The 68,956-nt window shown below is 43.5% G+C and overlaps 1 long non-coding RNA gene, 1 other non-coding gene and 1 pseudogene across 2 annotated transcripts; 2 read left to right on the top strand and 1 right to left on the bottom strand.

Moving 5' to 3' along the window:
* Positions 1-14,073: 14,073 nt before the first annotated feature.
* Positions 14,074-14,937, bottom strand: LOC147583382 (uncharacterized). The gene is made up of 2 exons (XR_015243081.1): positions 14,797-14,937; positions 14,074-14,723 (listed from the first exon to the last, which is right to left on the bottom strand). It is a non-coding gene; the product is annotated as an uncharacterized LOC147583382 (long non-coding RNA).
* Positions 14,938-22,098: 7,161 nt separating this feature from the next.
* LOC147583381 (centromere protein T pseudogene) lies at positions 22,099-64,152 on the top strand (annotated as a pseudogene).
* Positions 33,785-33,922, top strand: LOC112860222 (small nucleolar RNA SNORA7). The gene has a single exon (XR_003223599.1). It is a non-coding gene; the product is annotated as a small nucleolar RNA SNORA7 (small nucleolar RNA).
* Positions 64,153-68,956: the final 4,804 nt, after the last annotated feature.

Genomic DNA, 68,956 nt, shown 5'->3' with positions numbered 1-68,956 from the left:
ATTCGGCCACCTGCCACGAGCGTGCAATAACCTGTGTCTGTATCATTCTTTCCCCTGGAGGTTACCGGAGTAGCCACTGGAACAAAGCTCTGGAGCCTGCGTGACCTCAGCCTACATCCCCGCTTTGAAGAGCTATCTGTGCGATCTTAAGACGGGTGCTTAGCCCCTTTGAGGCTTACTGGATCTGAAACTTCTCTCACGCCTTCTTTCTTCACGGGTATTTTTCTTCAGCGCAGGGACTCGCCCCTCTGACACCCTCTGTTCTCACATACAGTCTTCAAACGTGAAAATAGAACAGGTGGAGATTGGTGACGTCCACAAATAACTCCCGAATCCCTGACCCAGGCCCCTGCAAGCTTCCCACAGGAAACGTACCCACAGCGGTGAGCCTCAGCGAGGAGCCGTGAACGCCACACTGGCCCTGATGCCATGAGGAATGGTTCCAGGGCACCACACGTCCAAAGGGAGCACGGGGTATAGGTCACTCTCTGAGTTGGGGTTCTCCAGGGTAGACCTAAAACCTCGTTCTTACTTCTCTGACGGGAAGGGGGAGAGTGTTCAGCAAGGAGGGGCAAGAACAGAACACACAACCAGAGTGTAAAAACATGACGAGGGGGGATCAATGTGTATTTACTCTGTATCTTGCCTCCTAATGCTCCCCAAGGGAAAAAAAAAAAAAATTGCTCGATTGATACCCATGGACTTGAGCAATCCCAAAGCATTCTCAGCCATCCCGGGGACAAATGGAGGTGAAGGGAAAACTCAGAAGGATCTGGGAGCATCCCCGGACTGGAGGCCGCCTTCCAAGGTTGGGGCAGAGGACCTTCCCGTTCACTCAGTCAACAAATGCCCGTTGAGTGCTTACGGCATTCCGGACGCCATTCTAGGTACAGACGTCCCTGTCAAGGAGGGGCCTCGGCTCTGCTTATCTGATTCTCCTCGAGCACTGGAAGGCCTGGCCTGCAGTGAGTGCAGCTGTCTGCTGGGCTCCCCTGGGGAAGAAATCAGCCAGGGCCTCTGTGCCACCACCCCCTGCCCCGGGCCCCTGGGGATCAGGTGGGAGACACCCAGCTTAGAGCTGCTGCTCCAGCTTATGCCTTCTTTCAGATCCTCAAAGAGGCCTCTGTCCTTCTGCCTTGGGAACGGAGAGCCTCTGTTCCTTCTATGGGGGCGTTCTCCCTGCTCTCCGCCGAGCTAACTCTCATCCGTCCCTCCGCTGTGCGAAGGTCCCTTCCTCTGGAGGCCTGGTGGATCCCCCCGGTCACATAGAGTCCCTTTGTTTCGTGCTTTTGTGTAAGATGTCATCTTCCTGGGTGGCATTCTCGGTGTGATTACACAATCATTTCTGTGATGTTCTGATCAATCCGCGTCTCCCTCGGGAGGCTCCCCATGCTTTGAGAACAGAAACCCGATGGTCTCTTATCAACTTCCCATTCCCAGCACCTGGCATTGTCCTCCGCAGTAGATGCTCAGAAATTATCTGATGAATACGTGAATGAATGAATGAATGAATGAATCTCCCCTGGTGATCTACACAGGGGAGCCTGAGCCTGCTCTGGCGGGGCCAAAGTGGGGTCCCAGGACAAGACTTTGCCTTGGAGTAATGTCCCCTCCTAAGAGGCTCAGGCCCATCCTGGACTCCCTTTTTCCTTCATGGCTTCGACCTGGAGCCCGGTGACTTCACCTCCGTCCCAGGAGTCCCTTGTGCCGTTTCTCCCAGGAGGATCAGGGAACACTCACATAAACCCTCTGCTGGCTGCCTCGGGTGTCCCCAGATGCCAGAAGCAGTGGCATCCAAGCGTGGCTAACAGTTTGGAGATGGGGAAAAAGGACAAGGCTCTGCATTGGGGAAGCAAGTCCACCCTGGGGTCAGTGAGTATTTCCAGAGGCTCTTGGTCACGATGCACGGAGAAGGACGTGAGGGAAAATCGAGCGTGCAGAGCTGTGCCAGAGGCAGGAGAACTTCCTGTTGAAGATGCAGTCCCGTCCGGGAGGCGTGCAGACCCGATATGACCTCCCGGCGGCTCTTCTAGACAGTCTGACCAGGTCCCCTGGCTTCGATTCCCGCATTTAAGGGCCCAGATCATTGCTGTGAGGGTCAGAGAACAAGGAGGTGGTCATCGTTTTCTGGAGTAACGGTCACGATGAGGAGACACGGGCAGAGCTCCCGGAAAGGAGCGATCGTGGCCGGTGCGTGTCATTTGTAGACGATGACAGGGTCACAGGGAAATTTAAACCAGGCAGCGTGTCGCTGGCGTGGCTTTGACGCATTTGTAAGACGTCTTCATTTCGGCCTAAGTGAAACCGAGTGCTGTTGAAGGTTTAGAGTCTCCCCTACCTAACCAACCTTGGCTGCTTCGGACCTCGGAGCCCAGTCTCGACGGCCGGCCGAGATTGGCCGGCTGCCAATGTGTTCCCCGCTCCTCTGGGGACGTCTAAGTCCAGACGGCAGACCCGTACTGCCGGCACCCACAAATGCAGGCGCGGCTCTGGCACTGGAGAATGTGAGTGTCTGATTGCCCCAAGGAAAGAACAGGAACAGTGTGCCCGTGAGCCCAGCCTGCCCAAGGGGTAGATGGCCAGCAGGTGGCAGTGGTGCCCGAGGCCTTGCAGAAACCAGTCCCGGCCTGGGGACAAACCGTGTGCGCCGGCAGGCCTGGTGGGGAAACTGAGGCCTGACACTGGATGAGCGTCTGTGTCAGCTTCCGCTTCTCTGGGCCGGGGCTGTCCTGGCTGACTTGGCTCCCAGCGGGGAGCAGGTCCCACCCCTGCAGCCGGTGGGGAGACCTCAGGCATGCCTGCTCAGGGCGGGGGTGGGCGGGCCAGGAAGAGGGGGCGCTGTTCAAAGAGGGGTGACATTTGGGGCCGTGTTTGAAGTCGGTGTGACTCACCCCTGCCTGCCGGGGAGGGAGGTGAGGTCCCTCCAGGCAGAGAAGTGGTCTGTGGGGGAAGCCTCCGTGGGGCCAGGTGGAGGGTGTGGGGAGGGCGGGCCGCCCCTGCGACCAGGTGGGGGTCGTGCCCGTCTGCATGTGCCCCCAGGGGATGGGGCAGCAGCTCCTGGCCGCCTGTCTACACCCGGGTCGTCAGGGCTGGGCTGCGGGTGGAGGCCAGGGCCCCCTCCCGTGGACGGGGCCTCGGACAGAAGGCAGGGGACGGACAGAGGGACCCCCAGGTTTGAGCCATAGCCCCTCCACAGCCTCCCCCCACAGCACCCGTGTCCTCTCTCCCCTCATCCCAGTGCCACAGCTAGCTGTCTGTTCCCCGTATCCCACTGGTAACGCTGGGAACTTACTAGAAAGGTGTTTCAGTTTGTGGCTCTGGGCGCAGGACGGCGGCATCCCTGCGGGAACCCGGCATCCAGTGGAGCACAAGTAGACGTGGCGTGGAGTGCCCGGGATGGCCCGTGGGCAGTGAACGTGCCCGGGTCCACGAGTGTGAGGAGGAAGGCGGCGGGAGGGGCCGTGAGAGCAACAGCCAGGCCTCAGGGACCTTTTGTGCCCCTGAGGATGTTGTGCCGCCCAGAAGGGGTCAGGAGTGCGGCAGGAGCTCAGGAGGTGCCTGGCCACAAGCCCTGGGGTCCCAGGGGAAAGCCGAGGTCAGGAGAGGAGGTCTCCCCTGTTCCCACCCCCCAGCAGCCCTTACAGAGCAGCGCCCCGAGGCTGGTGGGGCTGTGAGCGCTGGGGTGCATCTGGGGGCCCCGGACCCCGTCTGCACAAGGGCAGAGTCCACCTCTCAGAACACGTGGACAGGGACAGAAGAGCAGGCCCTGATGACGTGTGCAGCCTGGAAGGACAGCTGGCTGGGGCCCCTCAGGCCATCACCTCTTTGAGGGACCACCCCCAACGAACTGCCTGAGCCACGGAGCCACCGTTCAGGCCCCGGGAATGGCAGTGAGGAGGCCCAGGGCGAGGGCAGTGGCAAAAGCCAGGATGTGGGAGCCGGCAGGGACCTCAGCCGGGGCTCCTAGGCCGGCTGGGGCGACAGAGGGTGTAGTCTGAGAATGGGGGTGCCCAAGGGTGGTAGGTGGGCCTGCCATGACCAGCAGACATGCATGGCCATTGCCTTGGGGGGAACCAAATGCAGTGCAAACATGTAAGAGAGGGGACCAGGTGGAAGGGGACCCCGGGGAAGGGACAGGGGTTTCCTGTGGGGACAGGATGCATAGGTGTGGGCAGCTGTGGGAACGCGCTGATGGATTAGATGTGCTGGGGCGGGGGCAGGGGGCTGGTAAAAGGGGAACTGTCCTGAAATGCCAGGGAAAACAAAGATCAATCGCATAAAATCAGGGCTGCGTAGCTGCAGATGACACTGTGACATCACCCAAGACCTTTGGCAGCGCCCGGGCTGAGGTTTCTGGCAAAAGCCACATTTCAGTTCATGGAGGTCGAGTGGGAAGTAAGGACGCACGGTGGGGGTTCGTCTCTCACTGGTACACAGGCCGGTGCACAGGGCCTGGGCGCGGCCCAGCCCCACCCGGTCCCCACCCGGTCCCGGTCCCGGTCCCCACCCGGTCCCGGTCCCCACCAGCTCCTCTGATGCGCACGGGAGAAGTCCCTCAGATTCCCGGGTTGTCAGCAGCCCCTCCCCACCTTGGCCTTGGGTTCCTTCATGACGTCATTGGCACTGATTAAAGCCAGGCCCCGCCTCTCTCTACAGCCACCGAAGTGGCCTGGGTCCTTTCTGACCTTGGGACATGGGATGAGCCACCAGGGGAAGGATTGCACCGTCTTGTTAGAGCAGAAGCCGTGTCCTTCTGTGCCTTCAGGGAGAGACACATGGCTGGACGGAGAGCTGCAAAAGACCGGCTCTGAACGTCGTGCGGTAACCAGAGCACAGGTGTCCCTCATCGATAGGCAACTGTCTGAACTTGACTGTGTGTTTTCAGAAGACACCGTCCTCTTAAAGTGCTAGTGTCTGTCTTTCGGGAACCAGACGTGTTTGAATATCTTCACAGAATCTTAGAAAGGACTTGAAACAAATTTAAGGCAGTTTCCTAAGAAGGGGGGGAAGCAAAGACATAAGAGTGAGGTCTTTGTTTTGGTCACAGTAACATATTGTTTAAAAGACAGAATACCGGGGCACCTGGGTGGCTTGGTCAGTGAAGCGTCCGACTCTGGATTTTGGCTCAGGTCATGATCTCATGGTTCATGAGTTCGAGCCCCACATCGGGCTCTCTGCTGTCAGTGGGGAGTCTGCTTCAGACCCTCTGTCCCCCTTTCTCTCTGCCCCTCCCCCATTTGTGCTCTCTGTCTCTCTCTCTCTCTCTCTCTCTCTCTCCTCTCAAAAATAAATAAACATCAAGAAAAAGAGACTCGAAGACAAGAAGCCCTCCTCTTGGCCTGTGTGCTCTTCTCCGGGAGAGTTGTCACGTCTGGGTGCATCAGCCTTGTGAATTTGCAGGTGCACCCAGCTCAGTGGGGCCCATCAGGGGACCCTGTTGTGTCTCCTGTCCCTCCCTGGGTGTCACGCTCTCCTCCTACTGCTTACACGTTCTGTGCTTCCTCTGATATCAGCTCAGACATTTCCACACATGCTTCTCACACACTGACTGCAGACAGACCCCACAGCAGCATCCACCACGGAGGGGACTTTGAACACAGCCGGCCAATGCCCGCCATTTTGTAGAAGGAGACATGAGACCCGGGAGGTGAGGTGAACCACGAGGCCCGCGTGCATTCGTGCCATCCTCTTACAAACAAGAGATGTTGCCAAAAATAATTACGTCAGTCACGCTTCACACGGGAGAAGAAGCAAGTAAATAAAATGATTCTCCAAGAGAGTGACAGGTTGGTCTCCAGGTCTTGTCTCATGGCGAGGTGCTTCCCAGACACCACCCTGTATTCCAACGGCTCTGGTACGGAGGACCCACGGTCTGTACTTGTTGGCATCTGGCATTCCTCACCTTCTTTCGCTTCCACGGCGCCCTTCAAAATATATCCTTTAGGACGTATTGTCCCTATGTGCACACTGGCGCTCAGAGAAGTGAAGTTACCTACACAGAAGATGACGGAGCTGGGGTTGGGGTCTTTGTGCCTCCAGAAGTCGGAGTCCTAACCGTTGTCCATTCTGTGGATCAACATGGAATGTTCCCTGACCGCCCCGAGGAGCTGCACCCAGCCACTGAGCTAGCAGCAGGCGGAGGGACCATTGCTTTTCGCCGAATTCTGCGGTCCGCGAGTGATTTCGTGACCTGAGACCTGGGTCGGGTTGGAATGTGTGCAAACTGACCGAGGAACTACGCAAATCCCTCCCTATCTGTGCAGGGTCTGCTGTGCAAGGACGGTGTGCCCAGCGCCAGCCAGCAAAAACGCTCGACGGCTTGACCAAGCAGCAGCTTATGCAACAGCCCGCCGCGGCCAGAAATCTCTTACCCAAGATTACTTTCGGCCCTGCGTTCTCGAGCAGTGGAAGGCAGCCAGGCGGCCAGGGGTGGTGCCTGGGGGGAGACCCCGCCAGCCGGGGGGGGGGGGTTCTGATTGGCCTTCTGCCGCTCAGCAGGGGTGGGCAGGGCAAGGCGTCGCACCCCTGAGCCTCAGTCTCCCCCTCTTTAGAACGTCATAATAAATACCTTTCCCCCTCTCTCTCTGCCCCACCCTCACTCACACTCAGTCTCTCTCTCTCTTTCAAAAACAAGCATTAAAAAAGAGTTGTTTAAAAACTTACTTAATTTTAAAATGTTTATTTATTTATTTTGAGAAAGAGAGAAGGACAAAGAGAATCTCAAGCAGTCTCTGCACTGTCAGCGCAGAGCCCAACGCTGGAGCCCATGAGCTGTGAGATCATGACCTGAGCCAAGATTATGCCCTGAGCCAAAATCAAGAGCCGGGCACTTAAGCAACTGAGGCCCCCAGATGTCCCTAATAGAAATTTTTTAATGCCATTAATAATTTCGGGCACTGAAATAGTTTAGTATTTTTTTTTAAGGCTAAACTCTCTATTTCACAATGTTAAAAAAACAAAACAAAACTTGTATTAATATTTATAAAAGAAGGGCACCTGGGTGGCTCAGTCTGTTGAGCGGCTGACTTCAGCTCAGCTCATGATCTCATGGTTTGTGAGTTCGAGCCTCGCGTCGGGCTCTGTGCTGTCAGCTCGGAGCCTGGAGCCCGCTTCAGGTTCTGTGTCTCCCTCTCTCTCTCTGCCCCTCTCCTGCTCGCACTCTGTCTCTGTCCCTCTCAAAAATAAATAAACATCAAAGAAGAATTAAGAACAAGAAATATTTCTAAAAGAAAATTGCACACCTAAATCGTGGTATCTGATTAAGGACAACTGTGATTAATGAAGTGCATACTTATGATTTTGCAGCATCTGTGTGTAGGAGGGAGAAGATATGAGCAGTCTGCAGTGAAGGACAACGTGAGCCTGATCATTGCCACCGCACCCCGTGTGTCCCTCTTCCTCCAGCTAGCTGTGTGCACTCCTAGCTAAGTCAGTCAACCAGAGTATAGCAGTTGGCCAGCCTTCCCTTCCTTCCTTCCTTCCTTCCTTCGTTCCTTTTTTCCTTTCCTTCACGTAATAAACACCATTGTGTCCCCATCATCTGGAAAATAGTCTGCTTGGTAACGACAAGTTTTTAATTTGTTTTATTTTGTTTTGTTTTGAGAGAGAGAGAGAGAGCTCACATTGGGGAGGAGCAGAGAGAGAGGGGAGAGAGAGAGAATCCCAAGCAGGCTCTCAGCACAGAGCCCGACGCGGGGCTCGAACTCACAAACCGCGAGATTATGACCTGAGCCGAAGTTGGATGCTTAACCGACTGAGTCCCCCAGGGGCCCCTCCAGGCTGCATTTCATACTGGTTCCCAAGGGTCCTGGCTCAGAGACATTCGGCATCTGGTAGAAAATGCAGCAACCACCCTGGGGCACAGGCCTCATCTGCCTCCCGTGTCCCAGAGCCCAGTGCGAGGAGAGGCCTGCGCACTGGCCGCTGGCTGTGGTGGCTGAGGTGGGCAAGGAGGGTTCCAGTATTTCTGGTTTGCAGCAAGGGCTCTTGTGGGGGATGCTGGCGATGACAAGGGCAGGGAGAGACGGTGCCACCTTTGAGGTTACCCTGGACGGGGGAGAAACGCTGCCGATCAAACAGGGGAGTGGGAGGATAGAGGGCCCAGAGGGGCGGCCTGGGGCTGGGCCCTCAGAGCCCATGAGCGAGGCCAGAGCGGAGCCCCAGCTCAGAGAGAGGCCAAGGCAGGCCGAGCCCTGCCCCGACCTGCGGCTCAGGAATGACAGGGAAGCTCAGGCAACCGAGGGGGGGCCGACCGATCAGACTCAAGGCAGGTGTGGAAGGAACAAGGCTGGGGAAAGAGGGCACCGTGTCCCCGTGCACTGGTGCGCCTCGGGCCCAGTTCCTCCGTTCTGCATCTAGGGACTTTCCCAAAGCACAGACAGCCGGTGCCTTCACGGTGGCAGGGACAGTAAGAGGTCTCTGCCTGTGGTCACGGCACAGGCTCGGGCCAGCGAGACTCAGCTGGGCAGGTGCACCGGGCCAGACGGGAGGGGGAGGGCAGGGAAGGTGTGGGGCACCAGGGAATCTGCCCCTGGCCCCCCTCCCGCCTTCCCTCCGGTTCCAGCCCAGTGCTTATCTCTGAATCAAGCACGCATGAGGCCAGGATACACATCTTCTGGGGCCTCCAGAGAGCTGGAAACCACATCCGCACCTTGGCTGCTACACGAGGGGAACTGCCCAGCCCTGGAGGACTCCTGGTCTCCACCAGCTGCCTCTGTTTCCTCCCAGCAGCCTCTGCTTAACGCGGTGGGATCTGGGTTCTCCTCCCTGGCTCGAGAGCACAGCCTTTCTGCTATTCTTGGCTTTTCCACATGCGCCTGCACCCCCCGCCCCCGCCTCATACCCAGCCAGCCACGTACCAGTCCTGTGGTCTACACACGGTGCAGCGCCCAGCACTGGGCACCTTCTCTGTCCCAGGAGCTGGGGCAGAGCTTCCTGTGTCTTCCTGTGTCTTCCTGTGTCTGGTCTCAACAGGGCTCTCTTTCCTCCTTCTCGCATATTCCCTGTTGGTCCCTCACACGAGCTGTCTTCCTTTGCCAGCGTCAGGCTGAGAAAGGGCTTCAGAGAGTCAGGCGTAGGACGTCAGACCCCAGTGGCTGGGGGAGGGTCCCCGGAGACCACTGTCTAGGATGTGGCCTCGGTTTCCCCGTCTGTAAAACGGGTAGCTGCGCTAGGTCTGGCAGATGAGGTTGTGAGATTCTCGCTTTGCCTAGCTCACAGCTGCCACTAAATAGACATTAGCTACTTTTATCGGCTCTGGACACAGCCTCGCTGGGTTGGGCGAGGGGAGGGGGCTGCCCATCTCCTGTTGTCTGCTGGAGGCCAAGGTTGGGCCGAGTCCTCATCCTCAAGTCCCTGGAGAAGGTGATCGGGACCAGCGCGAGTGAGCACGTGCTCAGCTACAGGAATTGGGTTCAAGTGACCGAGGTGCTTGTCTGAGTGTTTCATCCGGGACCTCCAGCCTCAGGCGACGCGTGCCCCGGAGGGAGGCTCTGGTCCATCGGCTGCTCCAGGTTTCTGAACAGCAGCCACCACCACTGCGCCCTCTGGGGCCCCCCAAACTCGTCTTAGCACAAAAGGGAGCTTGGGAGATGGGCCAGTCACTGAGAAGTGCCCCGTGGAAGGGCTCTGTTAGGTGGCTCGGAAGTGTCATGATTGCGGCACAGAGAACAGGAGGGGACCTCGCCCATCACGGCCGCTCTGGATGTGCCTCGCCCCATGTATCTTTTCCCCTTGGCATTGGTCTGTTCCCAGATATTAGGAGTCACAAAATCCCCCTTATCTCTCCCTGTGGTTCCCCAGTTTTCCCCCGGGCCCCTCTGAGGTCATGGCTCACAGACGCAGTATAAAGGCCGCTGGGAGCAGCAAGTGTATCCCCCCCCCCCACCAGCACCTCAGCCCCTCCACGACCTTCTAATGACCTCAAACACCGTTTCCTGCCATTTCAGACCCTGGCACAGATGTCCAGGGACCTCGGTGACAGCAGTTGTGATCAAGACACATGGGTACGTGTCATTTAATTGCTAAAACCTCAACCAAATTCTATGTGAGCAAAACCTCCCCAATTCACCCATCTGATGAGGCCCATGGGGCAACGTGGGTCCATCCATGTCCCCTCTCCACCCAGGGTCCCCTCACTCACTGAAGGACCCAGTTGCTGGAACAGGATTGGGAAGTCACGGACGCCGTGTCGGCTGGGGAGGCAGGACATCGGGAGCGAGGGCCTGCCCCATGTACATCAGGGAGCAAGCAGGCTGGGGTGGGCTCACCCCAAGTCAGTCTCCACCCACGGGGAGCCCCGGCGGGGCCCTAACAAAGGAGGGCAAGAGAAAGACCGCCGGACCCGAGGGCAGAGCAAGGACTAGGGAAGAGGTTTCTGGAAGCAGCTGGAACCAGGCCGGCCCCCTCCAAGCTTCGCGCAAGGAGGACTTCCTGTGCACAGTGCAGCTTGCTTTCTGACCACACAGGGGAGGCAGCCTGACTCCTGGGTCCTCAGTTCACACGCTTCCCCTTCCCCCGACGCTTCAGGGACCGTGAACTTCAAAGCCCGTGTTCCAGGTGGAGTTTGAAGTTATTTTGAGACAAAGGCACAAGGCACGGAAGGGAAGAGGTCCTGTCCCCCGTTGCCGGACATCACACACCCCACACTGGCTCCCGTGCAATAGAGAGGGAGCCCCACACCTGTTGCTGCAGGAGCTGCTTTGGGGAGAGCAGGGTGGCCCAGAATCTGCTGTCAGGGCCCGGAGCACACAGGGGCAGGGCTGAGCAAGGCTATGGCCTCACCCCTGCTTCCCTCCTCCAGGGCCCGGGGCTCCTGGGGAGCGAGCGGTGAAGACCGAGACATAGAGCCTCTGGCCACATGGGGTTGGCGATGCTGTCTGGGGTGTGGGGGGAAGGACACAGACCCCCAAACCACAGCAACACCTACCGATGCGTCTGCGGGGTTCATTTCTAATTCTCTCAGCTCAGCTTCCAGGATCCCGAGCTACAACATTCCTCGTCCCATTTCCCAGATGTCTCTGCCTGCAGCCACGGGTGCGAATCAGGGACTGACGTGTCTGAACGGGGTGGGGGGGGGTGGCTCTGTTTGGAGGCGGCATCGGGAGGGCTTTGGGGGTGGCCGGGCTTGGGAATTGTGCCGCCACGGCAGTGGGGTGCGCAGAGCGCTGGTCTACCGAGGACGAAGGGTCAGAGGTGAACAGAAAGGTGCACACGTGCGCGCGTGTGTGGGTGTGTGTGTAAGAGAGAGACAGACAAGGAATCGAAATCACTTCCTACAGGTTCAGGGAGACGCCAGCTGCGTGCCCCGTGACAACCGTCCCACTGTGCTCCAGCTTGCCAGAGGCCTTCTCTGCTACTGGCCATCGGTCTCTTCTTCCAGCCGCCCCTGCACCCGCCTTTCCCCACAGCACTGTTTTCGCTACCATTTAAGGCATCGTGGGGGGAGAGAGCAGGCCCTGCACCTAGAAGCCCTCGGTCCCCACCCTGGTTCGGCCAATGATGCTCTGAGTGACACTGGGAAAACCACTTCCCACTTTGGCCCAAACTTCCCCTTCTCTGACTAGAAGGCTGGGCACAGATCATACGGGGCTCGATTTGGCCCTGAGGCTTCCGTAGCTTTTCCATACCTCTGCTGTAAAAAAAAAAAAAAAACCCAGGCCCGGGCTCCGAGCCCGTGGATTTTGTTGCCCGGCAGGGGCTCACCCCACCCATTTGTGTCATGCTTGGGGACCCTGCGACTTTGGTGTGTGTGAGCTGGACCGGATCACAGGTGTTCCTGCGTCGTACCCGGTCCTGGGGGCTGTGCACCGCGTCATTCCAGAAGTTGCCGGCCCCCAAAATGGCAGCCCCAGAACTGGGTACCTAGGAGACCTCACTCCCATCTCTCCACTGGACACCCCACTTTATATATTTATTTTTTTAAGAGATATTTATATTTACTTGTTTTGAGAGGGAGAGAGAACCAGAGCAAGGGGGGTAGGGTCAGAGAGACAGCGGGAGAGAGAGAATCTCAAGCAGGCTCCATGCTGTCAGTGCAGAACCCAATGCGGGGCTTGAACCCACGAACTGTGAGATCGTGATCGGAGCCGATGTCACGAGTCAGACGCTTAACTGCCCGAGCCACCCAGGTGCCCCTGGACACGGCACTTTATAACAGCTGTGATAGCAGAGGAGGGGCCGGTTGGGGATGTGACTTCAGGGTTCGTGCCCCCCCCCATCCACCAGCCTAGGGGTCAGGAGCCTTTGTTCCCACTCGGTTTCTAACTTGTACAGTCAAGGACTTTCCACCTCTGAGACCCAGGCTCTAAAGCTGCAAAATAAGGAGGTGATCTCTATGGCATTTGCTAGCATGGATTCTGTAACAACCATTACTCTGAACGGACCTCCTGTGAGTATAGCCGTATGCTCTCAGGAGACTTACAGTTGACTTGCTCCTCCCATAGCTTGGGGACACCATTCCTTGTGCTTAATTTCTCACCAGAAATCTTACCAGGAGTCAGCAGGCTGGGGCAAACCAGGCATTATGGTTAAAGTGCTCCCCAGCCCTTTAGGGAGGTGAGCGGTAACCCACACACAGGGAAAACATTTTTGCAATGACCTCTCCGTGCCCGCGGGACTGTTGGAAGCCTGAGCCCATTAAGCCTTGAATGCAGTGACTTCCCCGTGACTTCCAAAGGCCGTCAGAACTCACGGCATTTGGGAAGTCAGGAGCACGGACACCAGCAACTCAGCTTGGATCCCTTAAGGTGCCTTTTCCAATTCAGAGGACATTGCGGGGATCTTTTAGTAGCACCCTTTTGGTATTAGCCTCCGATAACAATGGCGACAGCTGGGCAAATCTCTTTGTTCTTTTCACCGATTGGTATTAGAGACAGAGTTTCGATGCCTGAGAGGAGAGCCATCTGAGAAGATGAATCGACAAGGTGTGACGAAAACTTGCTTATCGAGGTTGCGCTGGGTGCAGGCATCTATTTCATTACCTCCCATTTCCTACTTACAATGTAATGGCCAGCCTTTTCCTGTTACCCAAGGGTAGCAATTTCCACCTTAGACAACATATTTCTTACATATCCTTTGGTAATCATGGACAACTCGATGATTTCCCCTTGTTCTCTACACAAGAACGTCCTGCTCTCTCTCAAACAGCAAGGCCAGGCTCTGGTCTCTTCCCCGTACACAGGAAACCTGTGGCCAAAGCTCTTCTCAACAATCTGGGATTGCACATCGCACGTGGCAACGAAATTAGGGTAGTCTTTAAATGCCAGAAAGGAACCACTTCCCAGGGTGCCACCGGGTCAGTCCGTTTTTGGGAAAGCGCAGGCCTCTAGCTGACTTCTCAGGGGGGCAGATCACCCGGAGAAGGAGACGTCTTCTCCAAAATAAGCACGAACTCCATTCAGTTTGGAAGCCAGACTTTCTTACTGTCTCCAGACAGCAGCCCTGCGGTGGTGGGAGAAAGGTCGTCGTCTGACCTCTTCCAATGATGTCACTAAGATGAGGCACTTTTCAATAGTATTTGTAGGTGGTGAGGGTCCAAGCCAGGTGCACTCAGGATTCTGAGGCCCAGGAGGAACCTAGGCTTTGGGAACTGTGAGCCAGGGGCCAGAGGAAGGGGGACTTCCCATTGAGAACAGGAGCTGGGGACAAACCAAGGAGCTAGCTGGTGCCTGAGCAGACTGAATGCCTTTGAAAAAACCCTGGGGGTGGGGGGGCATCTGCATGGCTCAGTTGGTTAAGCATCCAACTTTGGTTCTGGTCATGATCTCACAGTTTGTGAGTTCGAGCCCCACATCGGGCTCTGTGCTGACAGCTCAGAGCCTGGAGCCTGCTTCGGATTCTGTGTCTCCCTTTCTCTCTGCCCCCTGCCCCCACTTGTGCTCTCTCTCTCTCTCTCTCTCTTTCTCTCAAAAATAAATAAATATTATTTTTTAAATGAAAGAAAAAAACCCTGGGAAAGCTGCACCATATCTTCCGGTGGGGACATCCAGAACTGGAAGCCAGAGATTGGCCCGAAGAGGGACTCAGAGGGGGCTTGAAAGAAAGGTCGAGGCAGGAAGGAAGTGACAGACACTATCAAAGGCACTAAATATTAATGATTTCCATCTTCACAAGAGCCTGGGAAGTAAGAAGTATTCCTGCTCTATAGACACATAGGCGAAGGCATTTGCATAAGGCCACAAAGCTGACAATGGAGGAAACTGAGGTAATCACTCAGGAGACTGACTCTCCAAACCACTGGAGCTGTGCCACTCAAGGTCCACAGACAAGTGGCACCTCTGTCATCTGGGAGCTAGCTACAAATGCAGATCCCCGGCCCCACCTCAGACCTTAGACAGATTCAGAATCCGCATTCTGTCAAGATTCCCAAATGATGGGTCTGCCTTCCTGTCGATGGTCCTCATGTACTTTCAGGTCAAGTCTCTGCATCCTGCCAGGGTGGGAAGTGTCTGTGGAATCTCTGGAATGGAGGCCCAATGAGGCAGAGTAAGCCATGATGCCCCGAGCATTCTTGTTCTAATGTGATAATATAACACAAAAATAAAGTGACAGCAAAACGAGAGTTCACAAAAGTCAAAAACATTAGTGGGTGCCGCATGGTCCCTTCATTTCAAGTTTATGGGCTTTTTTGGTCCGTCTCTCCATCGGACCATTTGTTAAAATTATTGAAGATAGAGAGTCTTGGGAGGATACAGGTTGTCAGACCATTGTCTCATTTTGCCCACCTGTCGATACAGAGAAGTTAAAATAGCTCAGACTGAAGGGGAGCTTCCAAGTTTAAATTATCGGAATTCTCACCTAATGGAGATGATGGTTCTGAAGCAGTCTTCAGGAGATGGGGCATCCATAAAGCAACGCAATACGGAGCCAGGCCAGGCCATGCAGGAATCAGACGAAGGATCAGTAGTACAGCCAATGGCAGTGACGTACCTGAGAAGACGGCTTACAAAAGGGAAGAGGGGGCCAGATATGAGTGGGTGTTTGTTCAGCAGTGCCCAGATAGAAGGGATTGGGCAGACATTCACACGCAAGAGACTTACATAGTACCAGGAATTGTCCTGAGAGTTTTCGCAGGGTGCTTAAATATCCTCCACTATGCTGTGCCCTAATCATAGCTGATGGCTACTAATTTGGGCAACATGCATGAATATCACCAGAAAGAAATACTTCTTATTGTAAGTTAACAAAAAACTCCCTATTCTTGGATTATAATTTGGTATCTTTGGAGTTTGTATATCATGAATTTGTTTCTGAGGATGTGGTTACTTTGAGATGCATTGACAAAATTGATACCTTCACCCTTGACCTGGAAATGACATCAAAGGACAGAGTAGCCAAACTCGGTGATCAGTGGGCCTCTTTTCCTGACACAATACTGGATCTTTCCCACTACTTTCTTCAAATTCACTTAATCATCTATACCCAAATGTCTGCTCCCTAGCCCATTCTTAGTTCTTAAACCAGTTTTCACTGAGATACCCAGTACTTAAAGTTCTGCAACCATTCCCTTCTTCCCACCCAAGTAGGCAGACTTTAGTATCATCACTCTCCCAACTGGGCTAAATGGGAAGTTCTTGTTTGGGTCCCCAGTGGCTGCTTCTCCCTGCCCTGTGCACACTAGTCTGTGGACAGTGATCCTGGGTCCCATCTCAGTCCCATCCTGTCCTCCAAACCCTTTGTTTACATCAGAGCTTACACCTCTGGGGTTTGAAGCCTGGCCTCTGAGCACCTCACAAGGTGGCTGAACCTAGTCTCTAGAAACCAGTTTTCCAGATGTTTCCATCCCACCTGGCTCACGGTCTACACCCCATCTACCACTGAATCCTAACACCTCTTGCTTTTCCCACTCAGAAGGCTGACAGTGTTTCTAAAACCCTGATGGAGACATGACCTTAGACACTCTTGTACAGCCTCCCTGCCCCAGACAACATCCTCAGCCTTATACATTCTTCCAAATTTGCTTATTTTACTGGACAGACAAAGCACCACCCAGACTCTCCTCTCTACCTCCCTACATGAGGAAAGCGGATTAGTGACAGCTTGGTGTAGAAAAGTATGACACACGTCATGAGGGCGAATTAGGAAAGGGTAGAGGAGTACCTCCAAATAGAGGAAGTGGGGTAACACTGGCAGGGACTAGGCAATCGCAAAGTTCAGCAGGAAATGGAAAGGAGATTAGTTTGTGGGGAGGCACCCAGATGGAAAGTGAGGAGGGGTGTGGCTGCCTGAACAGTAAGGCTCTCACTGGGAGCTCGGGGCCCCTTCCTCAGTGGGAAGGGTGGTGGAGAGACTCTTCCTCCAGCTCTGTACCAAAGTACATTCATCTGTAGCTTGCAAGAAGAAAACCAAACAGCCCATTGGGAACCCATAAGATGTCCGGCTTCAAATCTATATCACAACTACTATGAAAGGGGCAAACAGGCAACATAAGATGGCAAAGTGACTTCCACATCCTATTTCATTTTTTAACCCAGTACCACAATGTCATAGACCTGAGCTATCCAGATGGTCTCTGTGAACTATCTCATAATGCAAAAGTAGAGTTTTGCTTAATCATACACACACACAGAGGTACGTTTACGTGTTTTTATGTTGTGTGTGTGTGTGTGTGTACACAATTTGCATTGGAGGAATTAAGTCAATAATACCTTGTCGTTATGACCTCAGAAATGTTGGCAGTGCTAGCATCTCGCTTCAGTTGCTAATTCCAGTTACAGTAGTGATTAGAAAAGGAATCCTAACATTTACTGGAATCTGACTTTGGCAAACATAATGAGTCAGGCCCATGTTAGTTTTAAAAGGCTTTTCATAGACCATTCCTTAAATACAAAGGAACAAAGTGGATGGAGAAAGTCAGTCCATACAAAGGTGCATTCTTCCCCTGATGTCAGCATTACAGCAGATCTCACACAGCTACAAAGCTTAATTTCTGGCTCTTTAGCCAATTCAAAACTTAATTTTATAAATGGGATAGAATGGATTAAGGAAGCCTTAAAAGTAAGTGTCAAAGATAAACATGAAATCCAGTATACCTTTTCTCACTCTTTCTGCCTTGTCCTGTCATTTGAAGAAATCTCCCTGGTTGGTTGGTTAGGAAATTTGGAACACAGTCTGTCTTTGTTCTTTACCCTCTGAATTCTAAAATCTCTATTGTTACCAAACAAAGAAAACAGACTAATATTTCTTATGAATATAGCTGCAAAAATATTTAATAAAATACCGGCAAATCCAACCTAGCAATATATTAAATAGATTATAAATCATGTGTACATACTCCACCTGGGATTTATCCTGAGAATGCAAGGTTGGTTTGACATTTGAAAAATCAATCAGTGTAATACAATATATCAATAAAATAAAGCATAAAAAATGATCATCTAAATTGATACAGAAAAAGCATTTGACAAAAATGTAACCTGTTCCATGGTTCAAAGAAACACTAAACGCAAAGTAAAACAAACAAACAAAAAAACCTCTAAGAATAAATGGTACATTGGCCTGGCAGGACTGCTATAACAAAATACCAGGGACTAGGTGGCTTAAACAATATAAACCTATTTTTTCAAAGTTCCTGGGACTCGATGTCCAAGGTCAATTTGTCATCATGTTTGGTTCTAGTGAGGTTTCTCTTTCTGACTTGCAGATGGCCAACTTCTTGTGTTCTCATCACATGACCTTTCCTCTGTGTGTACATGCAGAGAAAGAGAGAGAGAGAGAACTCTAGTGTCTCTTATTGTTGGATGGCCTGTCCTATTGGATTAACCTATCCTTATGGCTTCATTTAACCTTAATTATCTCCTGAAGGGCCCTATCTCCAAATGCAGTCACATTAAGGGTTATGGCTTCAATATATGAATTTAGGATGAGCACAATTCAGTCCATAACAAATGGGAATTTCCTGAGCCTGATAAAAGGCACATGTGAAAACCCCACAGACAGCATTGTACTTAACAGACAGAGACTAAATATTTCTTCTCAAGACCAGGAACAGGACAAGGATATCTACTCTTACCTCTTCTATTCAACTGTGAGTTCTCTTAGCGAGAGCAATTAAGTGAGAAAAGGAAATAAAAGGTACTCAGATTGGAAAGGAAGAAGTAAATCTATTTGCAGATGACATGATCTGACATGTGGAATATCCTCAAGAATCCACAAACAAGTAATAGAATTAATTAATGAGTCTAGCTAGCTTGAGGAAACAACATCAATACACAAAAATCGGTTTAACTCTATCCACTATAATCTACAAATGAGGACAATTCCATTTATGATAGCATCCAAAATAATAAAATACTTAAGGCAACACTTGTGCACTGAAAACTGTAAAAGATGGCTGAAGGGTATTAAGGAGACATAAAAAGTGGAAAGATAGATCATGTTCATGGATTGGATGATTTAATATTATTAGGATGGTAATTCTCCCCAGGGGGATCCACAAGTTCAGTATAATCCCTATCAAAATCCTAACAGCCTTTTCTGAAGAAATGGAAAAGTTCATCCTAAATTCCATTTAGAATTGCAAGAGACCTTGAAGGCCAAAACAATCTGGAAAAGGAAGAACAAATTTAGAACACTGACACTTTCCAGATGACACTTCAAGGCTTACTACAAATCTTTGGTGTGGTATTGGCATAAGGATAGACATATAGGCCAATGGAACAGAATTGAGAGTTCAGAAATAAACCCATATATTTACAGCTAATTGAGTTTTGATGAGGGTGCCAAACCCGTTTATGGATAAAGAACTGTCTTTCACTAATGGTATTGCAACAACTGGAAACCCACATGCAAAGGAGCAACATTGAGCCCGTGCCTCACAAAACACACAAATGTTAACTCAAAATGGATCAACAGCCTTAGCATAAAACCTAAAATAATCAATGTCTTAGAAGAAGACACAGGAATGAATATTCATGATGATGGATTTGGCAGATTTCTTAGATATGACAACAACAAAGAACAAATAGGTAGGTTGGATTTCATCAAAATTAAAAACTTTTATGTATCAAGGAATACTATCAAGACAGGGAAAACACAACTCACAGGATAGCAGAAAATATTTGTGAATCACATTTCTGATAAGAGTCTAGATTATATAAAGATTATATAGATTATGTGTATTATGTATTATATAAATTATAAAGATTACATATATCATACATAGATGATATAAAGAACTCTTACAACAGAACAACAAAAAGACAAACAACTCAAATAAAAAATGGGCAAAGAATTCGAAAAGACATTTCTCCAGAAATGATACACTTATCGCCAACAGGCATGTAAAAAGGTGCTCAACATCCTTAGTCATCAGGGAAACTCAAATCAAAACCACAATGAGATAGCACTTCATACTCACTGGGATGGCCATAATGACCACAGTGGAAGACAGCAGGTGTCGGTGAGGATAATGGAGAAAGTAGAACCATCATGCACTGCTGTTGGGAATGCCAAATGGTGTCATTGCTGTGGAACACAGTTTGTTACTCAATAAGTTAAACGTGGAAGTACCACATGTCAGCACTGCTACTCTTACGCTATACCTGAAATAATTCAGTTCGGGTGGGAGAACAAAAATTTATGCACCCGTGTTCACAGTGGCACTGTCCATGATAGCCAAAAGGTGGAAAGAACCCAAATGTCCAACATCAGATGAATGGATAAACGCAACACAATCTATGCACACAGGAGGGAATAGGCAGTGACTATTTAATGGGTCTAGGTTTCCATTTGGCGTGAGAAAAAAATTCTGAGCTAAAGAGTAGTGATGATTGCAAGCATTTTTTCTATGCCACAGTTTTTAAAAAAATGGAGTAACCAACGTCTGTGTCATGCTTAAACTTCACAGGGTGTTTATGTGTGCCTGAAAGCTTTACTTCACAACAAATATTTGGAACTCAAGAAAGTAGGACCCTTACCGTTTTATTGAAACAAAAAGAGACAAATGCAATATTTACTTAGGACCCGAGCCTGTACCTGAAACTTAAAATATGAGTGAGTGAGGGGCACATGGGAGACTCAGTTGGTTGAACGTCTGACTCTTGATTTTGGCTTGGGTCATGATCTCAGGGTTGTGGGATCAAGTCTGCAAGTTGGGCTTCACGCTGAGTGTGGAGCCTCCTTGGGATTCTCTCTCTCTCTGTCTCTCTCTGTCTCTCTCTCTCTCTCTCTCTCCCTTTGCCTCTCCCCTGCTCTCACTTGCACACACACACATACACACACACACACACTCTCTCTCTTAAAAAAGAACAAAAACCATGAGTGAGTAAGTGAATGCGTGAACAAGCAAATGAATGAAGACCCAAACAGATTCAGAAAGCTGAATTGACTTTCCCAAGTTTACAGACCTGGTGGGCAGGGGCTGGCTTGTATTGTGAAGCTAGCTACAATGGAGGTATATGATCCACGGAAGTGGAGCCAGCATTTAAGCCCATGCCTTCAGTCTCTGCCTGTCACATCCGTCCCACCGTATCGTGCTGTCTGCCAGAAATATATTCCCCGTGTCGTTTTTTCTGTAGTTCAAGGAATTGTTAATAATTTAGAAAACAAGTGATACACATCCATCACTCTCCATTAGCTCGGGCAGCATGAGACCAAACCAGACCAACTCTTCTAGAAGAAAAAGGCAGGGTTTTCGCAAGGTTAAATGGCAAGCGACTCCTAAATGGAGTCACAATAGACCAACAAGGTGAGAATCTCCTGCAAACCCAACGATGACACAACCCCCCCTCCCCACCTCCCCTTCCCCCAGCCTGCTATTGTCAGGCTGTGACATCCTGGAGCTCAGCCATAATGCTCCAGGGCATCCAGTGGCCTCTCCTGCCTTGTCATAATCCCATGTGATACAGCAGAAATAGTTACAACAGGGGTTTCATCGCTTGTCCCTTCGGCTTATGCCTCAGGAAGTTTAACGTTAACCAGGGTGTATTTCCACAGGACCCCGAATATCTGCTGAAAAAAAGTAAAAAGACGTATCTAATTGTCAAAAGATCAGTGTACTTGACACAACATATGAATTTATGAATGATTTGTTGGATTAAATAATTAAATAACTTGTTTAACCTGGATATTGACTCATAAGCATCCACAGTTACATACGATGACCTGGCATTAAATATCGACATACGTGATGAAATCATTCTGGATCCAACCCCAGGGAGGCACCAGGGCACCGAGAAGAAGAGCTGTGTGTCCGGATGTGGACGTCAGCGCCGTGCTCCCAGCTGTGTTACCTTGACCAAGCCTCCCTGTGCTCCCCCCTTTGTCTGTTAAGTGGGCTAATGCCAATACCCGACTCGGAGTCTCAGTATGAGAATTAAAATACAGAGTCCTTGTAGAGCACTCAGCACAGTGCCGGCAAAGAGTAATCCCTCAGAAATATAAACCATCATGGGGCGCCTGGATGGCTCATTCGGTTGAGCATCTGACTCTTGACTTCAGGTCAGGTCATGATCTCACGGTTTGTGAGTTTGAGCCCCGCGTCCGGCTCTGCAGTGACAGGGTGGAGTTTGCTTGGGATTTGCTCTCTCTCTCTCTCTTCCTAAAAATACAATATCTCCTTCTGAAAGTATATATATATATATATATATATATATATATATATATGTACCTGTTGTCATAAAAACCCATGATATGTTGGTGTATGCCAGCTGTTGAGTTACATTAAGAGAATAGTTGAAAACAACAATAAAAACACTGGCTTTGTTCTTTGGTGCAACAAGCTTACAAACAGACTTTCTCTCTAAAACACTTTTCTAGGTACAGTCATATCAGTACGAACAACAACAACAACAACAACAAGAAAAAACAGAAAGAACAGAGAAGTTACACCCCCTGGCCCAAGACTCTCAAAAGGAAGTACGTCCAAGGACTTGGGTAATCCTCAGGAGTGCTCAGGAATCTCGCTCAGGTTGGAATTTTCAAAGTGCATTCACATGACAGAAAGGCCACAGAATCCAGGACAAAACCAGGAGCTGACATCTCGCCTCCGGGATGAGCTGAGAGAAAACTGAACACGGCCGCAATGCCTCTTCAAGCTGTGTTCAGTGGGGGCAAAGGAAAGTCGGGAGAATTCCTGCCAGAAGGAAAATGAAGGCCAAGATGAATGGGGTGGTGAGAGCTCCAGGCTGTGCCGAATCTATTCAAGACCAACAAAATCTCATCAGGCGAAGGTGCGGACCTACAAGCGCCTGACTCAGTGGCTGTCGACAGTGCGGTGGCTTGAGACGCAGACAGACTGGGATCAAAGTCTTGCTCTGGCTGCTTCACTTTGGGCCAACCTTTTTATCCCTCTAAGCCCCATCTGTTCATCTGTATGAGGGGAATGGTAGCGTTAGGTTGAAACATATATGACAGGCAATGCTAGACCGCCTTTATCTCCAAAATTAGCAATTTAATATGGTTCAACCCAATACCTGGTTTCATATGTGTTGATGGTGATTCTAGATGATGTCAAAGTTACCTGGAGCTGGTCCATGGACCATGTCAGCTCTTGTCCACCTATACTGGAAGATTTGACAGAGAGTTGGAAAGTACCAGAAAATGTCCTGATTTTATACAAGGAGAATACTAATACTTTAGGTATTCGAGTACTCCAAGCAAATCATTTGAATTTCCTGATAATAATAATGTCATGTATACCATAATATCCAGGCACTTTTTTTACCCATGTGTCATTCTGATTGTTGTAACAATCTTTTGAGCTGTATGGCTAATGTTGGTCCCCTCGTCACACCCCCAGAAAGTAAGTGATGTGTCCAACAACTTAGATGATAGACACCAGATGTCTTTGCAGCAAAGGCTTTAATTCCAAATTCAGAGTTCTTTCCACTGCTCTATTCTAATTTTTAATGCATTTCTTTCTTTCTTTCTTTCTTTCTTTCTTTCTTTCTTTCTTTCTTTCTTTCTTTCTTTCTTTCTTTCTTTCTCTTTCTTTCTTTCTTTCTTTCTTTCTTCTTTCTTTCTCTTTCTTTCTTTCTTTCTTTCTCTCTTTCTTTCTCTCTTTCTTTTACTTTCTAATCTAGTATAGTTAACATACAGTGTGATATGAGTTTCAGGTAGATAAACTAGTGATTCAATACTTTCATACAATAGCCCGTGCTCATCGCGACAAGTGCCCTCCTTAATCCCCATCCCCTCTTTCTCCTATCTCCTCACCTGCCTCCCCTCTGGTAACCGTCAGTTTGTTCTCTATCATTGAGAGTCTGTTCCTTGGTTTGCCTCTCTCCCTCTCTCTCTCTCTTTCCATTTTGCTCAATTGCTTCTGAAATTCCCCATATGAGTGAAATCATATATTTGTCTTTCTCTGGCTGATTTATTTCACTTAGTGTTACACTCTTCATACTCCTTCTATGTTTACAGGAGAAAAACTCCCAGAAATGGATCTTCAGCTGTAAAACAAAGCGAGCCGCCCTTGGCTGTGAGGGCCCATGTCCCCGATGTCCTTGGAAGAGGAAGGTTTGGGTTACTTGGTAACTGGGGTGAGGGAGCACAGGTTCTCTCTCCTTGCTTAAGTGGGTGGTAAGTACCAAATATTTTCTGTATGGAACCAAGGTTTCCAATTTGGGGGGATTCTCTTAAAACAGCGACTTATCTGAGCTGCTATTAATACAGAGGAACTCCATGCGTCATTATCTAGTAGAGGGAATCAGGATTGGGGTTTCAAGCTGGCAGTTCTTAGAATTAATTTCCTATTTTCTACAAAAGGTCACCTTCCCCATTTTGTTCTTTCTGCCAACAGATCGTAACACTTCTTGACTTACTTATTTTAAAAATGGGAAGGGAGGAGGAAAATCCACGTATTTAAGTATGTAAGCACTGAGCACGGCTGTGCGAGGTTAAGTGTGGTGTAACTGCTACAGTGAGCATCAAAAGCAACATGTCTTTCCAAATTTTCTGAGTGTCTGAGGTAAACGCCTCCCAGTTCAGATCTGTGAGAGTATCTGTTGAGCATAGCGCCTTGGATCCCCGTGCTCCTAACTCGCGTGGCTTTGGTGTGCCGGAGTCACTTTCCAAGTCAAGTGTGAGGTGGTTGGTTGAACCTTTATGGAGAGTCTAGAGTCCTTCATCAGGAGCCCAGTTCAGTGAGGAAGACGTGGACACCGTGTACCAGAGCCAGAACAGGAATTCTCTTTGGCAAGGGCGAATTGTTGCTAATCCTAAAATTCATTTATTTCCGTGAAAAAAGACAACCATATGCCCCATGCAAATGCCTCCTCCCATAATGAGTCATCTCCCTCACCCAATCCCACCTCCAGCCAGGACCCAGGATTGCATTTGAATGTTTATTTATAATTCAACAGAAATTGATCTTGATCTTGTTAAATAGTTCTTTTTAAGTTCCCTCTAAAATTGCTCTTATTAAATAAGAAAAGCAGCACAGACCCTTTCCACTTAGAAGTGTTCCTCTTTTCTCCAGATCTTCAGCAGTATTTTAGGGTTTAAAGGAAGCAAGTCTCGTCCTAAAATGTAAATATAGATCTCCCATTGGCTCCAGACACGGCTTTGCCTTGCGGCTGAATTTTGCTAACAGTCACAAACAAGAGTGGGCTTTCTGCATTACTCAAGTTCTCGAATGACTCGGTGCAATGTTCCATCATTCGAACATTCCTTTATGCGTATAATCAAGACAGGGCTTACTTTGAGACAAAGGTACCCTACTTTCTTCCTTCCAGGATTATAAACCGATCGTGGCTTTAATCTCAAGTGTAAGCATTCAAGGTGGGGGGAATAGTGCAGGTTCATTAATTACATGCTAAAGTTTCTGATTTAGAATGCTCTGTATGGGGACACCAGGGTGGCTTTGTCAGTTGATCATTGGGTCATGATCTCTGGTTATGAGTTTGAGACCTACATTCAGCTCTTTGCAGTCAGCATAGAGCCTGCTTTGGATTCTCTGTCCCCCTGTCTCTCTGCCCCTCCCCTGCTTGCACTGTCTCTCAAAAATAACCATTAAAAAATAGAATGCACTGTATGATCAAAATATCCATATTAACCACATATAGTTTATAAAATGCATTCCATTACCAGGAACGTGACCGTATGAGAACATACGTGTCTCAGTTTAAGGAGTTCTGTATGTGTTTTCACGTTTTCTTTGCTTGTTTATTCTGTGTTGCCCCCTTACCCCATCTCAGTCTGTGTTACTAAGTTGCAAAACTGATAGCCTTTTCTGTTGGTGAAAATTTCAACACTGATATCTGAAAGATTGACCAGGCACCCCAGGACTTGGTAAATGGGAGAGCATGTGAATGAATGAGGAGGGTAAAAAAGAGTAACCTGTTTAGGGAGCCTCTTTGGGAAGAATGCCAATTCCATCCAGGGCAGAAAATCGCACAGTCCAGTGTAGGCAAGTCAGGGAGAAGGTTTTGTGTGATTGGGTGTTTTGAGGTTTAAGGGTCAGAAGTCGTCTCTGGGGAAAACTTTTGTTTTCTTTTTAACTTTTTAAATGTTTATTAATTTTGAGAGAGAGAGAGAGAAACAGAGCGCGAGTGGAGGAGAGGCAAAGAGAGAGGGAGACACAGAATCCAAAGCAGGCTCTGAGCTGTCAACAAAGAGCCCCATGCGGGGCTCCAACTCAAAAGCCATGAGACCATGACCTGAGCTGAAGTCGGACTCTTAACCGACTGAGCCACCCAGGCGCCCCTGGGGAAAACTTTTCTACATAAAAGAGGACTAATAGAGCCAGTCTGGGAAAAACCCAATCATCCTAGGATCACCTGGTTGCAAAGAGGGTAATTTGTACTGAAAACAGAGGTCATTTCTTAGGCCCTGGCAACAAAGAACCCAGGATAGAAAGAAAGAAATTACCTTGCTTTAGAGAGACAGTGGAGACATCTGAACGCAAGGTCCTTGGGTCAGTTTGAGAAAGGCTTTATTCAATGAATTATCCGAGTGTGTACAAATAATCCACTGGGACCCTGTTGCATTCGAGACTGCTGGCTGAATACTTTTATCCAACATCCTTTCTCACTTACCCTCTGTGAATTTCCTTGTCCCGCACAACCAGCAGCCTGAGCGTCACTGCCCTGCCCTCCCCTCTGTGTCACCAAAGCCCATCCGTAGTCAGTAATGAACCCTGCTGGTCTATCACCTGCCTTATCTCCCATCCTTGTCTCTGCCCTCCACTCTTCCCTTGGAGGAGTCTTGGTTCAGGCCCCGATGATGACTTCCAGCCAGGGCTGTTCTGACCATCTTGTAATATCCACCCTTGTCTCCAAACTCTCTTTAATGCATCCTTTCAGGGAAACCCCATCGCAAGTGGATGATGGGGTATTGCATCAGTCTCAAACACAGTATTCCTCCATCAAAAAAATGAGATAGCCATCAGAGGGACGCGTGCCCCTCATCACGACGTGCCACCTACAGGAAGAGTTCTGGAGCCAAATTTACCCCGAAGCCAGCATCTCGTCATAAAAGAGCCAAGCCTACAATCAGAGCCACCCACTACCAGCTGAGTGTCGAATCACAACCCAGAAGCAGCTCTTCCCTGAAAATATTTACCTCACACTCAGCGTGTAGCACATGATCGGGGCATCGTAACAAAGACCGTCATTCAGTAGTTCACATCTCTATAGTTTTGAAAAGTTCCTTTAGGACATTTCTCCCAGATGAAAAGTCAAAACCCAGGCTTTTCACAGGCACTTGAAAAAAGCCAGAAATATCTCAAAATCACCTGGAACATCACCTCCCAGAAATCATCACATTACCTATTGCCTTCTGGTCTTTTGCCTTCGTGTATGTATTTTCATAATTAGGATATATGTACGTATGTGTTGCATACAAATGCATGTATGTGTACATACATATACATATTTATACATACATATTTGTGTAATCTATACATACGCATATATGAATATGCATGTATTCATTCACCATCTTGTCCCCATACTTGGCGCACAGCAGGTTAACATAAACATCAGGTAAAAGAATGAATAATTGAATACACTGGTAGGTAAGAAAACAAAGAGAGTTAAAAAGAAAGAAGGAAAATCTGGTCAAGGGTAAAAGACAAGTAACAGATTCTTTTTGCCTCCCTGTGACATCAGACCTTGGCTACTTCTCAGCCGGTCTTTATCCACGTTGAGCCTCTGAAGCGAGACGGACACAAGGCAAAATGTGCACTCTTGGGTTGGGGAGGGTGGTGGTTCGTGTTTGAACCTACAGATTGATGGAACAAGCGCTCACTTTACTGAATGGAAAGGCAACGCTACCACACAGGGTGATAACAACTAGATTAGAGCCTGAGTCCTCCACTGGGTTAAGGAACCCTCCATCTCCAGTTCTGGAAGACAGGGAGGTGAAGAAAGCCTCTCCATGGCTGGAGGTCGGCCTTGAGATCGAATCTTCCAAAGGCCTGTTTTTCCCCCCGCACACTAAGACGTGGGGTGGGGGGGGGGTCAAGTATAAGCCATGAAATGTCTGCCCAGGGATGAAACAGAGTCCAGCAAAGACGTGCCCCATTTCTCTTTCCTGCTGCACCCTGTCTGCCGTCCAAGGACTGCCCTGATCAGGTGTGTCCGTTTACTTAAGCACGTCCCTTGTGCCTGGTAAGAAAGTTCTGGAGTGTTCTTGTTTAGTTCTCATATATTTATTCCAACATAGCTTACCTTTCTGCTTGTCAAGTTCATATTTGACCAAGCGATGTGCTTACTACATCGTATCAGAGGCTTCCCTGACATCAAGCCATTCTTACATTTCTGTAAGAGAAACACTGCACATCGTGTTTCTTCTATTTAATAGTAGCTGATTAAATTTTTCACACTTGTATTCAGAAGTGATGTTGCTTTACACATGATTGTTTGTGCTTTTTTACATATTATTATCCTGTCATCCTGGTTTCCAGTTTCTTCTTTGTACTAAAACAGAACAGGTGATATTGGAATGAAAAGTTCCTTCAAAATTGGAAAAAAATTTACCTATGATGTCAGGTACATCTAGAACCAGGTCTTTGGTGGAAATTGTTTGCCAAAATTGCCCATTCCTTCCTTGGCTATTGACTTATTCGGCACATCTACTACTTGTCCAGTTAAAGCTGATGACAAACTTCCTCAGAATGTTATCCTCACACTGAATTTTTTATAAGGAAATGTTTGTGTATAACAGCACTCTTGTAATTTTGAAATTCCACTGTACCTCTTTTATATCTCATTTTTCATTTGTAGTTTTCTTTTGTTTCTTTTGTTTCTTTTGTTTCTTTTGTTTCTATATGTCCCTTATTTTCTGAAATGTTCAACTTTTTATTTTCAAAGAATTATTTCATTAAATTTAAAACCAACATACTGCTTTCAACTGGGCTTGTTATAAAAAAAAAAGTTTCCCGCCTTGACCTTTATTTGAATCCTTCTCATTTTAACAAAGTGGGTAATTTAACAAACTGCCCTCAAGATCTGAAAGACTAAGCAGTGAAAATAAATAGAGGTATAAAAGTCCTAAGCAATATACCATAAAACCTCAAATTGCGAGTAATTTGTTCAGCGAATATTCTGCAAAACAGGCAAACATTTTTTTTCCAATATATGAAATTTATTGTCAAATTGGTTTCCATACAACACCCAGTGCTCATCCCAAAAGGTGCCCTCCTCAATACCCATCACCCACCCACTCCTCCCTCCCACCCCCCATCAACCCTCAGTTTGTTCTCAGTTGTTTTTTTTTTTTTAATTTTTTTTTTCAGCGTTTATTTTTATTTTTGGGACAGAGAGAGACAGCATGAACGGGGGAGGGGCAGAGAGAGAGGGAGACACAGAATCGGAAACAGGCTCCAGGCTCCGAGCCATCAGCCCAGAGCCTGACGCGGGGCTCGAACTCACGGACCGCGAGATCATGACCTGGCTGAAGCCGGACGCTTAACCGACTGCGCCACCCAGGCGCCCCTGTTCTCAGTTTTTAAGAGTCTCTTATGCTTTGGCTCTCTCCCACTCTAACCTCTTTTTTTTTCTTCCCCTCCCCCATGGGTTTCTGTTAAGTTTCTCAGGATCCACATAAGCGTGAAAACATATGGTATCTGTCTTTCTCTGTATGGCTTATTTCACTTAGCATCACACTCTCCAGTTCCATCCACGTTGCTACAAAGGGCCATGTTTCGTTCTTTCTCATTGCCATGTAGTACTCCATTGTGTATATAAACCACAATTTCTTTATCCATTCATCAGTTGATGGACATTTAGGCTCTTTCTATAATTTGGCTATTGTTGAGAGTGCTGCTATAAACATTGGGGTACAAGTGCCCCTATGCATCAGTACTCCTGTATCCCTTGGGTAAATTCCTAGCAGTGCTATTGCTGGGTCATAGGGTAGGTCTATTTTTAATTTTCTGAGGAACCTCCACACTGCTTTCCAGAGTGGCTGCACCAATTTGCATTCCCACCAACAGTGCAAGAGGGTTCCCGTTTCTCCACATCCTCGCCAGCATCTATAGTCTCCTGATTTGTTCATTTTGGCCACTCTGACTGGCGTGAGGTGATATCTGAGTGTGGTTTTGATTTGTATTTCCCTGATAAGGAGCGACGTTGAGCATCTTTTCATGTGCCTGTTGGCCATCCGGATGTCTTCTTTAGAGAAGTGTCTATTCATGTTTTCTGCCCATTTCTTCACTGGGTTATTTGTTTTTCGGGTGTGGAGTTTGGTGAGCTCTTTATAGATTTTGGATACTAGCCCTTTGTCCGATATGTCATTTGCAAATATCTTTTCCCATTCCGTTGGTTGCCTTTTAGTTATGTTGGTTGTTTCCTTTGCTGTGCAGAAGGTTTTTATCTTCATAAGGTCCCAGTAATTAATTTTTACTTTTAATTCCCTCAGGCAAACATTTCTAACAAATTTTAACTTGATACATGAGCAATGTCTTGCAATATGAGTTGTACGTGATGCTAAACATCACATGATCACAACCGAGCCAATGGTTCGCCCTCCCTCTCTCTCTCTCGCTGCAGGATTGTGTGGGTGATCGTCTCCCATGTTCAGATGCTTGGTCTCAGGCCATGGTGTTTGGCAGAAATCGGTGATTTTTCAGCACGTTGGAAGGTGCCCACAACTGGCACTGGTGTCTTTTCTGTCATTTCAAAGCACCTGTGGACAGTTCTTTGCTTTTCCAGACAAGAGTGAGCTTAGGAATGCTTTGCTTCATTCTAGGTCAGTCTGCCTGCGGATATAGACCCTTTCCTCTGCTGCCTTATTGCCAGTTACAGTAAACACAGTCTATGACAAGAGTTTATTAATATCTTACTGTAGTCAACATCTGTGTGAGCATATACAATGGCCCTCATGCAGAAAAAGAGTCCATTGAGCTAATAGATAGCAATGATTCTGTTAGTGATAGCGAAAGCCTCCCTACACAATAACCCTCCTCTCTCTCATCTCCCTCACACCAGCCACAGAGGCTTTCAAATGTAAGTGCAGGTTAATTTACTTTTTTAAAATATTTTGTACTTTCTTTATTATGTTGTATTACATCACAGTATCGTAACATTTTATATGAATATTTCGGGGTTGTGGAATGAATCATTTGAGTCTCCATTATTTCTCATGGGAAATTCGCTTTGATATACAAGCGCTTTGGATTACAAGCATGTTTCTGGAACGAATTATGCTCGCAAAGCAAGATTTTACTATAATCGATATTCTCCAACTATTAGATCTGCATAGGCTTTTACACCCAAGAAAAGAGAGTATTTTTCACAAACACACGTAAGACATTTTAAAAATAGAGCCTGCATTAAACTGTAAACGCAGTCTCAATAAATTTCAAAGGTTAAGATGTCAGCTTGTGGCCAACTGGCATGTTCAGCCAAGATGGTGCCTGTGGCTCCCCCAAAATCTAGACTCATGCTTCTTCCCACCCACAGAGCACAGGTTCCCTCTCCCTGAGTGAGACAACCTGAAGGCCTATCCAGTTATTACCTCCAGCTCCGAGTCTGAATGCTGTTTCCTCCAGCAGGCTCCTCTTGTATGCAAAACATCAATACGATGACTGTAGTTCCAGTCTGCCACAGACAGTCCCTGTCAGTGACTGTTGTCCCTGCCTCTCATTTGGTAAAATCAATTCAGATTTTTCATTTTTTTTTTATTGAAGAACTACCATTATCGACAGTTGCATTGAAATAAGCGAGGAGGGCATCAGTAGACATCTACGTTGTCGTAGTCCTGTCTGGGTGTGCAACACAAGCAGCTAGCAGACCAAGTTTAACTTTAAATATGAAAGTGAACCAGTGATGATCTACCCTTTTTCATGAGTGTCATGCACGTGGATGTGCGTATAGCTCTATACGAGTTTATCTTGTTGGCCTCAGGTAACTGTCCCCATAATTAACATACAGAACTGGGATTTTCTGTGTCTGTAAAGCCATGCCCATCCCCTCTCATCCTTTTTTAAATGTTATTTATATGTTTTGAGAGGGAAAGAGAGAGCATGTGCTCTAGAGAGAGAGCTGGAGAGGGGCAGAGAGAGGAGAGAGAGAATCCCAAGCAGGCTCCATGCTGTCAGTGCAGAGCGCGAAGTGGGGCTCAGTCTCACAAATGATGAGATCATGACCTGAGCTGAAATCATGAGTCATGTGCTCAATTGATGGAGACACGCAGGTGCCTCTATGCTCCCTCATCCTTAACACAGACAACCAGTAATCTGTTTTTAATACCTGTGGTTAAGTTATTCCACAAATGTCAGACATTTGTGAAATGCTTTTGGAATTTTATAATAAAACATTTAGACAAGAAAGATTTTTTTAAAGTAAATATTTAATGAAGAGTTAAATAATTAATTTGTATTTCTCAATCAACTTAATGGTGACTATATATCACACAAAATATTTGTGAGCATTTGCCAACCGCCATGTGAGCTGTAGTGTCACAAGAGACCATGAGAAAACTGAAGATAAAAATCTCATGGAGCACCAACATCTACTTTAAGAGTTAGAAAATATGCAAGAAGATGAACAGTCAAGATGTATAAGTGCATTTCATATCACTCGATGAAACATGGCTTTTCATTTGGATCAAATGACCCTTGATTCTGTTGATCTGAAATTCCAAGATTTCTTGTCTGCAATTAAAAGTAAAGTATTAGCTGGGGTGCCTGGGTGGCTCAGTTGGGTGTCTGACTCTTGCTGTCAGTTCAGGTCATGATCTCATGGTTCACGGGATCAAGTCCTGTGTCTGGCTCTGCACTGACAGTGTCGAGCTTGCTTAGGATGCCCACTCTCCTTCACTCTCTCTGCCCCTCCCCTGCTCATACTCTTTCTCTCAAAATAAATAAATACACTTTAAAGAAAAGTATTAGCTTTTCAATGTGTTGGCCCATTGGCAGAAGAACTTTGCAGACATAGAACCGATGTGAGCTTCATATCAACGGCATCGTATGAATCAAACAAAAAAATATTTCAATTCAAGTAATGGTTCAAAGTTTTAGAGTAGTTTGTAGAATCAAAGTAAAGTTTTTGAGATTCAATTTGTTAAAAATGAAACATCTAGGGGCGCCTGGGTGGCGCAGTCGGTTAAGCGTCCGACTTCAGCCAGGTCACGATCTCGCGGTCCGGGAGTTCGAGCCCCGCGTCGGGCTCTGGGCTGATGGCTCAGAGCCTGGAGCCTGTTTCCGATTCTGTGTCTCCCTCTCTCTCTGCCCCTCCCCCGTTCATGCTCTGTCTCTCTCTGTCCCAAAAATAAATAAAACGTTGAAAAAAAAATTTAAAAAAAAAATGAAATATCTAGGGGCGCCTGGGTGGCTCAGTCGGTTGGGCGTCCGACTTCAGCTCAGGTCACGATCTCGCGATCTCGCGATCTCGAGGTCCATGAGTTCGAGCCCCACGTCGGGCTCTGGGCTGATGGCTCAGAGCCTGGAGCCTGCTTCCGATTCTGTGTCTCCCTCTCTCTCTGCTCCTCCCCCGTTCATGCTCTGTCTCTCTCTCTGTCTCAAAAATAAATAAACGTTTAAAAAAAATTAAAAAAAAAAGAAATATCTATCATTTTGGTAAATTTTACTATAAACCCCATTCAAGTATTCAATACTGGGGATAAAAATAACAGCTCTGCAGCAATATTCTGAATGCAAATTCTGATAAAGTGCAATGCTAAAGAAAACGAAGCTCATGAAGTTTACAAAGAACTGTCCTTGGAATTGGTCACGGAGCATGAATAATTAATACGTACAACCCTAACAAGTTATGAGAGTCTACCAACCAAAAGAGAAACTGGTTGAGATTTATACATCCTTAGAATATTCGTTCACTATGATTGTAAGTGAACTACGAACTTGTGACCACATCGATTTAAACAGGAAAGAAGAAGAAACCTCGGGCAGGACAGGGCTTTTCCCCTTTGGTGCCACTGTTACTCAGATTGAGAAAATGATTGAAGGTGAAGGAATGGCTGTAAATCAGTTTGTCAACAAGTGTTGTCAATTTGGGTGATATTGCGTTCGAGAGCAGGTGGCAATCTGTAACCAAAACGATTCCACAGTGGAGTGCTAGAGATCTGTAGCCTTTTGTGTTTCGATAGATGGAATTATTGGAAACAAAGCTGCAAACAAAGTGAAGACCAATCCAGTTACTTTGGATTGAGGAAAGCAATCCTCAAGACGGGATAATTGCATTACAAGAGTCCAAACAATAGACTGGACTTTATGTTGAACATCTACAGCTATGTTGTGTATTGCCTAGCTAGGTAGAAGCGATATTGCCATAGAGCTCTTATTTTTATTTTGGATACATTCACATTCTCTACCAGAACAGAGTTGAAAGGGAGACGTTTCACAACCCGAACCATCTCAGAACAGTCAGAGGAATCATGAGAAGGTGGCCTCCCTGGATCATGTCTGGAGAGTGGCTAGCATCGTGCCAGCTTCAGAGACTGGAGGGAAAGCGAGCCCTTCAGAGGTTCTCATTCTATTCCCAGCTTGCTCAGCAGCTGGTGATGAGAAGATACCGCAACAATGATCAAGCCCTGAGCAGGAAAGCCTCCTCCAACGATCTTTGATACTATCTCTGCCTCTTTCTTGAAAGCATCATGGACGCCCTCAGACCTCTGGTGAAACACAAGATCATAAAAAGAGGACCATGAAGTTCATCCGGCACTGGTCAGACAGATATGTCAAAATTAAGCGTCACCAGCAGAAACCCAGGGGCACTGACGATAGGGTGCGCAGGGGATTCAAGGGCCAGATCCTGATGCCCAACGCTGGTCCTGGTGTGGCTTCCAGAAGTTCCTGGTCCACAGTGTCAAGGAGCTTGAAGAGCTGCTGACAAAAGTGCAACTAATCTTATGTGCTGACGCTGCTCCCAATGTCTCTTCTAAGAACGGCAGATCCATTGTGGGAATGGTGGTAAAATTGCAGTAAAACCATTCATTTAAAATGGATAGAGGCAAAAAAAAAATAATAATGCCTAAGAAAGTATGTAGGCTTGCATACATACCATTTTAATGCAAAAATACTAGAATATTCTCCACTTAGCAGAATTTACTCTGAACTACCAGAGATTTTCCTCAATTAAAATATGTTCTGAAGAGCGACATCAATTAAAAGTGTCACCTCACACCTGTCAGAATGGCTAAAAGCAACAACACAAGAAGCCACAGGTGTTGGCAAGGACGGGGAGGAAAAGGAACCCTCGTGCCCTGTCGGCGGGAATGCAAACTGGGTGCAGCCACCGTGGAAAACGGTATGGAGCTTCCTCAAAAAGTCAAAAATAGATCCACCCTATGATCCAGGAATTGCACTACTAGGTATTTACCCAAAGAATACAAAACAACTACTTTAAAGGGATACATCTACCCCAATGTTTATAGCAACATTATCAACAATAGCCAAATTATGAAAACAGCCCCAAAGTCCATCCACTGAAGAATGGATAAAGACAATGTGGTGTGTGTGTGTGTGTGTGTGTGTGTGTGTGTATTATACATATAAGATATAGAGTGAAATATTACTGAGCCATAAAAAAGAGTGAAATCTTGCTATTTGCAACCACATGAATGGAGGTAAAGAACATAATGCTAAGTGAAATGAATCAGTCAGAGAAAGACAAATACCATATGATTTCACTCCTGTGCGGAATTTAAGAAACAAAAGAAATGAGCATCAGGGAGAAAAAGAGAGAATCAAACCAGGAACCAGACTCTTAACTATAGAGAACAAAGTGACGGTCACCAGAGGGGACAGTGGATGGGGGGGTGGGTGAAAAAGGTGATGGGGACTGAGGAGAGCACTTGTCCTAATGAGCACAGGATATTGTACGCAAATGCTGAGTCACTATATTGTACACCTGAAACTAATATCATACTGTCTGTTAACTAACTGAAATTTAAATAAAAACTTGGAAAAAAATATGTGTAGGAAGCAAGCTGTTAAGATGAACATTTTAGAATGTTTAGGAACAAATGGAACAAGTTTCAACAACGTTGACACTAGTAAAACGTCACAGACTGCTTTTGGCCTGCACCGTCTCTTATTATATTTGACATGGTTGGCTTATGAATTTGGATTTGGGTCACATCTACCATACTTTGAACAGATAATTGTTCCAGACTTCACACACACACACAAAAGGGCCCAATTCATTTTATGAGGTTAGTGTCTTCTCAGTTCTTAAACCAAATGAGATTCGTGCAAATGAGCAAACATTTCTAGATCTATTTAACTTGTGAATATAGATGCAAACATTGTAAATCAAATGTAGGCAACTAAATTCGATGGTGTGTTTAGAAATATCTTACGATATTTAAATAAGTGGAGAAAAATTAACCTGGAGAGAGAACTGAACTTCATCAGTTTGATGAAGAATATAACAAAAGGTTTTAGTAAACACTTACGAGATGAAGGAAATGTAGACGCATTCCATTTAAGTTGGCAATGAAAAATAATATTCACGGTCACCACTTCATTTAACCTAGTGTTGGTGAAGGATCAGAAGAGAAGACAGAAAACCATACTTGTGTGCACATGACATGATCACGTATGCAGGAAAAACATCAGAATCACCAGATAAGCTATCGAAACCAAGAGCGTTCAGCCACTTTGGTTTATTCAAGCTTAGTCTACAAAATTCCACAACATTTCTACACAATAGCAAAAGTCCATCACATGGAGCATCAGTTGCCATTATTCGTGGTAGTTGTTCTATAAAGTCACCACGAGTACTGGGTTAGCAAATACTGAACCATTGCTTAGAGGGGAAATACAAGGTTAAGTTCCAGTGAGCCTCTAGTTACATTTTCATTAATCAATCAATTCATAGCCTTGTTTTATGTGTGCTTCTGTTTAAGGACATCTTTTTAAAAAATTTTTTTTGAGAGAGAGAAAGAGACTGCTTGAGCCAGGGAGGGGGAGAGAGAGAGAGAGAGAGAGAGAGAGAGAGAGAGAGAGAGAGAATCCCAAGCAGACTCCACATTCAGCACAGAGCCCAACGTGGGGCTCAATCCCACAAACCGTGAGATCATGACCTGAGCCAAAATCAAGAGTCGGACGCTTAACCGACCGAGCCGCCCAGGCGCCCCTAAAGACTCTTATTTAATATATATTGTTGATTCACTGGCATCAAACTCACGGCCAACAGCATTATAATTCGGTCACTGATGCCTGAACAGAGCTTTTCTGACTGGCACACGTGTTTTTGCACAAAGCAAATTACAGCCTTCTTGCATGAAATCTAGACAGCACGTTAGCACTATATTTGGGGGCATTTTAAACAGCAAAATCACCCACAAAAATGTGAAAAAAAAGGTCACAAAATAGACCACAAGGAGCTCTTGTACTCGTTTACAGTAGGAGAGCTGAGAGAAGAAGGTGGGGGTGCTCTGTGTAACCTCAGCCAGAAAGACGAGTGAGGACCATTCAAATTCCTTGCCGCTCTGTGCGCGTCTGTGAGTGGAGAAGGGTGCTGTGAGTATTGGTCTGGAGTTAGAGATAAGCTTTAGCAAAGTGATGAACTACAAGTGCGGAATCCGTGAATAATAAGGATCAACTCTGTGTGCGCATATAAAACAGAAAACAGGACGACAAAACTGGCGAAAACATCGAAGTGGCTAGAAAACAGTGAAGACATCTACAGAGAAAATACTGAACTCTAATACAAGACACAGAAAATGATCCGAATAAATAAATCTTCCACATAAACTCCATAAAGGCATGTCTGTACATACACAAAATAATAGAGAATAAAAGAAAGCCAGGTCAATGGAGCAGAAGAGGTTCAGAGGAAAATTGGTGTGTATATGGTCAATAAAAGTGACACACTGGATGAATGTGGAATTTTTTGGAAGACAGCTTTGGAAGATAACTCATGACATAGAGAAAAATTAAGGAGCTCCGTACGATGAGGGCTTTAGATCAGTTCTATCCAATAGAAACGTAATGTGGGATATATACGCAATTTACAATTTTCTAGTTGCCACTTTAAAAAAGTAACAGGTGTAGTACCTTTGATGATATACTTTATTTAACCCATTATGTCCAAGATATTCTCGTTCCAACATGTAATCAGTCTTTAGAAAATTATTGAATATTTTACCACTTTTTTCTTTCTAAGTCTTCAAAGTGTAGTGTGTTTGGCATTTAGAATACGTTTTAATTCAGCCTCTAAATTTCACTGCAAATAGTTTTATCTAGTCAGATTTTAGAAAATTTACAGTTAAAAAAGTCGATTCATATGACCAAGATGTTCCCAACATAATTTTTCAACAACTGAATTTCTCATGGAAAAAAAATCCTTTTAATGCAACACTTGTATCCACTTTGATAAAACTGCCTCACTTATTTTAGAAGGATTGATCTTAGGGGCGCCTGGGTGGCTCTGACGGGTAAGCTTCTGACTCTTGATCTCAGCTCAGGTCATGAACTCGCGGTTCATGGGTTCGAGCCCGGAGTCCGGCTCTGTACTGATAGCACGGAGCCTGCTTGAAATTCTCTCTCTCCCTCTCTCCCTGCCTCTCTCTCTTTCAGAATAAATAAATAAACTTTAAAAAAAAGGATTGGTTTTACTTTGAAGCAAGCATATCAGTATCACTACTGTCTTTCCAAATGAAGTAAGTTCACTAACTCATCTATCAATGCAACATCATTAAAATAGAATCGAACGGAGTATTGCATAATTTGAAAAGCAACTGTGTATGCATCAGTATCCACAAAGCATACTTCAAATTGTTCATGTGATTGTTGCAACCAATTTCAATTATGCAGTAGAGAGCAACTAAAATCAGTATACAGTGATGCATGCTGGAAAACACATAAGATTGCTATTGTTAATTCGTATTATGGAAAACGTCCTTTTTTACTGAAATTCTCATTCCTTTCTAGCTAAGTCACGAAAACACCTTTCTTCTTTTTGGAGCTATAGATTTCAGTCACTCAGAGGTAGTGTGATATCAGTAAGAAAATGTGTATGACATCACCAGTCTTTGACTATTGAATATTTGGCAAATGTCACTTGTGTTTCAAAAATCTTGAACTGTAGTTAACAATGAAGAAAATTGGGGTGCCTGGGTGGCGCAGTCGGTTAAGCGTCCGACTTCAGCCAGGTCACGATCTCGCGGTCCTTGAGTTCGAGCCCCGCAACAGGCTCTGGGCTGATGGCTCGGAGCCTGGAGCCTGTTTCCGATTCTGTGTCTCCCTCTCTCTCTGCCCCTCCCCCGTTCATGCTCTGTCTCTCTCTGTCCCAAAAATAAATAAAAAACGTTGAAAAAAAAAATTAAAAAAAAAAAAAAACAACAATGAAGAAAATCTTCACAAACACTCCCACCATTCAACCAACAAGTGTTGGCAAATAACAAAGATTATTAATTGATTCATTTGCCTTTATATACTGAAAGATACTAATATGTTTATGATACTTTAAATTTTCTTCCTTCCTTCCTTTCTCTCTTTCTCTCTTTCTTTCTTTCTCTCTCTCTCTCTTTCTTTCTTTCTTTCTTTCTCTCTCTCTTTCTTTCTTTCTTTCTTTCTTTCTTTCTTTCTTTCTTTCTTTCTTCTTTCTTTTCTTTCTTTCTTTCTTAAGTAGGCTTCCTGCCCAACATGGAGCCCAACATGGGGCTTGAACTCACAACCCTGAGATCAAGACCTGAGCTGAGATCAAGAGTCAGACACTAAACTGACTCAGCCACCCAGGTGCCCCTATTTGTGATTCTTTGAGTAAAAGTATGAAAGCTTCAGAACACTGAGCAAAAGATTGTTTCAATATTTATCATACTGTAGAATGAAGCAAATAAGGGAATTATCAGTCTCTTACCTTAATATATAGTGAATCTGGGGATGCCTGGGTGGCTCAGTCGGTTAAGCATCTGACTTCAGCTCAGGTCATGATCTTACAGCTCGTGGGTTCGAGCCCCGAGTCAGGCTCTGTGCTGACAGATGGGATCCCGGAGCCTGCTTCGGATTTTGTGTCTCCCTCTATCTGCCCCTCCCCCACTCTCACTCTATCTCTTCTCCAAAAATAAATAACCATAAAAAAATTTAATATCTAGTGAATCTGGATTTTTTCACCTAGTGTAGCTGGAGCACCGTCTGTCTTAATAGGAGCTCGAATTTTTCATGTGTGTCTGAAATTATTCTTTGAAAAATGTAAAGTGTTCAAAAAATGTCAATGGTATCTCTGGCACAAGTCAAAGTTTTAGGTGGTGAATTCACAAAATGGCTACGTTCATGTGGAAGTCCTTGGAGAAAGAAATAACAAAGGAATGAGTTGAGTAGCATCTCGTATTAGGTGAGTCACCTAAAGCTAAAACGTGTGCTTTACAGTTTTTCAAAATGTTTGATCAACTGATCGTTGATGTGCTAAGAAAAGTGTTGCACTCTATGGGTTGTTTGGTGGCTTAACTGAAGATCTTACACTCTTTTGTCTTTCCCTTGTAACTTTCTGACAACTTAGTCATTCCTGTAACTTCATCATTTCTTTTACCATATTACTGTCTGAAACTTCTTTTTTTTCTGCTCAAGAATTTAAGCTATTCTAAGTCCAGTCTATCAAAAGTTGCTGATCATTTACTTCTGATTTCAGGTGATTAATTCTTGTCAATTATTTTTTGATCGATGAGAGGAAACACCTTATCAAATTCACTATGTATTTACTAAAAATATACTTTAAGGGGCAGCTGGGTGGCTCAGTCGGTTGAGCACCTGACTTTGGCTCAGGTCATGACCTCACAGCTCGTGGGTTCAAGCCCTGCATCGGGCTCTGTGCTGACAGCTCAGAGCCTGGAGCCTGCTTTGGATTCTGTGTCTCCCTCTGTCTCTCTCTCTGCCCCTCCCCCACAGGCACTCACTCTCTTTCTCTCTCTCTCTCAAAAATAAATAAACATTAAATATATATATGTATTTTAATATTATCCACATTATGTTTAAAATTTACTTTTTTCCCCTTGGCTAGAATAATTTGTAATCGCCATTTATCATAAACTTTGTGACATTTCTGCGTCCTTTTTTTTTATGGTTCCAATTGTAGTGCGCTCCTCTGAACCTCCACTGGTTGCTGCAACAGGAGCGTGGCTTCATTTTTTTTTTTTTTTTTGATGTTTATTTCTTTATTTTGAGAGAGAGAGTGTACGAGGGAGGAGCAGAGAGAGAGGGAGAGAGAATCCCAAGCAGGCTCTGCATGGTCAGCACAGAGCCCTCCCTATGTGGGGCTTGATTCCACAAACTGTAAGATCCTGACCTGAACTGAAACCAAGAGTTGGACGCTCGACCGACTGAGCCTGGCAGGTGCCCCAGTAGTATGGCTTCATTTTAAATGCCAAAATCTGGCCACACTTATTTGTAGACTAGAATAATATACTAAAAACATTAATTAATGATAATTTTAAAATATGGATCAATAATTGTAATTTGTACAATATCGCTCTAACTCTTGCTGTCTTTATAACATATTTAAAGAAACACGCTTCAGTGTTACATCAGTGCATAGAAAAATCATTTGAACTAAATCAGTTGATGGACATCATATACATCAGTCATACATTTATGTGTAACAATGGAAGTGACACGTTTGCCCAACCTACACACCGCAATAGAACAATATCCTACATTGTGCAATAGTTAAATGTATGCCTGTCAAAACAGTAAGTTAAGGGGCGCCCGGGTGGTTGAGTCAGTTAAGCATCCGACTTTGGCTCAGGTCATGATCTCACGGTTCATGAGTTCGAGCCCCGCGTCGGGCTCTGTGCTGACAGCTCGGAGCCTGGAGCCTGCTTTGGATTCTGTGTCTTCTTCTCTCTCTCTGCTCCTTCCCTGCTTGTGCTCTCTCTCAAAAATAAATAAACATTAAAAAAAGCCAATAAGTTGAACATTATGGAAAATATTTTATTCTGCTTCAGTTTTTATTTCAGTTAATTAAAACCAAACAAATTGAAAATTCATTTCCTCAGATGCGCTGGTCACCTTTCAAGTGTTGAAGAGCAACATCTAGCATGATTTTTCCATGAATTATAAATTTAAGTGTGAAAGAGAACACTATAAACTTAATTGTGGAAACTGTAGGGCCCCACACAATTTGTGATCTTGAAGAGTAACACAAGTGTAAAACTTAAGTAAAAAAAAAAAACAAAAAACACCTGTTATGAGATCATATTCAAATTAAGCATTTCTGGGGTGCCTGGGTGGCTTAGTCGGTTAAACATCTGACTTTGGCTCAGGTCGTGATCTCGTGGCTCACGGGTTCGAGCCCTGAGCCGGGCTCTGCGCTGAGAGCTCAGAGTCTGGAGCCTGCTTCGGACTCTGTGTCTCCTCCTCTCTCTGCCCCTCCCCGCCTCGCGCTCTGTCTCCCTCTCAAAAATAAATAAACATTTAAAAACATGTAGGAAAGAATAAAATTCAGCATTTCTGTGCCATGACTAAAACCATGGACAAAGTTTAAAAGATAAAATTAGAAAGAAAGACGACGTCAAGCCTTAGTAGAAATTGGAGATGTGCAACGCCTCCTCCAGTGCTGGGAGAAGTAGATACTGATTTTCATCGCCATGGAGGGCAATCCAGCACCACTGATCAAGAATAGTCACTACAACCCATTAGTACGTGGGGCACATACCTGAGGGTGCTCTAGACAGTAGTTCCCACGGAGGCAGGGAGCTGGATGCCACAAGGAAATTTATCCAAGAAAAGCAGATAGGTGAAATGTGGTAGATGTCTGCCACGGAAGATTATTTCATGGCGGAACCCAGTTCACTGTACCTAGTGAAACACAGAGAAATCGTTGATTTATTTTTTACGTTTGTTTATTTATTTTTGAGAGAGAGCACGCTCACGCATGTGTGCACTAGTGGGGGAGGGGCAGAGAGAGAGAGAGCACGAGCGAGTGAATCCCAAACAGGTTCTGCACGGTCAGTGCAATGCGCCCAGTTCACCAACTGTGAGATCATGACCTCAGCCAAAGCAGGATGCTGAACCCACTGAGCCACCGAGGCAGCCCTCACAGAGAAATCTTTTAAAGCAGTCCTTAGTGGGGGGGGGGGGGGGGGGGGAGAGGGTATTATAGAGATTACAGATTATATTATACCGTGTGGATAAATTAAAACTATATGCTCATGAGATACCAGTACACATTCTGAAAGGAAACTTCCAAACTAAATATTCAACACATCAGAATGATTGTTTGTAGGGCGAGAGCAGTGACAGTGAGGTAGACTAATGATTATAATGTGTCATAAAGGAGGGAGTGTGGTTAATTAAATCTTCTCTTTTTGAAGTCCAAGAAAATTGTTTTCAAATGTACTGGATTTCATTTCTGGCAGTATGACAGGATGTCCTGAGATATGTTTCCACCAAAACAAACAAACAAACAAAATTTAGTGTAAAGTGTCTTTAAAAATATATTTTAATGTGTTGCTCAGAAGCAAATAGGAAAATAGAAAAAGAGTCCAAGGATGTGAGCAATCACGAGCCTGGTCCCCTCACCTCCACAAGTATCAGTGGAATCCTTGAAATGGAAGTTTTGGGTTGATGTCCACCATGGAGCAAAGAGATAAGTCGAATTCTTTCCCAGATGGGGGCACCAACCAGATGCCTACTTAAAGTCAAAGCCAGAAAGATAAGGTAATTTAGAAGCAAACACAGGGGCAATACTATGTAGAAGGGGAAAAATTCATCACCCCTACCTGGCTTTCATGTTCATTTTTAACTCAAAGTCCAGATATCTCTATAGTTTGAAAAACCTCAAGGCAGGAATCCAAATGGCCCCAGGTTACTAATATGCATACTTTCCTGTAAGAAAAGATGAATAAATCATTTCCAGGAAACACAATTCCCACCTAGTGGGATTCGCAAAAAATTCCCACTGATAAATTTCAAAGGAGCATCATAAAACATGAATAACGTATCGTGAGTAAAAAGTAGTTGACAACAAAATGTGACCAGGAATATTGTAAAAAGGAAAGAAGCATGTCGGACTTCTGAAAAATTTTTATTTTTATTATTATTTTTTTAATGTTTATTTATTTTTGAGAGAGATAGAGTGTGAGCGGGGGAGGGGCAGAGACAGAGGGAGACACAGAATCCAAAGCAGGCTCCAGGCTCTGAGCTGTCAGCACAGAGCCTGCTGTGGATCTCGCACCCACGAACTGCGAGATCATGACCTGAGCCAAAGTCGGACACTTAACCGACTGAGCCATCCAGGCGCCCCCTGAAAAATATTTTCAAGTACTAAGATTAAAAATACAATAAAACCACAATACAGTACAATGATAGCCAGCAGATTAGATACAGCTGAAGACAGAATTATTTTCCCGATAATCACATTTGAAGAAATCATTGGTGCTGCCACACAGAAAGAAAACTTTATAAACTTTATAAATATAAAGATGTATTAAGGGACATGAAATATTAGATTGTAATGGTTTAACACACATCTGTTCAGAGTCTAGATGCAGAGAATACCTTAAGTGGAAATGGCTGAGAATCTTCTAGAACGGATTGTAAGACACCTCTCTTTGGATTTGGCTAGCCCAGGCAATGTCAAGCAAAATAAAATAAAGCTTATACTGAGATACAAAATGCTGTTTCAGAACACCAAAGATAAGGATCTGAAAACTAGAGAAAAGACAAATACCTAAAAATAAATGGCAATCCCACTGACAGCTGACGTAGCAACGTGGCAACAATTGAGACAAAAGCGGAAGATGGGAGAATGATATCACTGAGGTGCTGGCAAAAAGAAGTCAATGTGAAGTTGTATGTCTGGGGAAACTCCCTTTAAAGAACAAGAGAAAAATAGAGATTTTTCTCTGAGAAGAAAAAACTGATCTCTCAACACCCACCAAAGACAGTTCAACAGAATGGTCTTTGAAAAGAAGGAAAGTGAACTCTGATGGATAATGTGACCCGCAGGAAGAAATTATAGGCAAATGTATTGTTATATTTGAAGGGAAAATCTAAGCAACAATGAACTATTTGACAAAATAATAATATAACAGCAATATTTAATTTTAGGGACTTGATAAAAGCAGAGTTAATCTAAAATACTGAACCAAAAATCAAAAGCATATTAATCTTAGATCTTGGCATTGTTTAGGAGGAAGGCGGATGTATTGGTGAGCTTTCTTCATTATTCCTCTTAAAATTTCTAAGATGATCACTAAAAAATAGACAAAGTATGTAAGTTCTAAAAGAATCAGAGAAGAAAGAAGAAGAATGAGAAATTTGAAAATCCAATTGAACTGAGAGAGGACAAAAAAGGAAAGGACAAGAGGAGGGGGGGTATTAAAAGCACAAAATAGCAGTAGAAATACATCCAACTACTTTAAAATAAACATAAAAGTAAATGTACTACTGTCACAGGTCAGGTTCCCCAAGAAGTAGATCTGAGATAGAGATTTGCATGCAGGAAATTCACTAGCAAATGCTCTCAGAATCAGCTCCTGGGGGGAATAGAATGAGAGAAATAGAATCAGGAACAAGTTATTTAGCTGTGCAAGTCACAACAAAAGCCTTAGCTAAAACCACAGGGGTCTTTGGGAGTGGGATGGCCCTCCAGAGATAGCACAATAGGGGCTTGGAGAGATGGGACTATCATGGCCTTAGAGTGACCAGGCATTGGACGTGGGTTACCCTGAGAAGATGTGACCTTGGGCGAGGTGCCTTTCGGTAGCTGAAAGCAAATCTTGAAGAAGAACAGAACTGAGTGCTGGAAGCCACTACCAAGCCCAGCAGCTTTGGGAAGGGTCCTTCCCTAAGAAAAGAAACTTGTCTATGCCCCAAGCAGTCAACACAACTAAGCATTCCATTAGCAGAATATATAATGACAAAGAATTCCAACTATATGATGTTTACAAAACACCTACCTGAAATGTAAAGACATCAGAAATAAAAGAGTGGAAGAAGAATGATGGGACAACACTGAAATGGTTGTAACCATATTAAAAGAATAAAAAAGAAAAGAAAATTGATCTAGAGATTAAATAGGAAAGAAAAAATGATTGATAAGATCAAAGTGAGTCAATAAAACTCAATTCACCTGGAAGATATAACAGCTAAACCTATATGCATCTAACACCATGGATTCAACTCTACAAAGTTCAAACCTGACATAAATGCAAGGAGAAAATGTCAAGCCGATCTTCATAATGGTAGCATATTTGTAACCCAACTCAATTTTATTGATAGATCAGGCCAAAATATTCGTGAACATTTAGGATATTTCAGTCACATAAGTAACAATGTGACCTTAGCACATGAACCATTGTGTCCAAGAACTAAAGAACACATCTTTTTTGGCTCCATGAAGGAAACTTTGCAAAAAGTACCTAAATACTAAGGGCAGAGAGCAATTCTTAATAAATGCTGACATCAGCGCAGTTTATAACAAAAAGATAACTGAGATGCGTGTAATTTATGACATTTAAATCACAATTCCAAATAACTTCTCTATTAAAGAGTCAACGATTTGGGGGATATCACTAAATTTTTAACTGAACTTTATTAATTAAAATGCTACCTAACAAAACACATAGGCATTTCATACCCATTAGGACGGGTACTATTAGAAAAAAAGAAAAGACGAAAGAACAGGTTTTGGTGAGGTTTGGAGAAATCAGAACCTTGTATACTATTAGAGAAAATTAAAACGGTCTACAGCCTCTGTGGAAAACAGTATGGTAGCTCTTCAGAAAAGTAAAAATACATTTACTGCATGATCCAGCAACTCTACTTCTGGGTCGATGCTGAAAAGAATTGACACAGGGTCTCAAAGAGATATTTGTACCCCCATATTCATAATAGCACTACCCACAATGGCTAAAACATGGAAGCAACCCAAGGGTCTATCAGAGGATGAGTGGATAAGCAAAATGTTGTATATACATACGATGGAAGATTATTCGGCCTTAAGAAGGGCATTCTAACACCTGCTCCAACACAGATGAACCTTGAGGCCATGATGCTGAGGAAAATAAACCAATGAAAAAAACACAGACTATAGGATTCCACTTCAGGAAGTTATATAGGGTAGTCAAGGCCATAGAGGAGGCATGGTGGTTCCCAGGGACTGGCGGGGACAGAAGAATGGAAGGTTAGTGTTTCACGGGAACAGAATCTTAGTTTTGCAAGATGAAGAAATTCCGGGGATGGAGAGTGGTGATAGCTGCACAAAAATATGAACGTACTTAATCCCAGCGAACTGTGCACATAGAATTGTTAAGACTGCAAATTTTACGTTATGTGTATTTTACCACAATAAAAAATTTGGAAAAAAACCCACATAGCATGCACCTAAAATGATACGTAATAGGAAATGTATAGACTTCAAAGCTGAGGAAAAAATGAAATAACCATCTTATTTCAGTTGGGGAAATAACAGTGGAATCAACACAAAGAAAGTAGGCAGAAAAAAAATTATGATAAAAACAGAAGTCATGAAACAGAAAACTAAGGAAGGATGGATGAGACCAACACAGCAGATTCTTTAAATTCTCGCATATTTAAGAAGTCTTTAGTGACATTTCTCACATTTACAGAAGAGAATGCACTGAAGTAACTTAAAAAAATTTTTTTTAATCTTTATATTTTTGGGAAAGAGAGACAGAGAGACAGAGACAGAACACGAGCAGGGGAAGGGCAGAGGGAGAGAGACAGAACCCGAGGCAGGCTCCAGGCTCTAAGCTGTTAGCACAGAGCTGGACAGAGGGCTCAAACCCATGAACCATGAGATCATGACCTGAGGCAAAGTTGAACGCCCAACCGACTGAGCCACCCAGGCGCCCCCAAAAGCAACTTTTGAAAAAGAAAAGGAACCCAACCATAGATGCCACAAATAATGAAAAGAAAGTGGTAAGTACAACTTGGTTCCAATATAATACATAAACCAAAAGATAACGGACCCATTTCTAGAAAAATATAACTTCACCAAATTACTCGAGGAGCTTAAAAAAATGAAATAGTCCCATAACCATTAAATAAACAGAATCAGTGACCTAAAATATATTTTTTAAAAGAACACATCCGGGACGCCTGGGTGGCTCAGTCGGTTTAGTGTCCAACTTCGGCTCAGGTCATGATCTCACAGTTCATGGGTTCGAGCCCTGCATCAGTCTCTGTGCTGACAGCTCGGAGCCTGGAGCCTGCTTCGGATTATGTGTCTCCTCTCTCTCTCCTCCTCCCCCACTTGCGCTCTGCCTCTCTCTCTCTCTCTCTCTCTCTCTCTCTCTTTCTCTCTCTCTTTCTCAAAAATAAATAAAAATTAAAAAAAAAAGAAAGAACACATCCTACTTGATAATTGTGCCAGTGAACTTCAGCTGACATTGAAAGAACAAATAATTCTAGTCTCACACCATCTCTTTTAGAATATGGAAAAAAGCATATTGCTCAACTGAGATGATGGAGCTAACTTCCCCTAAATATCAAAACCAGACAACACAGAAAATGGAAAAGAAAAATCCAGGCCAATCTCGCTCATCTCTAGAGATTCAATAATTCTAAAAATAGAGAGAGACAGAGACAGAGAGTCAGAGAGAAAACCAAATCTAACAGTGCATAAAATGTTAATGTTATGCCTAAGTAGAATTGAATCTTGGGAATATAAGGCTTGGCATCAGAAGACTCATTGGTGGGGGGAAAAACATTAATAGATAAATGGGAAAAAATAAGAACAATAAAATTCAATATTCAGGAAAACGGGGCTTGGAATAATAGAAAATGAAGAAGGCTTAAGCTAATAAAAAGTGGTTATTAAAAACCTAGGGAAAACATTATATGTCATCATGTGCTGTTAAAATGAGTAAGAAGGCAACCGTCCCTAATATCACACTGCCCTTCAAATTATACTGGGGGCTGTAGCCAGCTGGGAAAGACAAGAAAAGGAAACAAAGACTAGAGAATTTTAGTGGGCAGAACAAAGCTATCATTATTTGTAGGTAATATAATGGACTATATAGGAAACCCAATGGAATCTGCTGATGAACTACAAGAATTAATAACAGAATTGTAAAGGAATGGTAAATACAAAACAAACAAAAGAAAGTCCATGGCATTTGTACATCCCAGTCAAATGGATACCCATACCTCTCTGTGGAAATGTAATGTCAAATATGACAGAGTGTAATGTCAAATAATATGTAAATGTCTTCCTATATACAATAGAAAACAAAAAATGTAAAATACCTGGGAATACATACAATAGAGCAAGTGTAAATGTAGAAGGTCCACACAAAGAAAATGAGATACCTGGGGGCACCTGAGTGGCTCAGTCGGTTAAGCATTTGACTCTTGGTTTTAGCTCAGATCATGACCTCATGGTTTCATGAGTTTGAGCCCCATGTTGGAATCTGGGCTCACAGTGTGGAGCCTGCTTGGGATTCTCTCTCTCTCTCTCTCTCTGCCCTGCCCCTACTTGTGCTGTCTCTGTCTCTCTCAAAATAAATAAATAAACTTTAAAAAAACAAAAAGAAAAAGAAACTAGGAAATGAGATACCTGTAAAGGAGGACGATATAATAAAGATGTTAGTTGTCCTTAGAGTGATCTGTGTGTCCCATGCAAACTTCCAACGGTGCTATTTTCTGCATCAAGCTGACTCTACAATTTGGGTATCACCAACAATATTGACTGGGTATCGCCAACAGTCAATAAGAGCATGGTTGAGGAACACAAGGTGGGGGGAGACGCCTCACCGTATATCAAGACACATTGTAAACAATATGACTAAGACAGGTTTCTTTGGTGCGGAGATAAACAAAAGGACTTATGCAACAGAAGACAGGACTCAGAGACAGACTTAGACAAAGACAGAAACCTGATTCGGATCGACATTGGAGAATGTTGGAAAATGGTGCAGAAAATGACTTTTACATGGGGAAGAAAATGAGCTAGCGTCCCTCTCTCACATGACCCACAAAAATCTTGTTTAAGGTAAATTTATGACATAAATATTAGAAGCTGAACTGCAAAGCTTGAAGATAATGTAGAATACTATGACCCAGAGAAGGGAAGACTGCTTAAAGAAGTGGAAAGCACATTCCATCAGAGCAAGTGGTTGGCCAGTTGGCCTTAAAATTAAGGTACGATGAAGATATGAAAAGGTAATGCATATTGGGATAAGGTATTTGCAACACACATCCCTGAGCAAATATTTTTCTTAAAAAATGCCAATAACTCCCAACATATGAGTAACAAAAATGACCAACAATCCAACAGAAAACTGGGAAAATTCTTTCAATGGGCACTTTGAGAGGAAAAATATATGAAAATGTTGACTCGCTAATCATAAAGGAAATTCTAATTGAAATGACAATAATGTTAGTTTTGCCACTAGATTGGCATTAAAGTTGAGGCCTGACAATATCAAGAGTCAGCAGCACTGTGGAATGGGGATGTAGGGGTACTTTCCATGCCTGAAAGGCAGGAGGGCAGCTGTATACTAACACATAAAGGGGGTGTGCCTGTGGTACAAGGGTCAAGAGTAAAGGCCAGCAGGAGGGCAAAGAAGTCAAGTGTTCCTAAGCTCTTGAGTCCCTAGGTCAAAGCAAAACCAGCCACACTTACTGTATTTGTCATGAATTCATTCAGTGGACCTGAAACTCATGACCAAACTTCAGTATCTGACATCAGAATAACCCAAATTACAGAATCACAGAATCGTGCAAACCAGACACCACTTCTTTTTGCTATTGTGGTGAGAGCTACATAGTTAACCAAACTACAAAATAAATATTGTCTCTAATGTGATTGTTAATGTCACTAAGCTACTGATTACAAAAGTAGCCAGCATTTGTGAAATGCTTTATCACATTCTGCAAGCCACATACAAGTTTATAAAATATTGTGATGGGTAGTACTTAAAAACATATGCCAGGGAATTTTTCAGTCTTTTTGTTTTGGGGGTTTTGTTTGTTTTTTGTTTTTTGTTTTTGTTTTTGTTTTTGTTTTGTTATTGTTGTTGGGTTTTGTTTTTTTGTTTTTTGTTTGTTTTTTGTTTTTTACATAGGCCCTTCTGAGCTTTAATATCCATATCCTTCTGGCAAATTTGCCCCACTTTTCTGCATTACAATTTCTCAACTGTTTAAAGAGGAAAGGGATAATACACTGGCAACTAAATCCAGCTAGTCTTGAAATTCTAACATTCTGGAAGACACCACGGATTCGTGGCAAGACTGCAAGGCTTCTCGGTTACGTATTGAACTTTACAATCCTAACTATGTCATAGGAGGAAGATATTGGGTTGTGTTTCTTCTGGCATTCCTCTACCTACTTCTCTGCTTTTCAGTAAATCTGAGCCAAGCATTAGTGGTGCAAGTTCTGGGGCTTTGGAGTCAGGCAGCGCTGGATTCCTCGTGTAAGCAAGTTACTGTAATTCTCTTAAGCCTCAGGTTTATTATCTCTAAACTAAGTCTAGATAATATCCTCCCAGAAGGCTCGATGCCGGGATTAAGCACATAATGTCTCTCAAATGCCCAGCCAGTTCTTGGAACAGAGAAGCCCTCAGTGTGTTCCTGACCAGTCCGCCTCCATTCCTGTCCTGATAAGCTCTCAAAGCTCCAGAGAACGAGAGAGGCATCCATAGAACAGGCTCAAAGAGTGTCCCATTGGGGCAGATGCCATATCGTCCCACTGCTAGTGGCTCTGCTATTGGCCCGTGCTCACTCTCCCTTCCTGGTCCCCTGTGGGCCCTCCAGGGGCTTGAGTCTTGTCATCCAACATCACCTCTGCTCCCCGGAATCAGGTGCACATCTCTGCCCTCGGGCACCTACCTCCATGGAATGCCATTAGACACCTGCTACTCTGGCCTTTGCTGGCGTGCTCCCAAGACCTCCCACAAATATCACAAGCACAGCTAGACACCAAACATATCCTTTCCCCAACTGTCCCCCCTTCAGAATGCCCCAACCACATGCTCTCTGCTTCATTTCTGCCTGACTGGTAACATGCTTGCCTGAGGCAGTAGAACAGCTCTATATGTTTGTGCAAACAGAATTTTGCTTCTCTGAATTGTTTAGGGAATGAACATGTTTCAGGCATGTTAAAGTATGGACGGTTCAAGACTTTTGTCATTATATCTGACTCTCAAAGCTTCCACTGCTTTATCTCGCCGTGTTCCTCATTACTGTCTAATCTCCAACTGGTCATTCCCTTCCAACTTCTCTTGCTGGCTTCTAACTTCCCTGGACACTGGACACAGGATCTTGGACATGGCTCCCTGAGCTCTGATCTGACAGCCTGTCACTTGCCTTATGGACAGTCACTCTGGTCTTTAATGCACCCCGGCCCTCTTCATTAAATCCTATGCTAAGCTGTAGGAATGATGATACTCTTTCCCCTAAAATCCTAAAGCACCAAAGAGATAGATCATTTGGTCCTTTGTGATACGGCTCTTGCTTCACCCCCACTACTTTTGCAAATGTATCTGTCGTTCCAAACATATCGACATGTCTGCAGTGTTCTAAATTGGCCATGTTCTTTCTTTTTAAAAATAAGGTGTTTTTCGGAAAAAAATTTCAAAATACAGAAATCTTCAGGGAAACTACTAAGAACCCCCCCCCTCACCATAATCATGTGATACTAGGTTGCTGACATGGTGCTCCATCAACTATCAAATGTGTCAGAGCATATATTCTATAAACAAAGAAATTACCCTATAAATCTTCTCTATAAGACCATAAAAATAGGAAATAAACATTGATAAGTTACTATCATTCAAGCTACAAACCCTGTTCAATTCTTAGCAACTGGCCCAGGAATGTCCTTTATAGCCAACGGATCAAGTGTAGAGTCATGTGCCACGTTTACTTATAATTCCCCTTTAGTCTCTTTCAACCTGGAAAACTTAGTAATTCCCTGTCGCGTTCTTGACATGTTTGAAGAGCAAGGACCTGTTATTCTAGGAATTTCTCCCTGTAGGTATTTGCCTGGCATCACCTGATGGTTTGTGCACTGTGGATGGTCTATCACCTGAGATACAACCTCAATTTGTCCCGTTACTGGTGACATTGACAACTGATTGGTTGAGGTGGCATCTGCCAGTTTCTTCACTGTAATTTTCTTATTCTTTCTCCCCCTTTTTTTTATTAACAATCATTTTCTGTGTAGCCAGTTTGAGAATATGCAAATATCCCATGCTTACCAAAGTTATAATTTATTCATCTAGTTTTCATTTATATCAGTATGGGCTCATGGTTTCCTCTTTAATTCAATGGGTTCTAATCTATTACAATCCTTATTTGATGCTCAAAATTTTCTATATTATTTTAAATGTTTATTTTTGAGACAGAGAGAGAGAGAGAGAGAACGTGAGCTGGGGCAGGTCAGAGAGTGGGAGACACAGAATCCAAAGCAGGCTCCAGGCTCTGAGCTATCAGCACAGAGCCTGACATGGGGCTTGAACTCACAAAATGCAAGACCATGACCTGAGCTGAAGTCGGACACTTAACCAACTGAGCCACCCAGGCGCCCCAAATTTTTCCATATTTGAATAATGGGAGCCACTTCAAGTTGGCCTCTGTGTCCTTTTTATATGTTTCCCTTCAAACTTTACTTCCTTAAAATCTGACCCAACAAAATATTGCAGGTTCATGACGTATTTTCTTGGCCCCAGCCCTGGAATCACCCATTACTTCAAGGAGCCCTAGTTCCATCTGGTGGAAAGGGGTATATAGAAACCAAGAAATGGGGCTAGATGTGCTCACTGCAATTGAGTGCCACTTTTTCTGATTCTTCTTGGTGGATGGAGCTGGGAATATCCGTGTGTATTTACATACACAAAGGTAACATATGTACACACAAACACATGAATTCACATATAAGACCATGAATTCACACAAATAATTCCAGCTCCAATCCAGAACCATAGTTTCAGTTTATTCCTTTACCATAGGTGTAAACCCCTTCTCCAACAATGAGAACCTGACTCACTATCCTTAATACATGTATTTAATTAATCTCCCGGGAAGTAACTCATCTTCCATCATTGTTGCCCCTTCCCCTGCATTGATGCCCCTATAAACACAGTCAGGCTCAAGTCCCACACATCAGGCTACATGACACAACTCAATGTCTTACTACTAGCTAAAAGGCACCTCCCACAAAAAAGGGAAACATTCCCCATATTGTGTTCTCTTTCCAAATATCAACTCCACTACAGGACCTGCCTACTTTCCTTCAGTCTCCAGTGCCTGCAGCTTGTATTTTTGTGTTTTTCCCAGAGTTTTTGGTTGGTCTTTGGGAGGTTTGGTCCAGTGGGGGCTTACTCAGCAATAGCGAAAGCTGCCATAGATTTTTATTTGTCTAATTTTGTTCTGTTTTGTATTTGTGGACACCCTTTGTAAAATTAAGAAAGGATCCTTCTATTCCCAGATTCCTAGGAGTTTTTATCATGAACATGTATTCAATTTAATCACATGATTCTTCTTCATCTATTGAGGTGATGTCTCTCCTTAATCTGCAAATGCAGTGAATTCCATTAGCTAATGTTCAAATATTAAACAAAATTTGACTTCCTAAAATACACCCAAGTTTATTTAGTTGTGATGTACTTTTCTTTATTATATTGCTGGATTTAGTTAATTTTTTGATCAGGAGTTTTGCACCTGTGCTCAAATCTGAGAAATATTTGGTGGCTAATTTTCCTTTATTGTGACCTTCAAGTTTTGTATCAATGTTATACTAGTATTTTAAAAAAGTTGAAAGGTTCTTATCTGTCTTTTGTCTGGAAGTGTTTGGGAGATTTTATTAATGAAGCCATTTGGATGAACATGTTCTTGGGTTTTTTGTTTGTTTTTTGTTTTTTCTTTCTTTTTTTTTTTTTTTGCTAAAAGGATTTCATAACTTTCAATTTCTTCATTAGATATAGGATTATTCTAATATTCTTTTTTATTGTTTTAGTTTTAGAAAGCTGTATTTCACCATTTTATCTGAATTGTCAGATTTAATGGTATAGAACTTTTAATAAAATTCTAATGTTAGTTTTTTAATGTCCATAGTTCTGTAGTTATGTACCTTTTTTGATCCTTAGTATTGGTAATGTGTACTCTTTTTCATTTGTTTATCTGTCTGGCCCAGGGATTTATCAATTTGACCAGCTCTTTCAAAACACATAATTTTCAAGGTTCTGTTTATTTATATCTAAGATGTGAATTTTTTTTTTGTCATTTTAAAATGCAGTCTGACAACCATAGTCTTTATTTGGGAGATGTCGGCTTTCTTCATTATTATCACTACTTTTATATTTAAGTTTAAATCTATCACCTTCAATTTATTTTCTATCGGTTGCACCTGTTCCATGCTTCATTTTTCTCTTTTCTTTCCTTATTTTGGTTTAATTAAAGCACTTTAAAAAATCATTTCTCTTCTCCTTCTATTTACTTGATAGTTTTAGTCTTTCATTGTTCTTTCCGTGGCAACTCTAGATATTACAACCAGCTTCCTGGGCTTAATTGTAAGTATCTTACCACTTCCTAAGCAATGAGGGGGTCCTTCCTATTGTGATCATGTTGAGGGGGATGAGTAACTGCACTTTTAAATTCTGAGGCAATTGTAGATTCACATGCAGGTGCAAGATTTAATAGAGAGAGATCCTATGTACCCCGGCTTTCATTTCTCCTTATGGCAATATCTTGCAAAACTGTAGAAAAGTATCACAGCTAAGATATTGACATAGATGCACTCCATTGATCTTATTCAGATTCCTTCATATTACTTATCTGTGTGTGTGTGTGTGTGTGTGTGTGTGTGTGTGCGTGCGTGTATTTCTAGCGATCTTATCACATGCGTAGATCTGTGTATCCACCACAACAGTCGAGGTCTAGAAGAACTCCATCACTAGAGGTTTCCTCATATGTACTTTTATTTTTTAATATATTTTTAAAATGTTTATTCGTTACTTTTTTACAGAGACAGAGAGCGCAAGTAGGGGAGGGGCAGATAGAGAGAGGGAGACACAGAATCCAAAGCCGGCTCTGGGATCTGAGCTAACAGTGGGGCTTGCACCCACGAACTATGAAATCATGACTTGAACCTAAGTCAGTCGCTCAACCAACTGAGCCACCCAGGCGTGCCCCTCTTTATATGTGCTTTTAAAATAACCCCATCCTGTACTGTTCCCCACTTCACCCCGATTCCTAACACCTGACAACACTAATCTGTTCTTTTGTTTTTGAGTGTTTTTTTCATGTTCATTTATTTATTTTGAGACAGATAAAATCCCAAGCAGGCTCCTTTGAGAGTGATAAAACCCAAGCAGGCTCCACGCTCAATGCAAAGCACCATGTGGGGCTCCATCCCACAACCCTGGGATCATGACCTGAGCCAAAATCAAGAGTTGGACCCTCAACTGACTGAGACACCCAGATACTCCTGTTCTCCTTTTGTAGAACTGTCATTCTGACTTATTTATACTGTTTTTGAGTATTTATATGTATGGCGTTCTCCGTGGTGGCTCTGGGTATTACAATACACACACGTGACTTATCACAGCCCATTGGTATCAATGTTTTACCACGTTGAGTAAAGTGTGGAAACCCCACTTCCTCTTAGGTCCCTTACCTTACCCACTTGTCTCGAGTGTCCGATGTTGTTATATTTTCTGTTTCAATCACCAAATATCATTTATAAAGCTCATGAGAAGGAGGGTCTTTTGTATATACTGATATTTTTGTTCTTTCTCTTGTTCCTGCTTCTTTCCTGCAGGATTTCTTCTTTTATCATTTCCTTTCTGTCTGAAAATTTTCCTTTAGCCATGTTTTAAGGGGAGGTCTTCTTGTGGCATTCACTTGAGAATGTCTTAATTCCTTTTCATTCCTGAAAGATCATTCTCCTAAACATAAAATGCATAGTTAACCGTTCTGTCTTTCAGCATTTGACAAAATGGTTTCCAACTGACTTCCATGATTCCAGATGAAAAAACCACTATCATTCAAACTGGTGTCCCCTATAGAGAGGAACCCTCCCTGGCTGTGTTCAAGATTTTTTATTTGTCTTTAGTCTTTCAGTAGTTTAATTATGACCTGCCTCAGCATGGATTTCTTTGAGTTATTCTATTCAAGATTCATATGGATTCTTGAATCTGTAGGTTTATATCTTTCTCAAAATTTGGGAGGTTTCAGCTGCCAATTATTTGAATCTCAGGTTTCCAGCAACATTTCCTTAAATACGTATTCAGAGGTTCCCTTTCCTTCTTGTTATTGGACTCCAATCATACAAATAATGAATCTTCTGTTATTGTCCCTCAAGTCTCGGAAGCTCTGTTTATTCTTTTCAGTCTATTTTTCTCTCTATTGTTCAGATTGTATCAATTATATTGCTTTGTTCCCAAGTTCACTGATTCTGTCTTCTGTCATTTCCATTTCTGCCCATCCACTGAGTTTTTCATTTCTGCTATTGAAACATTCAGCTCTATGATTTTTACGTGGCTTTTCTTTATAGCTTTTATTTATCTGCTGAGATTTACTATTTTTAACTTGTTTGAAGAGAATTCATAATGCATTTGTTGAGGTATTATTATGATGGCTGATTTAAAATCTTTGCCACATAATTTCAACATCTGATTCATCTCAATGCTGGCAACCGTTGACTGTCTTTTTTCTTCCAAGTTGTGAATTTCCTGGTTCTTGGTGTAATGGGTGGTTTTCAATTATATCCTGGACATTTGGATTCTTGGGTTAGGAGATTCTGGGTCCTATTTAAAAATTTTAAAGCAGGAAGTCACCCTATTTAGGTATAGCACACAGGTCCTTGTTCACTTTTGTAAACTAGGGTCTCAGTGACTATTCAATTGTTGGGGCCTTGGCAGTTTTATTTTCATCTGTTCAGTATTTGTTTCTGCTGGGATTCCCTCTGATCCCTGCCAATGCCACCCAAGGGCAAAAGAAGTTTCCCCGGCCAACCTACCTTTACCTCCGGATGGGGGAAGGGACTCTCCAGACCCCAGGGAGGAAGACTGTTTCCAAGGCCAGGCAGGTTGTTGTAGTGGGATTCCCCTTGTCTGTTTGCCTGGATGCCTGGTATCTCCACATAGGGGAAGGGACTCTCCATCCCAAGAGGATTTTCTTTATTATCCCTCTCCCCCACAACTCAGCCACAAGTGACCAGCTCAAGAGACAGACTCCTTTGTTCCCACTGATGGAAGGCTGCCTTCCCCACTCAGAGATTCTTAGTGGCTTTGAACTTAGGTGGTTTTTTTGTTGTTTATTGTGTTTTTGTTTTGTTTTTGTTTTTTTGCCACTAACTGCTTCTAGGATTTTGTCTCCATCTTTGGGTCTCAGCAGCCTGACTGATATGTGCTTGGATTTCATTTTCTTTGTACTTATACTATTTTGGCTTCTCTTAGCTCCTTGAATCGTAGGTTGATGCCTATTGTCAAAATTTAAAACGCTTGGCCATTATCTCTTTAAATAATGCTTCTGCTCCATTATCTCTCCTTTCTGGGAATCTAATTACATAAATGTGTGATCCCAAATGTGTTCTGTGTTCTTGTCCATGTCCTCTACCCACTTCTCACTCTAAGTTTTAATCTGGATGTTTTCTTCCACCTCATTGCCACTTTACCTCTGTCTATTTGCTACTAAATGCATCTGTATAGTTTCAGTTATTATATTTTACATTGAAAATCATTTTCATTTCATTCCTTACTTTCTATGCTCTCTGTTGTCTTCCTTCTTGCCATTTATTTCCTTGAATGTATTAGGTTGTACAATTAAACTGAAACCAGTGTTTGAGAACTCTAATTTCTGGACTTCCCTGTGATTTTGATTCCACTACATGTGATTACTACTGTTTTTGGTCATTTGGTCTTGACTCCAATTACTCGATACTCCTCGTGATTTGATATTACATACCGGACATTATGTACAAAAAATATTAGAGGCAGTTTGAGCCTCTGGGTGCTTCCAGATGGGGAAGATGGGGTTTATTTCTGTTAGTGACAAGCATTTAGTGTGGAAGCAAATCAGCTTAGTCCCACCAAGGCTTGAGTTGTTTCAATCTTCGTGACAGTGCTTATTTCTGGCTTTGCCTCTGAGTGTCTCGGCTGAAAGCCTGGGTTTATTAGGGTTAAACTGCCTTCACGGTTCCTAAACTGTGATTTTGGTGCATTCTCCACCATAAGAGTGGAGGAAGTTTTCTTCCATGTCATAGCTCCCCCCCACTCCCCAGCTACAAAACTCCAAGTACTTTGAAGGGAAATGCAGCACCAAATACACAGTTCACCTTGGTTTCAAGAATCAATTCCCCTGCTTCCAAGAATCATGTTGCTTTAAGTCTTGTTGCTTTGACAGGTCTCCAATGACTTCAAATTTTTAAGAATCTAGCACTTCTGGTTTTAATGGCTGGAATAGTTCGTGTACAACAAGCCACCTGACCATAATCTGAAGAAATTTTTTCTCTTTGTTATCTATTTTAATCCCTGATAGTAATAGCATTACTTTTACACAAATTCGGCTCTTTTTGATAAATGTTGTAGTTAGCTTCACCTCTTAATGCCTTCCCATAAACCTTAGTAATATTGTTTACCAGAATAATTTTATAAGAATTTTAGACTGAAATTTGTCAAGAATTGATACCTTTACTACTTTCAGTTTTTCCATTCATAAATATAACTCACGATTAAATGTTTCTGTTATACCTTTCAATCAAGTTTCTCTTGTACGTTCTGCACATTTTCTCAGGATTATTGATGGATACTTTATCTATTTGTATTGTACTCTTAGAATAGAATTTTATTATTAATTACTTTAACTAGTTACTACCAGTATCCAAGTCTATTATCCATTTTATATTTGGTAAGTTTGGCTAAGTGTTATAGTTACTTCCCATGGCTTGTTTTCAGTGCAGAATTTCTTAGAGACATTAATATTCCAATATGTGCTGTCAATATCCATGATGTTGATTTAATGTGTAACATTTCCAGTTATGTGTTCTGGAAAACTTTTTATTTTTAACATACCAATTAAGATTAATATCTCATGGAACATGTATTCTGTGGGCACTATTCAGAAAATGTTTCAACAGACCTTTTCACTAAAATGATTTATGGTCCTGGTTTCAACCATTAGCAAATGAAATCCCCACCTTGCAAATCTGTGATATATTATAGTTTCTATCTGATGTGTGTGTGTGTGTGTGTGTGTGTGTGGCATGTTCATTCTGTTGCTTTATACTTTCTATTTTAACTCTTTACAATTGTTTGATACTAGGATTAGTCTAGATTATGAATTATGTTGACTTTAACTATTTCCAGTCTACAGAAATGCAATGTGCTATGAATGTGGCACATGAGACTTCACACCCAGTTGTTACAGAACAATCACAAGAAATACCATTAATCAATCAAAGAACCCTTTCCTTTTGAGTCCAGATGTAGCCTCAGAATCCTTTACAATCATGTTTTGTAGGAAGCCATAGAAACAGATCAGAAGTGATGTACAAGATAAAAATTGTGCTATCCCTGCAATAATGTTTGTCCCTTTGATGACTCTTACTGAATTGACTCTTATTAGAATAAATTTTATTTTATATTTCATCAGTAACATCAGTGTTTGGATTCAAATTTAACCAAGTTTATAATAATTAAATTTACTTTTCACCTTTAGTACTTTTATACCTTAAGTCTCCTATTCTTTCTTTTTCAATTAATTTATTTAAATTCACAGTGTAGTATTGGTTGCAGGAGAAGAACCCAGTGATTCATCATTTACATATGACACCCAGAGCTCATCCCCAAAAAGTGCCCTCCTTAATGTCCATCCTCCATTTAACCCATCCCTCCCACCTCCCCTGCCACAACCCTCAGTTTGTTCTCTGTATTCAAGAGTGTCTTATGGTTTGCCTCCCTCTCTGTTTTTACCTTATTTTTCCTTCCCCTCCTCTATGTCCCATCTGCTGAGTTTCTCAAATTCCACATATGAGTGAATTCATACAATATCTGTCTTCCTCTGACTTATTTCGCTTAGCATAATACCCTCCAGTTCCATCTATGTTGTGCAAATGGCAAGATTTCATTGTTTTTGATTGCTGAGTAGTATTCCAGTGTGTGTGTGTGTGTGTGTGTGTGTGTGTGTGTGTGTACATATATACACACTATATCTTCTTTATCTATTCATCAGTCCGTGGATATTTGGGTTCTTTCCGTAATCTGGCTATTGTTGACAGCACTGCCATAAACATTGGGTTGCATGTGCCCCTTCGAATCATCATTTTCCTGTCCTTTGGAGAAACACCTAGTAGTGCAATTATTGTTTGTAGGGTAGTTCAATTTTTAATTTTTTGATGAACCTCCATACTGTTTTCCAGAGTGGCTGCACCAGTTTGCATCCCCACCAATTGTGCAAAAGGGTTCCCTTTTCTCCACATCCTCACCAACATCTGTTGTTTCCTGAGTTGTTAATTTTAGCCATTCTAACTGGTATGAGGTGTTATCTCACTGTGGTTTGGATTTGTATTTCCCTAATGATGGGTGATGTTGAGCATCTTTTCATGTGTCTGCCAGCCATCTGGATGTCTTCTTTGAAGAAATGTCTATTCATGTCTTCTGCCCATTTCTTCACTAGATTATTTGGTTTTTGGGTGTTGAGTTTGATAAGATCTTTATAGATTTTGGATACTAACACTTTATCTGATATGTCAATTGCAAATATCTTCTCCCATTCCGTCAGTTGTCTTTTAGTGTTATTTATTGTTTCCTTTGCCGTGCAGAAGTTTTTATCTTGATGAGGTCCCAATAGTTTATTTTTGCTTTTGTTTCCTTTGCCTCTGGAGACGTGTCTAGTAAGAAATTGCTGCAACCAGGCAAGGTCAAAGAGGTGGCTGCCTATTCTTTCCTATAGGATTTTGATGGTTTCTTGTCTTATATTTAACTCTTTCATCCCTTTTGAATTAATTTTTGTGTATGGTGTAAGAAGGTGGTCCAGTTTCATTCTTCAGCATGTTACTTTCCAGTTTTTCCAGAAAATTTCCTGTTCTTAATTGATTAACTTTGATTCATTTTTTTGGTTGGCTAACACAAATTTTAGGTCATTGTTAAAAGAAGGTTATGTAGGGGCGCCTGGGTGGCGCAGTCGGTTAAGCATCCGACTTCAGCCAGGTCACGATCTCGCGGTCTGTGAGTTCGAGCCCCGCGTCGGGCTCTGGGCTGATGGCTCAGAGCCTGGAGCCTGTTTCCGTTTCTGTGTCTCCCTCTCTCTCTGCCCCTCCCCCGTTCATGCTCTGTCTCTCTCTGTCCCAGGAATGAATGAACGTTGAAAAAAAAAAATTAAAAAAAAAAAAAAAAAAAAAAAAAAAAGAAGGTTATGTAAGTGGTACATTGTGTCTTTGGATAACTGGAAATGTCTTTTTACAACCTCCAAATATGAATAAAAAATTTAGTGGCACAACACATTCGCAAGTCATATCTTTTGCACTAAAAATTCTACAGATGCTATTTCTCTTTTTTCCCCTCATGACACTGTTACAGAGGAAAGCTAAGAAATAGCAATATGTATTAAACATTTGTGGGTAATCTATTTCTTCATTTTTCCCCTTTTTCTTGGTACTCATAAGAGTTTTGTTGTTACCATAATCTTTGTAATTCAAACATCTTTCCAAGGCAGAGCTGGTAGATTTCTGTCCATTAACATTGCCTGGATATCAGTGCACTCCTATATTAGTTCAGAAAATTTTTCATCAGTTTTATATTCATATATATTAGTTCTGATCTATAGCTTTGCTTCCTTCTTTTACAAGACCTATAACACTTGGCCAGCCTTTTGTCTCTGTCCTCTAGAATTACCAGTTTCTTTTCATTTTTTCATGTGTTTTCCCCTCTCCTCAGAAAGCTGATAAAGTTTCTCCTGGTTTTCACTCCATATGTTTATCTAATTCAACAGTGTGAGACTTGTTCTTTTCTGATTTAACCAATTTTTAGAATGTGTGAATTGAATGGGATACAAAATTCAATAAGCCCTAAACCCTGCCTTCAAAATATTGGTAGAAATATACATGCAGCCCAACAAACAGACTGAACAAAGAAAGAATCTTAATAAAGAGACATCAAGTATTTCGTAAAGGAACCTAATGGAAATTCTGGGGTTGAGAATAGTAATAACTGAGATGAGAATTTTGCCTAAAGGGTTAAACAGCAAATTTTAGATGGCAGATAAAAGATTGAGTAACCTCAAAACAGAACAAAGAAAATTATTCAATATAGCAAAGATAAAACATTAAATGATGAGCATACTTTCTGAGACCTATGATACAAATTCAAGTGAATTTTAAAGAGTCCCAGAAAAATAAGAGAGAGTAAAAAGAGCATTAAAATTATTTGAAGAAATAGTGGATAAAAACTTCCCAAACTTGATTAAAAATATTGATCTAAATATCCAAGAAGTTCAATAAATTCCAGGTTGGACAACCACAAGAGATGTACATTTAGACACAGTTAAATTTTCAAAAGACAAACATGAAGAGAATGTTGAAAGCATTAGGAGAAAAAGGACTCATCCTGTACATGAGAAAAACAACATAATTAAAGCTGTCTTCTTATCAGAAACAATGCACACCAGAAAGCAAGGAACAGAAATATTCAAAGTGCTAAAAGAAAAACCATCAAACCAAGAATTATACACCCAATAATACTATCCCTCAAAAATAAAAGAAAAAAAAAATTTCCAGCTAAACAAGACTGAAAGATAGTGTTGGTAGCATATCTGCCTTACAAGAACTGCCTAAAAATCCTTCCAACCAAATGAAAGTGGTGCAAGAAAGTAACTCAAATCCACAGGATGAAATAATGAGCACTGGAAATCATAAATATGTGGATAAGTACAAGACATTCTATGAACACACTTTCTCATTCATTTTTCTAACTTCTCTAGCAGACATAAGACAGTACAAAGCAAAAATGTATAGTACTGTATTCTTAAATTAATAACCACAATAGACATAATCTATATGATAGCAGTAACTCAAAGGAGAGGTGATTAGAAGATGTGTTAGAGCAAAGTTTCTATCTCAAGTAAATTGTGATAAAGTGTATGTTGTAATCCCTAGTATAATTGCTAAGAAGGTAAAGTTTTAAAGTGTACTAGAAAGCAGAGAAGTTAAAATAGTGCATTAAGAATATTTATCTCATGGAGGAAGGTGTGGGTGTGGGAAGAGTGAAGTATACAACAGGAACACAAAGATGTGCCAGGACAGAAAATCCTAAGGGACATACAAAAATGACAGAAGCAAAGGATCCCTGGGGGCTCTTGAGGCCAAGAGGCCAGAAGGATCTTCAGGAGGTGAGGACATCTCTGGTAGGACAGCAAGTCCAGAGTTGGCCTCCAGCACCACTGAGTTTCTTCAGGCCAGGTGACTTCAGTTTCTTGAGCCAGACCACCTCCTAGCACTGCAGTCTTATCCTCACATCCTCTGGAACATCTATCGACCAGGCTTCCTCCCATGGCCCAAATCTCTGGTCTCAGCCTCCATCAAAATCCCCACAAGACTGGACTGAGCCACTATGTGAAGTTCTTCAGCTTCTGTGCCAAGATGCTTATGGAGAACAAGGCACTTGAGATGGTGGAGAAATGCCTGGACAACTATTTCCAGCATCTATGTGATGACCTGGATGTCACCAGCTCATGCTGGCTACAAGACTGTGGGGCCAGAGGACCTGGAACTTCTGATGCAATCACAGGGCCTAGTCAACAACCAAGTCCCCCTGCATGTGCTTGTGGAGTGGTACCTGCCCCTGGAGTACCAGCAGCTTCTCATTCCTTGTAAATTCAGTGGCAACTCTATCTTCCCTTTCCAGTAGTGGCCAGGCCTCAACACCTACCCCACCTAGAACCACTTGGCTTCACATACTTTTGCAGGCTTCCTCCCCACCTCCCCAGCATCAATAAATTGATTTGAAAAATAAAAAAAAAAAGAACACTTATCTAACACAAAAGAAGGCAGTAGAAGAGTAACAGAAGAACAAAGACATGAGACAGGTAAAGAACAGATCTTCAAAATTGGCAGTCATAAATCCATCCATATGAATGATTACATTAAAAGTAAATGGACGAAACTCCCCATTCAAAAGGTATGAATTGTCAGACTGGATTTAAAAAACAAGACCCAAATATATGCTGTCTACAGAAAATACATATTAGATTCAAAGACACAAATAGTAAATCAAAAGGATGAGAAAAGATGTAACATGCAAACAATAACTATGGAAACAATGAGATGGCTACACTAATAGCAGATAAAATAGCCCACAAGAAAAAACCAATTGTGTTAGAGACAAGGAGAGGAATTTCATGACAAAAGAGTCAATGCATCAGGAAGATACAACAATTATAAATATATATGCACTTAATAACAGAGCTAAAAACACATAAGGCAAAAACAGAAATGAAAGGAAAAATATCCAATTTGTCAATAATAGTTGGAAACTACAATGACTCTCTTTCAATAATTGATGGAATAATTAGTCAGAAAATTGGCAAAAAATATACAAGGTTTGAGCAGCATTCTCCATCAACTTGACCTAACTGACACTTACAGGACACTCCTAAATGACATTTGCACTCTTGTGGACTGCAGAGAACATATTCTTTTCAAGTACCCATGAAATATTCTCCAGGAGAAACCATATTCTGGGTCACAAGACAACCTCAATGAATTTAAAAGATTGAAATCATATAAAATATGTTCTCTGAGCACAATAGAATTAAATAAGATCCATAGCAGAAAGAAATCTGGGAAAACCCCAAATATTTGGAAATTAAGTAGCACAATTTTAAATAACCAGTGTGTCCAAAAAATCACAAGGGAAATATTAAAATATTTTTAATTACAAAAAAATGAAAACACAGATATCAAAATTTATGGGATACAGTTTAAACCGTGCTTATGGGGAAATTTACATCTTTAACATCTATATGAGAAAAGCAGAATGTCTCAGATCAATAACCTAAGCTTTGGGCTTAAGAAACTAGAAACTAAACTCAAGCTCACGGATGGAAGAGCCCATGCCACATGGTAACCCTATCCTGGACATCAAGGGCTCTCATAGTGCAATCTAGGATGGAATATAAATCACAGACCTGGCATTTTTTCTCCAGTGGGCCAGGGACTAGAGTTTAGGTTGTTTGAGCTATTGGATCTCTGTGGCAGCTGCTCAACCCTATGGTTGTAGCATGAAAGCAGTCATAGACAACTGTTTATAAATGTAAGAACCATCCTCAGCTTACAGGTGGAATAAAAAGAGGCAGTTGGCCAAATGTGGCCCATGGGCCACAGTTTTTACATCTTCGTATAGATGATACATTGATTTCTTTTAAAGAAAGAAATACACTGTAAGCATTGAGCCCCATAGAGGAAGGAGTTATATCTGTTCAATTCTGTATCTCCCATCCATGTGTACATGAGATAACACAAAATGTGGGCATCTTGGGGAATCTCCAGGATGAAAAAGAAGAAGCAGCTGGCTTACCAATAGTAGTAGTTTCCAGAAATGTGATTAGTTCTGGTAAATCCAAGAGGAAAAGGACAAAAGGTGGGATCTAACACATAGCACAAGCCTATTATATGTACATTATTTCATTAATCTTTACAAAATCTTCCCTTTCACACACACCGAAGCTGAGGTCGAGAGCAGCTAAGTAACGTGCATAAGATCCCATAAATAGTAAGAAACCAGAGGAGGAATGGAAGAGATTTGTATCTCCAAAACTCAAGGTTTTTTCGTGAAACCAGGCTCCCTTGCCTTGCTGGCCATGATCTCATACTTAGCAGTTTCTACCACTGCTGTTTCCAGCACTTGTCTTTCAGTATTAGTACACACAGATCACAACCTCCTCTTAGGGAACCATAAGCCTAGATTCTAGCAACTGCTCTCTGTCACTTCCTGCAGGTCCTCCTAGCGGTCACACAACATGGCTTGAGCCTCAAAGTTCCCAGCTTTGTAACGGGCATATCAGGTATCAGGAAGATCAGGGAGATAATGGGAGTGAAAATATTCTGAAAACCACTAGCCATTATACAAATTGATGGCGGCCCTTTCAGTCACCCCTAACTGGCTCCAGCCTTGCTTTTTCTTTTCCAGAAATGGACACACCTTTGTGAATCAATCACTGTGCTTTATGAGCATGTGCAAGCTCGTTCTACATGCAGTGCGTGACTGGATGAAGCCCTCCTTTCTCTGTAGGCCTGAGTGTGGGAGAGATCTGTATCTGTGGGGTGTTCAGATATCTAGGACACCGTGTTCTCTTGATAAGTCAATCTTTTACTGATTGGATTTTAACTCCCCCCCCCCACACACACACCCAGTAGCTCCTTCTGGATACTATTTATTCCTGGAAAACAGAGTATAACAATGGAGTACTCACCACCCCTCCCTCCTAACTCATAGCACAATAGGTGGTAAAAAAACAAACACAAACAAAGAACAAAAAAAAAAACTCCCATAAAAAGGAGACAGTGGGACTGTCTGGTTTGGAATCCAATGAACCTCAGAATGCTTAAACTTTTGGGTTAGATAAACATCAAGAAGTAGAACGCTTATCTGGAAACTTTGAACTTTCAGTGCCTATTTGGGTAGGAAATATCATGAGATTAAGTTTTGCTGCCTGATTTCCAGAACTTCCTGATTTTTCGAAGGGGCCAGAAATTCTTTGAGAAGAGAAAAAGGGGAAAAGAAAAGCCACTGTGATGTCCAGCTGCTTCTGACAGGGAGTGGAGTGGAGAGAGCCAGACAGAAGTGTCTGGGGACCACCTCTTTTCTCTGCCCTCTTAGTAAAGCCTGCCTCCGACACCCCAGCTCCAGCCAACTACTTTAGCTGCTCCTGGGGAATTTCTGAATTTCACTGTACCTGGTAGTTATATCTTTCTTTGGAGGAAGGGTGGCTCGGACCTTCTATTCCTTGAGTCTCCAATTCCTCATCTGGAAAACAGGAACAGAGACACCCACTTCACGAGGCTCTCAGGGGGATTGTCCCTGGCTGCGGTGATTCCAAAGGAGAATGGGACAGAGGGAAGAAGAGCTTCCTCCTCTGTCTCCTGCCCTCCCTGACAGTCTAGGGGAGCAAGCCAATTGGGCCCCCACAAGATCTGACTCTCCTTCAGTCGGTGCAAACCCACCCACAGTGGGGCAGACAGGAAGTGCACCGACAGAGGTTTACAGAGACCAATTTAAGATGGCGGAGCACTCTGAGCACGGATGGTGTATGTTAAACCACAAAAATTCACCAGATAATTGTCAATCCAGGACATCTCAGAATAACAATCTTGATCTTTTCTTTTTTTTTTTTTTCCAATGTGTAAATTGGTAGGAAATATTTTCTTACTCGTTATGGATCGTAATCCTCATCCTTCTCATTTCTCCTTATTCTAAATGCCCATAAAATTAGAGTTGATCTCTGTTTGGCAGTTTCCCTCTTACAGATCTAGCGTAAGATGATTTTGTTCACCATTACATCATTAGCAGTGGCATATTCCCCAGCAGGTGAGAGGAACAATATAATTATATGATGCTGTTTTCACCGTGGATTAAAGTTCCAGGGATATAAGTGCCCTGAGAACAAATCTGTCTTCTTCTGCCTATGCGTCCTCCACCACAGGGCTCAACATCTTACCTTCCAAATAGCAAGTGCTCAATAAATATCAAATAAAGGGATGAATGGATGAAAGCATTGAACATCTAGTGAATACTTCTGGTGAGCAAGCCGAAGAGAAAACAATCGTGAGGTGAGTTCCCTGCCCTGTAGGAGGATACAATTTACTTGAGAAGGGATGATATTGATACAGAGATTTAGGGAACCGGTATCAGGGAAGTTTAAGTGCCATACAGTGCGTGAAGACAGCAGATACTGATGAAAATGTACCATAGGAATGAGGGCAGAGGGCTGGGGCCACCTTTGGGGGATGGGAAGACTGACCCAACTTCCTAGGAAAGGCTGCCGAGACCAGAAGATGTAGGGAAGGACATTGACATGTTGCCATGCCCTTGGCTCACGTCTTTCAATAACATTCCACTTACAAAGGTAAACAAAACAAAACAAAACAAAACAAAACAAAACAAAACAAAACAAAAACCAAGGCCATGCAGTAAATAGTGGAGGTAGGATTTTAATCCAGACGTACCTGACTCTTCAAGGAGTATTTTCTTACTCTAGTTGGGAATTCCTTCCACTGGAAAATAGGAAGAGGGAATCAGTAAAGGGGGAATGGCGTGAGAAAGGCCCAGGAACAGGAAGCAGAAACGGTAACCTGGAGTGGAGGTCACATCCAGGGGGACCTTGCTGGACTCAGATCAATGCTGGACGTAGAGGTCCTTCAAGAGCAAGGTCTGTGGTTTGGACCCTGTTCCATGCCAAGAATGGGGGATTTTGAGGGATGTTCAAAGAGAATCAGTATTGCAGCAAAACTCATCAAGCTTTTCTATAAAGGGAAAGAAAAAAGGGAGAATCAGAGGTCAGGAATGGAGATTAGTGGAAGGGCCCAGAGGAACGCTGCTAAGAGCCTTGCTGAAGTGGGTCATTCATTCACTTTCTTAAGGATTTATTTTTTTAGATATTCATTCTCTTCATTCATTCATTCATTCACTCACTTGTTCTCTTAAGACTCTCTTC

The sequence above is a fragment of the Puma concolor genome, chromosome A2 (assembly GCF_028749965.1).
Source record: "Puma concolor isolate L17-30 chromosome A2, mPumCon1.1.hap2, whole genome shotgun sequence".
Taxonomy (NCBI): Eukaryota; Metazoa; Chordata; class Mammalia; order Carnivora; family Felidae; genus Puma; species Puma concolor.
Note: the sequence above shows the minus strand (reverse complement) of the source record. Positions and strands in the feature narration are given on the sequence as shown.